The 72,089-nt window shown below is 45.7% G+C and overlaps 3 protein-coding genes and 2 pseudogenes across 3 annotated transcripts; 2 read left to right on the top strand and 3 right to left on the bottom strand.

The window, feature by feature from the left end:
• The first annotated feature begins 1,509 nt into the window (after positions 1-1,509).
• Positions 1,510-9,895, top strand: LOC119842309 (olfactory receptor 10A7-like). Its single transcript, XM_038370264.1, is given in 3 exon segments — positions 1,510-1,539; positions 9,006-9,624; positions 9,627-9,895. Coding segments are annotated over 2 exon segments (885 nt in total). The 5' UTR covers positions 1,510-1,539; positions 9,006-9,008.
• An 8,637-nt stretch (positions 9,896-18,532) lies between these two features.
• LOC119842188 lies at positions 18,533-19,438 on the top strand (annotated as a pseudogene).
• A 2,326-nt stretch (positions 19,439-21,764) lies between these two features.
• On the bottom strand, positions 21,765-22,718 carry LOC119841944 (olfactory receptor 6C74). The gene has a single exon (XM_038369777.2). The coding sequence runs from the start codon at positions 22,716-22,718 to the stop codon at positions 21,765-21,767; it is 954 nt and encodes a 317-aa protein (XP_038225705.1).
• Positions 22,719-31,429: 8,711 nt separating this feature from the next.
• LOC122456434 (olfactory receptor 1038-like) lies at positions 31,430-32,383 on the bottom strand. The gene is made up of 2 exons (XM_043495757.1): positions 32,089-32,383; positions 31,430-31,827 (listed from the first exon to the last, which is right to left on the bottom strand). Exons 1-2 carry the CDS (start codon positions 32,381-32,383, stop codon positions 31,430-31,432), a joined length of 693 nt encoding a protein of 230 aa, XP_043351692.1.
• Positions 32,384-42,279: 9,896 nt separating this feature from the next.
• On the bottom strand, positions 42,280-43,181 carry LOC119841884 (annotated as a pseudogene).
• Between the last annotated feature and the right edge of the window lie 28,908 nt (positions 43,182-72,089).

Here is a 72,089-nt window from a genome sequence, read left to right as displayed (position 1 = left end):
GGTCCCGACCCACCAGGGACTGCTGTCCTCCCTCTGCCGCCCCCTATCGCCCAAGAGTTCGAGGCGGGCCTAGTGGCACCAGCCCATCAGGCACCCTGTTGGGGGTCCGCACCCTGTCTGCCCGTCTCGATGGGCCACGGGGCTCTACCAAGGGCCCCGTCAGGGAATAACCAGGAGACCGCAACCCCACCCCTCCATGCGCTGCGAGAGGAGTTGCGGGAGTTTTTACAAGATGTCCGGGGCTCCTGCAACAAAGTACAGCTTGCTCTCCAGCGATGGGGGGACTTTCATCAAATCCTCTAGGCTGCAAGAGCCCTCATGGGGGAGGGTAAAAGGACCGGGAAGCAGGGCGCCCCGGCCTACCAGAGGATCCACCTCTTCCGTGACTCCTTACTCACCTACGGGGTAGGTCACAGACTGTTGTGCGGCCCGTTGGGAGCCACGAGGTCCCTGCCGGTGAGGATCCCCCCCCAGCCCTCCTCATGGCACCTCTTACCATCGCAACATTGAACACCCGTGGCTGTAGGATGGGTCTCTGCAGGTCCCAGGTGCTCTCCTTCCTTCGGGAGGGGGGGTACTCTGTGGTTTTACTGTAGGAGACCCATACGGATCCGACCGCTGAAGACAGCTGGCGGCTGGATTGGGGGGACAGGGTCTACTTTAGCCATCTCATAGTTTGTATGGCTGGAGTGGCAACCCTGTTCTCCCCCGACCTATGGCCCGAGGTGCTGGGGGTCGCCAAGGCAGTGCCAGGCCGCCTGCTGCACCTCCGGGTCCATATGGAGGTGCTCGTAGTCAACCTCGTCAACATCTATGCCCCGGCAGCGAGCCCGGAGTGGCTGCAATTCTATAAGCAGGCGTCCACCTTCCTCGGCACCTTGGATCCTCAGGAGTGCCTGGTCCTGGGAGGGGACTTTAACATCACCCTTGAGGAGCGGGACCACTTGGGGACCGAGCAGAGCCCGGCCGCCGCCGCCGTCCTCCGGAAGATAGTCGAACACCACTCCCTGGTGGACGTCTGGCGCGACCACCACCCGGATGACACTTCCACGTTCACCTTTGTCCAGGTGGAGGCCCTTCAGTCGAGCCACTCCCAGTTGGTCCGCATTTATTTATCACACTTCCATCTTTCACAAGCCCACTCTTCCAGCATCCGTCCGGCCCCATTTTCTGACCATCATTTAGCCACCGTGACGGTCTCCCTCTACATGGAGAGGCCGGGACCAGCCTATTGGCATTTCAACAACAGCTTGCTGGGGGATGCGGGCTTCGTGGCGTCCTTCAGGGAGTTCTGGGTGGCCTGGCAAGAGCAGCGGCGTGCATTTCCCTCAGCGCAGTGGTGGTGGGACCTAGGGAATGTGCGCACCCGGCTCTTCTGCTGTGACTACACCCGGGGCATCAGCCGACTGAGTGATGCGGCGATAGAGCAGGGAGGTCTTAGAGCTGGAGAGGCATCTGGCTGCCAGCATCAAGGATCCGCTCCTCTGCGGAGCGTGTCGGGAGAAGTGGGAGGAGCTCCGGGCCCTCGAGGACCATCGGGCCCGGGGTGCCTTTGTTCGATCCTGCATCCGTCTCCTTCGGGAGATGGATCGCAGCTTCCGCTTCTTCTATGCCCTGGAGAAAAGGAGGGGGGAAAGAAACATGTCACCTGCCTTCTGGCACAAGATGGCACCTCCCTCATGGATCCGGTGGAGATGTGCGGGAGGGCGAGAGCCTTCTACGCAAGTCTTTTCTCCCCAGATCCGACTGATCCTAACACTTGCAGAGTGCTCTGGGAGGAGACCCCTACAGTGAGCGCGGGCGACCGAGACTGGCTAGAACTGCCTCTCACTCTGGCCAAGTTCTCGGAAGCCCTCTGTCACGTGCCCACCAATAAATCTCCGGGCATGGACGGGCTGACCGTGAAGTTCTACCGCATGTTCTGGGACGTCCTCAGCCCAGACCTAGTCACCGTCTGGGCCGAGTCTTTGCGGAGCGGGGTCCTCTCTCTTTCAGGGTCCTCTCTCTTTCTTCCTATTGCCGAAGAAGGGGGACCTCTGCGATTTATGAAATTGGTGTCCCATCTCGCTCCTCAGCACAGACTACAAAGTCATGGCAAAAGCAATCTTGCTGTGGCTAGTGTCCGTGCTGGCGGACGTGGTCCACCCAGACCAGACCTACACTGTCCCGGGCTGCAGCCTCTTCAACAACCTATATCTGGTCCGGGACTTTTTGGAACTCGGGTGTAGGGATGGTCTGTCATTCGCCCTGTCCTTGGATCAGGAGAAGGCGTTCGACAGGTTGGATCACGGGTATGTCCTAAGCACTCTGCAAGCGTTTGGCTTCGGATCCCAGTCTGTGGGTTTTTGTCCGGGCGCTGTACGTCTCCGCAGAGTGTCTGGTCAGGCTCAACTAGAGCCTGACCGAACCGGTCAGCTTCTGGCGAAGACTACAGCAGCGGTGTACTCTCGGGCCAGCTGTACACTCTGGCGATTGAGCCCTTCCTCTGTCTCCTCTGAAGGAGGTTGACAGGGTTGGTGATGCAGGAGCCAGAGCTGCGGCTGATCCTGTCGGCATTCACAGATGACATGTTCCTCATGGTCCAGGGCCCGGGCGACTTGGTGCGGGTGAAGGCTTGCCAGGCCATCTATTCAGTAGTCTCCTCCACACGGATCAACTGGGTCAAGAGCTGTGGCTTGGTGGTAGGGGACTGGTGGCAGGAGAGCTCCCTCCCACCGGCGCTTCAGACCATCCGGTGGAGCACGGGTCCGCTGCTCTATCTCGGCGTTTACCTTTCTGCCACGCATCCCTCTCCGCCAGAGAACTGGCAGAATTTAGAAGGTGGGGTGATAGAGTGGCTCCGGAAATGGACAGGACTACTCTGGTGCCTCTCCCTTCAAGGGACAGTGCTGGTGCTTAATCAACTAGTCCTGTCCATGCTCTGGTACCGGCTCAACACCCTGGTCCTGGCCCCGGGTTTCCTGGCCAACCTCCGGACATCGATTCTGGAGTTCTTTTGGTCAGGACTGCACTGGGTCCCTGTAGGTGTTCTCTATCTACCCCTGGAGGAGGGAGGGCAGGGCCTGAAATGTCTGCTTACTCAGGTCCCTGTCTTCCGCCCCCAGGCCCTGCCGAGGCTCCTTTATGGTGCAGGTAGTCCGGCGTGGAGCATACTGGCGCACGCCTTCCTGCGCCACTTCCGAGGGCTCCGATACGACCGGCAGCTCCTTTATCTGCATCCGAGAGGTCTTCCGCGAGACTTCAGGCTGCCGGTCTTCTACCAGAACCTCCTCGAGACCTGGAAACTTTTTTCAACGACCAGGTCCGTGGCGGCCACCGAGGGGGCAGATCTTCTCGCGGAGCCCTGCTACACAACCCCCAGCTCCGTGTGCAGGTGGCGGAGTCCCGCTCGGTGCGTCAGAGATTGGTCCTGGCAGAAGTCACAAAATTCGGAGACCTCCTGGACTACGACTGGGGATACTGGCTAGATCCCCTGATGCTCGCTCAGCACATGGGGCTCTCCTGACCTCGTACTCCCCGGTGTGTACTTCAGGAGGTGAAGGCCGCTTTGGCTCCTGCTGCTCGGGTTTATCTCGACCAGGTCCTGCACGAGGGCATGCCCCGCCCACATTCTATCCCAGGCCCGCCGGACCTTTTAATTGGGCTCCTGCCCCATGGACCCAACCGACCCCCTCAGCCCTTCACCGTGAGCCGGCTGCATGAGATGCAGCCGGTCTGTTTCCAAACCGCGGCAAGGAAACATCTATACACGCTCGTGCTCCACGCCCTTCACGCCCTCACCCTTGTGTCCCACCCTGATACAAAAGGCGGGACCTCCTGCCACCTTTGGAGGGTGAGGAGCCCCGGTGGGCCAGCCTATATTCCACCTTAATCTCGAGGCCCGCCGGGGATATCAGTTGGCGGCTCCTTCATGGAGCCGTGAGCATGGGCGTGTACTTGGCGCGGTTCACTTCAATCCCAGACACCTGCCCCTTTTGCGGCGTGAGGGATACCCTGGAACATGTGTACTTGGAGTGTGCCAGGCTGCAGCCCCTATTCCGGCTCCTCACCAATATTTTATTACTTTCCTGGTTGTACTTTTCCCCTCACCTTCTTATTTATGCACTCCCTATCTGTGGTCCCACAAAGTCATGGGATCTCCTAGTCAATCTCCGCCTGGCCCTAGCTAAAATGGCCATCTATAAAACCAGAGTGAGGAGGTTGGCCGATGGAGTCTCCTGTGAGTGTGGGGCCTATTTCTGATCCTTGGTCCGTTTACGTATCCAGACAGAGTTCCTCTGGGCAGTCCTCTGACTCCCTTGATGCCTTTGAGGAGCAGTGGACGCTGACCGGGGTTCTCTGCTCAGTGTCCCCGTCCGGTTTCCTTCGTTTGACCCTTTGACCACACTCCTGTCCCTGTTATTTCATTAGTTGTCCCACAGATTTATTTGGTGTCCAGGTCCTGTGGATCCCCCTCTCAGGCTGGGGGGGGATCCTTTAGCAGTGGGATGGGCTTCACCCACCCACTTTCCGGATCCCAGTAGGATCACTTTCCTGCAGCCCTCTGGCCTGGAGGGAGAAGGAGGGAGAGGGCTGCTCCTGCTGCTAGGCCCTGGGCTCTTCCTCCTGCTCCAGATGCTCCCCTGGCTGGGCCAGACACCACTCCCCTTCTCTGCTACCTGGTTGCTGGCTGGCTGCTGGACCCCCCACTCTTGGGTGCTGCTACTGCTCAACTGCAGCTCCTTTGGGGGGGGGGGCTGCTGGCCCGCTCCCCAGAGGAGGGGAGTGAGGGACCCCATCCCCAGCCCTTGCTGTTATAGATACCACCACCTGAAAGGGGTCCTTTTCTGCCTGCCTGGACCACCCCATGGAGTTCCTGGAGCTGCTGCTGCAGAGTTTACTGCCTGGAGCTGCTGAAGCCCCGAGGAGGAGAAGAAGAGGACCGTCTACCAGTTGGGGAGCACCCAAAGACTTTGCAGACCACCGTGGAGGGGGCTTAAGACTGAGTAACTTTCAAACTGTGCTCTTGTGGTGGGGGTTTTCACTGTGTTTGCAGGGACACAGCGGGTGTGGTGTGGAGCTGCCCCCCCGCTTCATCTGTGTCTCCCCCAACCCGCACGAGTACCACCACCACCGCTGCCTCCTCGCCCACCCCCAGTGGCTATATACCATCTGCCTCAGCTCCTGCCTCTGGACTCAGCTGCTTGCGTGGCTTGCCACGCCCTGATTCCACCACTGGGGCCAGAAGCAGCAGCCAGGCTAAACAGACTGTGCAAGCTCAAGTGTCGGCGACTGACCCCTGCTTTGTCCCCTGGTCTAGCCCACCCCTTTTGATGCCCTCCTCCCCTGCCTGTAGCCTAGTGGGGAGGGGCGGTCGACCTGCTTCCCCTTTCTCCTCCTCCTTCTGGTGTCTCCCCTTCCCTCCCTGCTCATGATGGCGGGGGAAGAGAAGGGTGGGGCCCCTCCAGCAGCCCCTGCTGCCCCTTCGCTGCTGCCCCTCTTCCTCCCGCCAAGCCACTACTTCTGCTGCCACTGCCGAACCACCTGCCACTGCCCCCGTTGGGGCGGCGGGCATCAGGGTGACCTCCGCTGCTGCCACGTCCCTTGCCCCCTCAGATTCTGGTGGAGCCCCCCCAGCCGGCAGGAAGGGCCAGGGTAAGAAGAAGGGGAAGGGCCCTGCTAAAAAGACCAGGCCCTCCAGGGCAGGGGCTGCCCCCACTGCCACGGCCCTGCCACTAGCCATGGCGTCCCTCCCCGCTGTTCCCTCCACCAGCTCTGTGGGTGTCCCTCCCCGGTCCCCAGAGCATACGCCCAGGTGGTGGCAGCCCCCCCCACCTGCCACTACGTCATCCCTCCCACACACCGCCTCCTCTACCATCTATAGCGGCCGGAGCCCCTTTCCCACCATGACCAGGAAGCACGGCGCCCGTTGCCTCCTGGTGCCCGTCTCATCCCATGTGGAGACCTATCTGCGGGTGTTGGCGAGGGTGGTGGAGCCCACGGCCATTGTGGCGGCCTCCAAAATGTACGGAAAGGTCGTCTTCTTCTTAGCATCGGAGGCAGCCGCCCAGGAGGCAGTTGAGAAGGGCCTGGCGGTGGGGGGGGGTGTTCGTTCCCCTGGAGCCGCTAGAGGACCTGGGCATCCGCCTGGTCCTGACCTCTGACCCTCCCTTTCTTCCTAATGCTGCCTTGTTACCCGCCCTCTCTACCCTACGAAAACCCATCTCTGTCATCAGCCCTCTCCTGTTGGGCTGCAAAGACCCCGTCCTCCGTCATGTCCTCTCTTTCCGCCGGCAAGCTCAGCTTCAACTGCCGCCGGCGGCACCTGACGGAGAGGTGCTCAAGGGGTCCTTCCTGGTCCCCTACAAGGGGGCCCATTACCGGGTGCACTATTCCATGGGGGAGGCCTGGTGCTACCTCTGTCGGGCAATGGGGCACATCTAGAGGGACTGCCCCTTGGCCCGGAAATGGGGGGCACCCAGGACTCCTGAGCCCCGGCAGGGCGCCGGCCCCATCATCACCGGTGCCCCTGGCTGCCCGGCACCCAGAGCCTCCCCTCCTCCTCCTCAGTCCACCACTGCTCCCACTCGGGCCCAAGGGGTGCTTCCCCCAGTGCGCCCAGACGAGCAGGAGAGCCCCACCTCTGCTGCCTGCAATCCGGCGGGGCCCCTAGAGGCTGGTGTGGCAGAGATACCACCAAGCATGGGAGGGGCCCGCCCCAGGGAAATCTTCCCTCCCTCATGCCGCCCCACCACTGCCTCCTACAGTTCCTGAGCTATCGCCCCTGTCCCTGACCCGACCCGACCCCTGTTAGCCGGCCCCCAGATGATGCCATGGAGGGCTGGGGCATAGTCCAGGGGAAGCAGGGCAAGCAGAAGGCTCGAGCTCTGCTCCTTTCCACCGATGCAGAAGCCCCCTGGAAGACAAGAAGGGGGGACCGATGACTAGCCTTCTGCCTTGCCCACGGGTGCGTTCCATCTACCAGTACCGGCTGGGGAAGACGTGGCAGCACAGGAGGGCAGTACCGCTCCTCCATTGGAGTTCCTTCCCTCCAAGGCCCCCGATGGAGCTCCTCCTGCCCTGTTACCATCTGGAGCCCCTGGGAGCCCCAAGGCGAACGTCGCTTCGGGCACTAGAGGGGAGAACTCCAGGGTGGTGGAAGGAGAGCTCCCTTCCATCTACTAGGAAATCAAGGCCCTGGGTCTGACCCCGGTCACACGGGGGAGGACTTCCCTCTGCCAGCGGGCCTTGATCTGAACGATCTCACCCTGGACCTCCCTTCTCCATGCTCCCTCCCCCAACCGCTGTTTCCACTCCCGCCTCCGAGGGTTCCCTGAACTCCTCCATCTGCCCAGCCGTGGGTGGTACCCTGCTGATGGCCGCCGAGCCTACTGAGGCGACAGCCGGTGCCATGCGGCTGGGATCCGAGCCCCATGGGATGTCCCTCGTGGGCGTGGGGCAACCAAAATCCTTCCCGGGCTGGGACCCCACTGAAGGCTGTCCACCTTTCGATGCCATGGCTACTACGCCGGCCATGAAGCCAGAGCCCGGCATCACAGAGGGCCCCCTTCCCACCCCCCCAGATTCCTGAGCTTGACCAAGAGGGGCCATTTCCCAGTGGCCTAGCTACTGGGGCCCAGGATCCTGTCTTTGCCCCTCTCCCTGACTCTGCTCCCAGTCCCTGCTGTGCTCCTACTCTAGATCCCTGCCCTCCCCCTGATGCCAACCCCGTCCCTGTCCCCTCCACTTCCTGTGATAGCATTGCCCCCCCGGGGCCATCATCTCCTCACTCCCAGAGGATAGCCTCCAGGGAGCATCCTCCGTATTTCCCTGTCCTGACTCATCAGGGGCTGCTATCTTCCCTCTGCCACCCCCAATTGAGCCGGGGTTTGAGGGGGGGCCGCATGGCGCCAGCCCATCGGGTGCTACATTGGAGGTCCACCCCTTGCCTGCCTGTTTCCGTGGGCCATGGGGCTGTGTCAGTGGTCCCTCTGGAGGAAAGCCGGGGGCTAGTGACCCCAGCCCCCATACGCTGCAAGAGGAGCTGCAGGAGTTCCTTGAGGACGTCCGTGGCTCCTGTAACAAGGTGCAGCTCACTCTCCAGTGATGGAGAGATTTCCATCAAATCCTCCGGGCCGCAAGGGCCCTCATGGGGGAGGATAAAAGGACCAGGAAGCAGGGCGCCGTGGCCTACCAGCGGGTCCGCCTCTTCCATGACTCCTTACTCACCTATGGGCGAGGATCGCCCCCAGCCCTCCTCATGGCACCTCTCACCATCGCAACGTTGAACACCCGAGGCTGTAGGATGTGTCATAGGCTGTTTTCAATGACCAGGTCCATGGCGGACACCGAGGGGGCCACTCGAGGCTCTTAGGCTGGGGGGGATCCTTCAACAGTGGATGGGCTTTGCCCTCCCACTTCCCGGATCCCAGTAGGATCACTCTTCTGTAGCCCTCAGGCCTGGAGGGAGAAGGAGGGAGAGGGCTGCTGCTGGTACTGCTCCTAGGCCCTGGGCTCTCCCTGCTGCTACTGCTGCTCCAGTTGCTCCCCTGGCTGGGCCAGAAACCACCCCCACTTCTTTGCTACCTGCTTGCTGGCCGACTGCTGGACCCCCCCACCCTCGGGTGCTGCTACTGCTCCAACTGCAGCCCTTTGTGGGGAGGCCTGCTGGCCTGCTCCCCAGAAGGGAGGAGTGAGGGACACCAGCCCCAGCTATTGTGGAAACCACCACCACCACCTGAGAGGGGTCCTTTCTACCTACGCAGACCACCACCTGGAGTTCCTGGAGATGCTGCTGCAGAGTTTGCTGCCTGGAGCTGAGGAAACGAAGAGGACCATCTGCCATTGCGGGAGCACCTAGAGACTTTGCAGACCACCGTGGAGGGAGCCTTAAAACTGAGTAACTTTCAAATTGTCCTCTTGTGGTGGGGGTCTTGACTGTGTTTGTAGGGACACAGAGGGTGTGGCGTGGAGCTGCCTCCTGATCCATCTGTGTGTCCATCTGTGGAATGACCTGGGCCAATCAGACCATGGTCACTGAGTTCATTCTGCTAGGGTTCTCCAGTCTCCCCCAGCTGCAGCGCCTGCTCTTTGTGGTATTCCTGGCTGCTTACATGATAACTCTAATGGGTAACATTCTCATCATCCTCATCACAACAGCGGATCCTGCTCTTCATAGCCCAGTGTATTTCTTCCTCCGGAACTTGTCCTGCCTGGAAATCTGCTTCACCTCAGTCATCATCCCTAAGCTGCTGGTGAACCTCCTGTCTGCCAATCAAACCATCTCCTTTCATGGCTGCATCTTGCAGATGTATTTCGTCTTCTTCTTTGGCATCACAAAGTGCTTCCTCCTGGCCGCTATGGCCTATGACCGCTACGTGGCAATATGCAACCCACTGTGCTATACATTAGTCATGAACAGGAGCATTTACATCCATCTGGCAGTGACTTCATGGGTCTCAGGAATTCCTGTAGGGACAGTGCAGATGACTTGGCTGTTCAGTTTCCCCTTCTGTGGTCCCACTGAAATCAACCACTTCTTCTGTGACAGCCTCCCGGTGTTGAAGATAGTGACTGGCACTACCGTTATCATATTGTTCCCCTTCATCCTCATCCTAGTCTCCTACATCCACATCATCTCCACCATCCGAGGATACCATCGGCTGAAGGCAGACTCAGGACCTTCTTCACCTGCTCCTCTCACCTCGTGGTGGTGACTCTGTTCTACAGCACAGCTGGCTTCACCTATTTCCGACCTAAATCCAGCTGCTCCCCAGACACCAAGAAGCTGCTCTCTCTCTCCTACACGGTCTTCACACCCTTCCTAAACCCCATCATCTTCAGCATGAGAAACAAAGAGGTGAAGGGGGCCGTCAGGAGAATGCTGGGCTGGCAAATATATTCAAGGCAATTGTGATTTTTTTTTCTCCCCAGGCAATTGAATGTTTCTATTAACTCGAAGGCTGTTACCATGTGGCCTTTGGTATCGTACATGGAGAGAATATAAATCTCAAACTATATTGTTTTTGTTCGGACTTTCAAAAGGGCAAAGGGGGTCAACAGGAGAGAGGTCCCCAAATTCCTTACGTCCATTGCAAATCGTACACTTAGTTTTAATATAGACCCTGCATCATAGACCCAATTTGAATGGAAATTTGGCTTCCTGACTCTCATAGTCCCCTTTAAAAACCTCAGCTTGTATTTTAAACAAGGACCATGAATGGGAGTCTGACCTCAGATACACCTCTGAATATCTAGATTAACTCCAGATTTATACCACTAGAAATGAGATGAGAATGAAGCCTCTTCTTTCCTGGTGTACCTGTAAAGTGTCCATGCAATGTTTCTTTCCATGACCATATCTTGCTTCTCTCTTCTGCATGAGCTCTCTGTTGGCTTCCAGGTTGATTCTAAGATGACCATTTTGACATGTGGGCTGGAAGTTAGGCACCCAGCTCTGACTGAGTTCAAAGGGTGTTTAGGCACCTTACTCTTTTAACCAACTCAGATTCCCTGCCATAAAACTCTATCTAACTGATCCATAGGTCACCCCCTGCCACAGTTAAAGTCAGTGGAAGTAACAGAGCCTCATTGGTCTACGGGAGGAGGCTTTTTGTCAGGTTGTTATACATGAAGGTTCCACATCTTTGGAATTCATATCCCCTGTGCTCCAACTTGTCATGAGTTTGTCAACCTTCAGGGCACAGAGCAAATGTCATCTTCTTTCTCTGATGCACACAGGGAGATATGGGATGGGCTAGGGCTGGGTAGCCATATTGTGGGACACTGGAGAGAGATTCTGGGAGCTGGGTGTTGAGGGGTGATGGTTCAGTTTCTGTCAGATCTATGTTGCTGCTGGGTTTTTTAACCCTGTGGTATTTAATTATGGGTTTCATTGTTGAAAAGTACCTTTTGAAAAGATTTTCAAGGCCACCCAGAGATTTGATTGGGTTTTATTTTATTGTACAGTGGAAAGTATTTAAATGACTAAACAAATAAATAGGGTTTGGCTGGAATAAAATGAGAACCAGCAATAAATATAAATATTCATCTGTGTCTGATTAATTATTATTCTTACACAGAGATCCCAGTGAGCATGAAGAAATGTTTGTGGGAACAATAAATACTGAAGAACATGACACTGGATTATTCCTTTTCTGCAGTCAGGCAAAATAACACTATTTATTCACTCTTTTCTAACAAACTGCTTGCATGACTAGATTTTATTTAGGTTTCTCTCATGATCTAGGCAGTAAAATAACTGTACAACGTCAGTGGAGCAATGTTAGGCTACAGCAGCTGGGAATCTGGCCCAATGGCTATAGTTGTGCTATGATACTTTTCACCACATGTAAAAGTGGCCCATCACTGGTAGTTGACACAGGGCTGTATTTACATGGTTCGCTACAACATTTGAGGTGAAGGTAGGATAGCATAGTCCCATGAATGCATTAAAAATTGTGTCCTGTCAAGCACGGAAGCAGGCAGGTAAACACTTCTGACAACAACCATTGATTTAAAATCAATATTAGGGAGAGAAGGAAACCAGCGGAAATTATCAAAAGCACAAGGTGTGGTTTGGTGCTCCACTATCACTAAAACTTCCTCCCAGTTATATAGGCACAGGAATCATGAGAACATATCTGTGAATTTGAGTAAAGAAAGTCAAACAGCAGTTAAATGAGTCATTCCCTAAAAAATAATATAAGAGAACACAGATGCAGCTGTTCCAGCTGAGGTTTAAGGGGATTTATCAAAGGTAACTAAAGTGGCTCTGCTGTGGAGGAACCACCACTAATTCCAGACATGGGCTGGGCTAAAAGGAGTTCTTGTCTAGAGATATTTAAATCCTTCCAATGGACCAGGATTCATTTGTTATGGATCCTTCTGTGCTACTCAGATGAGAAATGGACACCCACCGCTGCCAGTGATTTACCTCATTAAAATCATCCAGCTTCCTCCAGGTTCGTACGGGCAAGGAGCTGAAACTGACCTTACCAGTCTCATTACTGTTTGTGAAATCGATACTCCCCAGCTGTTGCGCTCTATTGAAACAGGAACAACAGCTCTTTTATTCCCTTACCTTTAACTGACTTCCTCCAGTTTGGACCTGGTTCCTTTGCACTGAGGACTCTATTAACCTCTTTATAGCTAAATACAATTGATGCTGCCTTTACTCTCATCCTTCCTGTTGTGCCAGCTGCCCTGAGCAATATAGACACTTTGCTTGCTGCTCTATCTCTTCATTGGCTTCCCTGCCACTGCACCCATTAAGCCACTATCTTCTTCTTTACTTAAATTATTATTATTATTTATTAATCATAATAATTCATGTCTGGAATGATCATACATGTCTGGTCCTAATGCAAAGAGTAATTCTTGTTCAAATGAATAATTTTTCCCATCAAGGATTAATCCTTTTTTTTTTTTGAGTGCCATAAACTCCAAGTTTGAAAGATCAGGCTTGAGGCCTCTGACATCGAAGAACTATATCTGAGAGCAGCAATTCTTTAGGGACTGATCCTGCAAATTTTGCCACTCATTTCCTAGCATGAGTGGTCACATTTTATTCTATGGGGCTAGGCACTGTAGTAAAGTGGATTGCTGGAATTCTGAAAGGATCCTGATGGGTTTATGTGCCCAGATCACATGGATTAAGTTTAGAAGTGTGTGCAACAAGAGTGATGTCATGGTGGGAGTCTGCTATAGACCACCGGACCAGGGGGATGAGGTGGATGAGGCTTTCTTCCGGCAACTCACGGAAGTTACTAGATCGCATGCCCTGATTCTCATGGGTGACTTTAATTTTCCTGATATCTGCTGGGAGAGCAATACAGCGGTGCATAGACAATCCAGGAAGTTTTTGGAAAGCGTAGGGGACAATTTCCTGGTGCAAGTGCTAGGGGAGCCAACTAGGGGGAGCGCTTTTCTTGACCTGCTGCTCACAAACCGGGTAGAATTAGTGGGGGAAGCAAAAGTGGATGGGAATCTGGGAGGCAGTGACCATGAGTTGGTTGAGTTCAGGATCCTGACGCAGGGAAGAAAGGTAAGCAGCAGGATATGGACCCTGGACTTCAGGAAAGCAGACTTTGACTCCCTCAGGGAACAGATGGCCAGGATCCCCTGGGGGACTAACATGAAAGGGAAGGGAGTCCAGGAGAGCTGGCTGTATTTCAAGGAATCCCTGTTGAGGTTACAGGGACAAACCATCCCGATGAGTCGAAAGAATAGTAAATATGGCAGGCGACCAGCTTGGCTTAATGGTGAAATCCTAGCGGATCTTAAAGATAAAAAAGAAGCTTACAAGAAGTGGAAGGTTGGACATATGACCAGGGAAGAGTATAAAAATATTGCTCGGGCATGTAGGAAAGATATCAGGAGGGCCAAATCGCACCTGGAGCTGCAGCTAGCAAGAGATGTCAAGAGTAACAAGAAGGGTTTCTTCAGGTATGTTGGCAACAAGAAGAAAGCCAAGGAAAGTGTGGGCCCCTTACTGAATGAGGGAGGCAAGCTAGTGACAGAGGATGTGGAAAAAGCTAATGTACTCAATGCTTTTTTTGCCTCTGTTTTCACTAACAAGGTCAGCTCCCAGACTGCTGTGCTGGGCATCACAAAATGGGGAAGAGATGGCCAGCCCTCTGTAGAGATAGAGGTGGTTAGGGACTATTTAGAAAAGCTGGACGTGCACAAGTCCATGGGGCCGGACGAATTGCATCCGAGAGTGCTGAGGGAATTGGCGGCTGTGATTGCAGAGCCCTTGGCCATTATCTTTGAAAACTCGTGGCGAACGGGGGAAGTCCCGGATGACTGGAAAAAGGCTAATGTAGTGCCCATCTTTAAAAAGGGAAGAAGGAGGATCCTGGGAACTACAGGCCGGTCAGCCTCACCTCAGTCCCTGGAAAAATCATGGAGCAGGTCCTCAAAGAATCAATCCTGAAGCACTTAGAGGAGAGGAAAGTGATCAGGAACAGTCAGCATGGATTCACCAAGGGAAGGTCATGCCTGACTAATCTAATCGCCTTTTATGATGAGATTACTGGTTCTGTGGATGAAGGGAAAGCAGTGGATGTATTGTTTCTTGACTTTAGCAAAGCTTTTGACACGGTCTCCCACAGCATTCTTGTCAGCAAGTTAAGGAAGTATGGGCTGGATGAATGCACTATAAGGTGGGTAGAAAGCTGGCTAGATTGTCGGGCTCAACGGGTAGTGATCAATGGCTCCATGTCTAGTTGGCAGCCGGTGTCAAGTGGAGTGCCCCTGGGGTCGGTCCTGGGGCCCGTTTTGTTCAATATCTTCATAAATGATCTGGAGGATGGTGTGGATTGCACTCTCAGCAAATTTGCGGATGATACTAAACTGGGAGGAGTGGTAGATACGCTGGAGGGGAGGGATAGGATACAGAAGGACCTAGACAAATTGGAGGATTGGGCCAAAAGAAATCTAATGAGGTTCAATAAGGATAAGTGCAGGGTCCTGCACTTAGGATGGAAGAATCCAATGCACCGCTACAGACTAGGGACCGAATGGCTCGGCAGCAGTTCTGCGGAAAAGGACCTAGGGGTGACAGTGGACGAGAAGCTGGATATGAGTCAGCAGTGTGCCCTTGTTGCCAAGAAGGCCAATGGCATTTTGGGATGTATAAGTAGGGGCATAGCGAGCAGATCGAGGGACGTGATCGTTCCCCTCTATTCGACACTGGTGAGGCCTCATCTGGAGTACTGTGTCCAGTTTTGGGCCCCACACTACAAGAAGGATGTGGATAAATTGGAAAGAGTACAGCGAAGGGCAACAAAAATGATTAGGGGTCTAGAGCACATGACTTATGAGGAGAGGCTGAGGGAGCTGGGATTGTTTAGTCTGCAGAAGAGAAGAATGAGGGGGGATTTGATAGCTGCTTTCAACTACCTGAAAGGGGGTTTCAAAGAGGATGGCTCTAGACTGTTCTCAATGGTAGCAGATGACAGAACGAGGAGTAATGGTCTCAAGTTGCAATGGGGGAGGTTTAGATTGGATATTAGGAAAAACTTTTTCACTAAGAGGGTGGTGAAACACTGGAATGCGTTACCTAGGGAGGTGGTAGAATCTCCTTCCTTAGAGGTTTTTAAGGTCAGGCTTGACAAAGCCCTGGCTAAGATGATTTAACTGGGACTTGGTCCTGCTTTGAGCAGGGGGTTGGACTAGATGACCTTCTGGGGTCCCTTCCAACCCTGATATTCTATGATTCTATGATTCTATGATTGGTCAGTGCAGAACAATGTGTACAAAAATAGTGACTATAGACCTAATCTGTTGTGACACATGCCTAGATGAGAAAGAAAGTGAGAACTTTTAAACAAGTTTTTAAAAAAAGATGAAATAAATTTATTTTAACTCCAAATTGCTTTATCTGACTTTTCTACACCTGTTTCCCCAAACTGTCCTCCAGACAAAGATAAGAACATAAGAGCAGCAATGCTGAGTCAGACCAAAATCCATCTAGCCCAATATTCTGTCTTCCGACAGTAGTCAATGACAGGTGCCCCAGAGGGAATGAACAGAATAGATAATCATCAAGTAATCCATTCCCTGTTGCTCATTCCCAGCTTCTGGCAAACAGAGGCTAGGAACACCATCCCAGTCCATCCTGGCTAATAGCCATTGATGGACCTATCCTCCAGGAACTTATCTAGTTCTTTTTTGAACCCTGTTATAGTGTTGGCCTTCACAACATCCTATGGCAAGGAGTTCCACAGATTGACTGTGCATTGTGTAAAAAAATACTTCCCTTTGTTTGTTTTAAACCTATTGCCTAACAGTAAGCATGACAACGTTTAGGTGGACAGGAATGTTTATCCCCACCCCGCTCCAAAAATGGCAAGGTGTGATCTCAATCTCCGCCGGTGGGAACTAAAAATAAGTGGAGCTTCCCTGAGCTACACAGCTAAGAATTAAGCACCTTATATCAAAACTGGACATTTAGACAGGGATTTTCACAGGTACCAGATGGAGTCAGGCAACCAGATCTCACTGACTTTCAGTGGGAGTTGGGTGACAAACTCCCTTAGGTACCTTTGAAAACTGATTTGCTTTAGTGATGCTGTAACTGATGGTTTATCTGGACCAGCGGAGAGCATCCTGGAGTGGGAGCCAGGGGCCTTCCTCCTGTTTGAAATTAATTCTAGCTCTTTCCTGCCCTGAACCATTTTATATCAGGAAACGCTGATTTGACAGAATCAAATTGTTCTACAGGAATATACTGATTCTTTCTAAGGTTTCAATGGTAATAAGGCAGGCTTGCTCTGAATCTGCTTCTCTGGTTTCCCACCAGCCTGTCCATCTCCCAAGAATTTCCAAACAAAAATTTCAGGTCCTGCACAGCTCTTTGTGTAGTTGTTAAGTTAGGGTAGAAAATTTACCCTGAACTCGTCATTTCTTTCTCGTTAAGGGATTATGTTGGCTGAATGTCAAACCTATAACAACTCCCACATCTCACCCCACTTGTTGTTATTATTTCTTTGCATAGAGGCCCTAGCCCATGACCAGGACCCCATTGTGCTAGGGGGTGTTCTCAAACTGGGGGTCTGGAACCCTCAGGAGGTTGCGAGGTTATTACATGGGGGGTCGCTAGCTGTCAGCCTCTACCCCAAACCCCGCTTTGCCTCCAGCATTTATAATGGTGTTAAATATATTAAAAAGTGTTTTTAATTTATAAGGAGGGTCACACTCAGAGGCTTGCTGTGTGAAAGGGGTCACCAGTACAAAAGTCTGAAAACCCCTGTGCTAGGCATTGTACAAGCTCAGAACAAAAAAATCTTACAGTATAAGACAAGAGACAACAGATGGAGACAGAGAGACAAAATGGGGAGTACAAGGAAGCAATGAGACTTGTTCCATCAGCTGGGCTCTTTGAATTTCTTTTTTAATTATTCATTTGATGGGGAAAAATTGTCTATTTTGTGTTTTATTTCGTGTTTTCATTTTTACTGCTCTTCGTTATGATTAGTCCTTGGTCTTCATTGCCATTCTCTTTATTTTTGTGTGTTTCATCTTCTTCATAAGGCTCCTGTCTTCCTGATGAGTGGATGGGTGGGTGTGGGTGCACATGTTTCTGTGTGTGTTGTAACACTGAACCTCTTTCACCTTTTTTTTTGTTTTGTTTCACTGTTTTCTTTGTATTTTATGTTTTTTTCAGACTCCAGTCATTGTTGGGTTAAGTGGGCAAGTGATGGCTGAAGTTGCAGGCCTGTGATGGAGAGGAGTTTTCACTAGATGATCCGGTGGGCCCTTCAGGCCATGAACTCTATGGCTCTATGTTTGTATCATTCATTATTTTTTGTGTTTTTTCATTATCTTGGTTTTCTGGGGAGATATTGTTTGTTTCTCTTTTTTTCTTTCTGGGGCCTGACACCGGCAATCTTGACTTGTCAACTGAGTTGCATGTTGTAATTTTTGAAAACAAATAAAGAAGAATATTTAATTTCTACATGCGCCTCTGCCAGTCAGCAGTCGTAGACTCATTCTGATTTAAACAGAGCAAGTACAACAGGGGAATAAAAGTGTATGTTACACATCTAAACAACATCAACTGAGTTAAGTTTGCTGGTGGGAATCATATGAAAGCTACATCCCCCCCCCATTTCTTTGTTTGTCATGCAGAACATATACTTCTGGGTGGTATCTGCTCCTTTCCTCCATCCTTATGTTGCCGGCACAGAGTGCCCGAGGCAAGCAACAGCTGGATTCATTGCCCGGTGTGCGTTGTCCAATAACCACAACAGGGTGGAGAAGTAGAAAGGTTTATCTGAAGCTTCAAGCGGTACAGGAAGACAACAATCTCAAATCCTGCACACCAGTGCAAGCAGTTACACATATTTTTATACATTCTTTTTTTAGCATACTTATCCAATAGCAAGCTGCCCTGAATACCCATATAACCAATCCGGTATACCAGCCAGTTCTCCTTTTTCCTCTTATCATCTACAACTCCATATATGGAGTTGTTTTTTCAGCATTATCTAACATTTCTGTCCTGTTGGGCCTAATCTTGCTTCAGCCAGTTTGCGCCTGCAACAAACTCCTCAGCGTGACTGCTGTGAGTATCTCTGGGCAGAAAAGGGAAGGGGAGGCCACTTGGGCCTAGATTGAGGGGGCTTCATCGACACTCATGGTCTTCCATCCCCTTGAGTTACCTAGTGGCCATGCCCAGTGTCCCCAACACTTACCCTAACAAGGTGTAAAAGGGAACGAGCATCACATTGCATTTTGATGATGTGTTGGGACACTGTGAATCTTTGCCAAGTCTTAGCGATACTGACTGTTGTCTAATTTGAACTGGGAACTGGAGAAGAACATTTCTGAAGAGGAATTGAAAGAATCTATCCTTATACTAGAATCCTGGAGACAGCAAACCCCACCTCCCCAACAGAGTGAATTCAAGAAGATCTAGGCTATGCTCTCAATTATAGATATGCAGAAGCTCTGCTGTTGTTCAAGAAAAAAAAACAGGGCTGAATTTATTCCTAGATCTTTCTTTATGATGACTCCAGGTTATAAATACTTTTTTTAAAAAAATGGCATGAGCATCATTGAGTTCATTCTCCTGAGGTTTCCCAGATCCAACTTCTGTTTTTTTGTGGTATTTCTGGTTATTTATCTGCTAACACTGATAGGAAACATTCTCATCATCCTTATTACACTAGTGGACTCTGCCCTTCACTGCCCCATGTATTTCTTCCTCCAGAACTTGTCCTTCATGCACATCTTCTTCAATTTAGTCACTGTACCAAAGATGCTGATGAACCTCATCTCTAAGAATAAAGACATCTATTTCTCTGGTGACATGACACATACATATTTCTTCTTCTTTGGCATCACAGAGTCCTTTCTCCAGTCCACCATGGCGTACAACCGCTATGCAGCCAGGTGTGACCCACTGTGCTATACCACCATCATGAACAAGAAATTTTTTAAAAAGCAGGCAGTGATGTCTTGGATTTCAGGGATTGCCGTGGGAAGTCTGCAAACAACATGATTGTTTAGTTTTCCATTCTGCAGGTCCAATGAATTGAACCACTTCTTCTGTGATGCACCAACCATTCTAGAGTTCATCTATGTAGACTCCTACCTTTTTGAGATGTATGTATTAATTGCCTCCACTATACTCATTTTTCCACTCTTTCTGATTATTCTCTTTTCCTATGTCCATATCATCTCCACCATCCTAAAGATGCCAACAGCCATAGGCAGGCCCAAAATCTTTTCCACCTGCTCCTCTCACCTCATTGTGGTGACTCTATTCTATGGCACAGCCAGTTTCACCTACCTCCCACCCAAATCCATTTACTCCACAAACACCAAAAAGCTGCTCTCTCTTTCCTACACAGTCTTCACACCCATGTTAAATCCCATTATCTATAGCCTGAGGAACAATGAGGTGAAAGGGGTCCTCAAGAGAATTTTGAACAAAAGAAATGTGTTTTGATAGGGAGGTGAATATTTTATGTAGTGGAAACTCTGATATTATGACTCCTTGATTATCTGAAATCATCAAATGAACACAGTTCTGTTTGTTAAGAATGTCAGCCTTTAAAGAAGGGAGCCTGGATCAGATTCCAACCTCACTTATGGTGACTAACTCCTGATTTATACTGCTGTTACCAAGATCAGAATACAAGAGCTTGTCTAAATGAACAGTTAGTGCACAGCAGATAAGACAATGGACAGAGGCGGGGCTTGGTCTTCATTGTAGTGACTCTCTTCTACAGTAAGGACAGCTTGATCTACTTATGACCCAAGTCCAGCTATTCCCCAGATACCAAAAAGCTGCTGTCTTTCACCTACACCGTCCTCACTCCCATGTCAAGCCATCTGATCTACAGCCTGAAGAAGAACAACATGAAGGCCCCCTGAGGAAAACACTGGGCAAGAAAATGTGTTGACTGCAATGATGGTTGTTTTGATACAGAAGTGAGTATGTTTGACCAGAGTTCATCATCACTAGACCTGAGGTCAGAATTACAAAGGTGGGAGTTTTAAAAGTGCCTAATCTATGCAGCTATCTGCCATTGTAAACAATGAGGTGACTAAATCACTTTGGCAGTTTTGGAAATCTTCCTAAGTGCCTATCTCCCTATTTAGATCCTTTGAAAATCTTGCTGTGGATTGAAAACTTTCTGTTGAAATATTTCCTGGAAGGAAAGAAGTTTTAAAGAAAACAGAAATTTTCTTGGGGAAGAAAAACTGATGAAGTGAACTGTAGCTCATGAAAGCTTATGCTCAGATAAATTTGTTAGTCTCTAAGGTGCCACAAATACTCCTTTTCTTTTTGCAGATACAGACTAACACGGCTGCTACTCTGAAACCTATCATTTTCATCAAATTATTTGGAGATTTTATAGAAAAAATAAAACAAAACAAAAATGGAAACCAAAACCTGATTTTATTTTATCTTTGTGGGCTTTTGGTATTTCTATTTAAATCTGAATTATTTCAAAGAAAATATTTTTCCACACAGGATTTTTTTCCCCTGACCAGCTCTAATTATAACTGGCCTTGGAAGGATTAGATTTTTATTGGTAAATGTTAGCAAATATTGATTTCAATGTACACACACAAAAGCAACAAAAAATATTTCTATTAATAATAACCAAAATTTATAGCTAGGCAAAGTAAGAAAAATGCTGCTTGAGAACTTAATAGTGATCTATTTAAGGATACTTACTTTGTATATTTTGACATGTGATCTTGACAATTTGTTTTAATGATTATAAAACTTTAACTCTTTGAATCTCAATATTTACTGCCATTAAACAACTATTGTCTGACATCCCCCTGTTGTGTGAATGCCCCATGATTTCCCGCAAGCCTGAAAAGAGTTTGAACAACTCATTTTATTTTTCACATGCATTACTGATTATTATTTCACTTCTGTTTGAAATACCAGCAGCTCAGGCTGAGAGCTGATTGGACTGCTCTGGAACCACATCTCCATCCCCCTTCATGGAGAATTTTTAATTTTTTGGTTTTTGCTCTTAGTCGGAATTCAGCCCGATTTTGAAATATCAAACTCCTCCATGAAATAGAATACCTTTCTTTTTGCCTATCTCCATTGAGGCTGGTGTTTCTATGAGAATCTAAAATACACGGGCTTGATCATATTCCCATGATCCTTTAATGTATTAACAGCAGCAGGCATAAGACCTGTTATAAAAGTATGATTCTGATTCTTAGAAATGCACATTATCTCATCAGCACTTGATACCCAAGAGACCTAAGAGTAAAGAAATAAGTGTTCAAGGGAGATTACCCTGACCACATCTCAGTCTGGTGCACTACATCGAAAACTTGGCCTGGGATTTTCAAGGGAAGGTAAGAGGATTAAGTGCCAAATTCCTGTTGAATGTCAGAAGAATTTGAGTGACATCTAATTACTTGTGACATCTCGAAAGAATCCCAGCCACGATCACCATGGTATTGGTTCTTTCCTCTGAAGTAGCTGGTATTGTTGGAGACAGGACGATCGCGTGAACTTTCAACAAGAGTTGGGTGCCTATATCCACTAGGCCCCTTTTAAAATCACAGTTAAGAACAGTTACAAAACTATTTAGACCTTCTTTCTGCATCATTAATAAAACTCCCTTCTCTTGGCCATTTTCAAATCACATTTAAGGCAGCAACCTAAACCGTTGAAGAAGGAAAAAAAAGAATTTGAGGCAAAGAAAGACATTTTAGGACTGTTTGACATGTAAATTTCACTCCTAACTTTTCCTCCCTTATAAGTTCATTCAAAAAGAGGAACTTAGTGACAGCTACATTTTGGTGGAAGGCCACATTTTACCAATAGCTCTCCTCAAGGCATCTTTCACCTCCTGGTTCCTCAGGCTGTAGACAATGGGGTTGAACATGGGAGTCACCACCGTGTAAAGCAGGGAGAACACCTTATTGAAATCCAGAGATTGGTTTCCTGATGGTGCCACATACATGATGATCAGAGCCCCATAGAACACTGAAACCACAATGAGGTGAGAGGAACAGGTGGAAAAGGCCTTTTTCCTCCCAGTGGTCGATGGGATTCTCAGGATGGTCAGGATGACATAGACATAGGATGTGATGGTCAGGACAAATGGGAGCATTGTTATAGTAGAGGCAGAGATTAGAGCTGTTGTCTCTATCAGGCTGGTGTTGGTACATGGAAGCTTCAACACAGCTGTTAAATCACAGAAAAAGTGGTTGATCTCACTAGGACCACAGAAAGGCAACAAGGATGCCATAATTACTGTGAAGGAAGGAGCCACAAAGCCTAATGCCCAAGAAGCAAAGGCCAACAGAAAGGAAAACCTATGGCTCATATTGTTTGCATAATGCAGTGGATCACATATTGCCAAGTACCGGTCATAGGACATCCCAGTCAGGAGGAAACACTCAGTAGTACCCAGAAAGCTAAAAACAAACAACTGAAGGAAACAGCCCAGGAAAGAAATGGTCTTGTCACCTGTCGCAAGACTTGCCAGCAGCCTGGGGATGATAGTGGAAACATAGCCAGTTTCAAGGAAGGATAAATTGCTGAGGAAGAAATACATGGGGGTGTGTAGGTGGTGATCCATCCATACGGTCAAAATGAGGAGAAGGTTCCCAGCAACAGTTGCTAGGTAAATGATGAAGAACACCACAAAGAGGGTTATCTGCAGCTCAGGAAGAGTCTCAAATCCTACAAGCAGGAACTCTGTAATGAGTGTGTGGTTTCTCTTCTCTAGTCCAGCCATTGGTTATCTAAAGGGGAATAAAATAGGGTTGATAAAAATACATAGAATTTAAGGCAAGAAGAGACCAATGTGATCATCTAGTCTGACCCTCCTGCATAACACAGGTTAGAGAATTTCCCCAAGTGATTCTTGCATCACGCCCATATCTTATGGTTGAATGAGAGCACATCTCTTGGAGAGAGATTCAAATTTTGATTTGGAGACTTCAAACTTGATACTTTTTTTTGTTTTTTTGCTGAATTTACAAGCTCAGCTGATAAAAGTAACTGTGTTGACATCATAAAGTTCTGTATGGTATTTAACTTAGTACTGCATGACATTCTGATCAATTAATTAATTAATTAATTCAAATGAATGCACAATGTCATATATCTATAGGTTGCAAAGTAGGTTGCATATACAGGTTTGAGGACTGTGCCATCAAAAGCAGTCACTCTGAAAAGGGCTTGGGTGTTACAGTGGATAACCACCCGAATTTGAGATCCCAGTGTGACGATGTAGCTAAGAGAGTTAATCAATCTCTGGATTTATAAAAAGGGAATAGTGAGTAGGAATAGAGAGGTGGTATTACATACATATACATAATTAGTGTGACCATGACTGGAATACCGTTTCCACTTCTGGTGTCCACACTTTAAAAAGGATCTTGAAAAATTGGGAAGTGTTAAAAAAAGAGCAGTGAGAATGATCATAGATTTGAAAAATCTGCCTTACAGTGAGGGACTCAAGAAGCTCACTCTATTTAGCTTACACAAGAGAATGTTAACAAGCAACTTGATAACAGTCTGTATGTTCCGAAACAAGGAGAAGAGTTCTGACTGTAGAAATCTGTAGAAATCTGGCTGTTTGATCAAGCAGATAAAGGCATATCAGAATTCAGTCGTTAGAACCTGAAGCTAGACAAATTCAGATTTGAAATAAGGGCACACATTTTAAAAAAAAATGAGAGCAAATATCACTGGAACAGCTTACCCAGGGATGTGGTGGATTTTTGTCTTTAAAATGAGATTGGATGTGTCTTTCAAATGTTCAGATTCAACTAGAAGTTTTGTGCTGGATTCAGATCTGGTAAAGCTCTTCCAAGTGTCACAGCTAAATGCAAGGTGGAACAGATTGTCTAGCATAAGAAGTTAGCACATATCAAAAGGGACCATTCAAGATAAAGTAGCCCATTAACCCTTCTGTAGTCATATGGCAAAAACAGTGGGTTAGTGGGTTGCATATTGTTGTAAGTAGGCAAGCCATAAATCCAGTGATTCTGTTCAGTCCAGGATTTTTAGTGTCAAGCAGAGTTATGAATTTAAGCTTCCAGGCTCATCTTTTGAAAGTGTGGTGGGCAGATACTCCACCAGAGAAGTAGATCGCATCATGGAACGGGCCACCCACATACCCCAAGACATCCTGCTTCAAAACAGAAATAAACCCCACTCTGACCGCACATCCATAGTTGTCACCGACCCCTCCGTGCTGGAATCCATACAGGATATCATCAAACAACTACAACCTATACTCGATGGGGACCCGACCCGGAAATAAATCTTTCCTGAACTCCCACTTCTGGCCTTCATGCAACTCCCCCCAACCTCTCCAAGCTCATCATCAGAAGCAAGTTCCCCACAGACCAGGACACACCAACTCAAAGCAGCAACAGACCCTGCCATAACAGATGAAAAACCTACAGACATATCTCCACTGCTACAATTATCAACACTCCCCACAACACACCTTTCAAGATCCATGCATCCTACACATGCCTATCACAACATGTGGTGTACCGCATCCTGTGCACTAAGTACCCCAATAACAGCTATGTGGGTGAAATCAACAATCAGTACACACTCAAATAAACTCACACAGGAAAATGATAAAAAAGACAAAAACACCATGTCATATGTGGGTGAACACTTTTCACAAAGCCATCCCTCTATATCTGACCCATCATCCTATTCCTCCAAGGAAACCTGCACAACACTTTTGCTGGGGACACCGGCCATGGCCACTAGGTAACTCAAGGGGATGGAAGACCACGAGTGTCGATGAAGCCCCCTCGCTCTAGGCCCAGATGCCCCCCCCCTTCCCTTTTCTGCCTGGAGACACTCACAGCCTTCAGGCTGAGAAATTTGTAACAGTGTATTGCAGGCACAGACTAGCTGGAGCAAGATTAGGTCAAGCAGGACAGGAATGTTAGATAATGCTGAACAAACAATTCCATGTATGGGGGAATAGATGATAAGAGGAAAAAGGGGAACTGGCTAGTATACTGGATTGGCTATATGGATACTTAGGACAGCTTGCTATTGGATAAGCATGCTAAAGAATGAATGTATAAAATATGTGTAACTGCTTGCACTGGTGTGCAGGATTTGAGATTGTTGTCTCCCTGTACCGCTTGAAGCTTCAAATAAACTTTTCTACTTCTCCACCCCGTTGTGATTATTGGGCGATGCACACCGGGCAACGAATCCAGCTGTTGCCTGCCTCGGGCATTTTGTGCCAGCAACACTTTCAAAAGATAGGCCTGGTAGTTTAAATTCATAGCTTTGCTAAACCCTAAAAATCCTGGAATGAACAGAGACCATGGATTTATGGGAACTGAGACGTGAGTTGGGAAAGTTGTAGGGCCTGTGGAAATTTGGATAAGTTCTCTGGCCTGTGTTATACAGGAGGTCAGACTAGATTATCAGAATGGTCCCTTCTGGCCTTGGAGTCTATGAAGCTATGATTCTGTAAGATATTTTACCCAGGAATGAAAAGTTACTACTCAAGTGTCCTATTGGCCGTTATTTTCAAAGGGACACACTATAACTTTCAGTGGGAGCCAGAAACTTAAGCTCAGTTGAAAAAAAACTCAGCAATGATGAATAAGAATTGTGATGGAGAATAGCACTGAAAATAGCCCTATGGCATTCCATCAATTAATAAAATGTCTTCTTCTGAAATATTGTGTTCTGTTACTGATCAAAATGGGATACAGCAGAAATAGAGGGAGTTCCGATTTGGACAGAAAAAAAAAGGATTGAAAGAATGAAAAAAATATTTGTTGAGAAGATAGATGGAAACAAAAGGGACTGTTAAGTGGAGCTAGCTGAGAAGATATTTTCTACCCTATCTACAATTTTGATGAAAATGATGAAAAAACCCAATCCATAAAATATTATTGAAATGTTTGGAATTTTCATTACCCCCCCAATTTGGGGGGACAGGGAGGTTGGTCAAAAACAAACAAGTAAACAAACTTACTACGTTTTGGATTTTCTTTTTTTCAACAAAAACACTTTTTTTATTAAAGCAATTTATTTTGGTGAAATTTCTGTTTCCTCAAAAATCTATTTCCCATCAAAAGAAATTTTTGAAAGGAAAAAAAAGGAATATCAATTTGAACTAAACTAAAAAGAGAAAAAATTACCTGTTGTGAAAGCTGACACTTCATCCGTTCTGTCTTGAACAGTAATCAGACACATTCCACTGGCAACATCTCTCTCTCTCTCATATAAAACACATCCTCCATCCATCCAACATGTACCCAGCCATGTCTAAGACAAGCACCATTATATCAGACAGAACAAGGTAAATCCTCAGAATGGTCCACTGACAACATTCATTCTGGAAAGAATCTTTGGCTTTGAGGTCCCTTGGCTTTTTATTGTTTATTTCAGATCATGAAGACCCAGGGAACTCTTCCTCTCTCTTTCTGTCTCCTCCTACTTCCCACTCCATCCTGTTTCATGGATTTTACAAATATTTTGGCATGTGCTACCAAAGGGATCTATTAACATGTTTATGTAGCTGCAATCATAGGCAATTTTACTCATGTCACTGTGACCCCAGAGGAGATAATCTGTCTATTTAATCTCATGTGGTAAATGAGATCTCTTCTGACCAAGCCACTTTTATCTTTCTTTGAAACTTTGAAGCAGAGTCATCTAGAGATTGGGTTATTTTCAAAGTTTATGGCCAAATTCTCTAGCAGTATCTGAAGTCAGCCTTTAGTTGTGTGCAGTTAGTGACATGATCTCAAAAAAAAAAATCCCGTAATATATCAGCTTGGCTTTTGTATATTGTAGGCAGACAGGGTGGAATATTTAAGTTTGAGGAATAGACTCCAAGCTGTCCGATTCCTATCCCTTACCCTCTGCTTCCCCCAAGGGCATTTAGGGAAGTATCATCCACTTTCTCTTCCCCCCAACTCAAGAAGGAGCCAAGCCCTTGGAGCCTGACAGACCCAAACGGCAATCCAAACAAAGCAGCAGCCAAATTGCACCAAATTGACATTCTACCCGGTGACCACAATCAACTTGGTGACTCACATGTGCAGAGCTTATTTCATGGGTGGAGTTCAGAAGAGTATCACCACTACTTTTTTTCCAGGATCTACCTATGGCCTCACCCACCCACTGTTTTTTTTCTGCCAGATGGTGGCACTACAAAGGAACCTGAGGCATGTCAGCAGCAAGTGTCCCATGGACCACCAATGAATCACACTCCATAGTTTGGTTAACTGTTGTATCTACCTGGGTTTTGTTTGGTTGTCTGGTTGGTATTTGCAGTATTCAATCAGCTCCTGTCATGAGCACCAACCTAAGGAGCAATGAAACGGCCACCTTGATTACAAACATGTGGTCTTTCCTAGCAGGAAAACCAAGATGTGGGCAGCTCAAAAAGGCACAATTAAGAGGTGTCATGGTTATGGTGCTAATTGCACCTCCAACCACTGTGTGGTCTCTCCGAGTGCACTGGTTCACGTGTTTGGTCTCTTGCTCATGGAATCTTATGATTCTTCTACTCTTGGACCAGGACCTGGGTACAACCCCTCATCTAATGCCAACCTCTTATTACTGAATAGGTTCAACTAGACACTGATATGGTGATAAACAGCCTTCTGAAAACAAGTTCAGTTACTAGCAAACGGAACAAAGCTTTAGATGAAATCATTTCAAAATAACAACCAGTCCACATGCGTCCTCTAATCTTACATTTCACTAAAGCTAAGTCCAATGGTATTTCCACTTAAGTTACAGGAATAGAACAGAACCAACTTACCTTCTCTTAGGAAGCCAAGAAACTTCTGGTCCTAGTTTGTCTTCCAGAGAATGAATCCCCCTAGTCTGTCTTTCAGAAAAGCTAGGATTTTAAAAAAGAAAACACCCTCACTGTGTCTCTCTGGCCACCAATTACTGTACAATATTGATCAGTGATCTGTGTTACAGGCCTGAGCTGTGAAATCTTCTTTCTTCTGTCTCAGACTGGTTTCTCACAGCCAGCCAAGCAAACGTGCTAAGGTGCTGCTCCCAGATGGTTGCTCAGTTGTTTGGTAGTTAGACTCATTCAGTCTTAATGGCTTATAATCATTGCTCTAGCAACTGGTGGGGGGAGATGTGCTGTAACTGTGTCCTCCCCCTGGCATTTCAATATGACATGTGAAATCTAGTGCATAAACCATATTTTGGGGTAGAAATCAAGGTTCACCACTGAGTGCCCCCACTTTTGTCATAACAGGTTTTGCACATTTTGATTTATTTTCTATGTTTCACATTTGTCTGAAAGACCAGATCATAGAATCAGAGAAATGTTGGGCTGGAAGGTACCTCGAGAAGTCATCAAGTCTAGCCAATGTGTTGAGGCCGGACCGAGTAAACATACACCATTCCTTACAGGTGTTTGCCCAACCTGTTCTTAAAATCCTCCAATGAGGGGGATGCCACAACCTGCCTTGGGAGCCTTATCCAGAGCTCAGCTACCCTGAGAGTTAAAAAGGTTTTCCTAATAACTCCCTGGCTGCAGATTAAGCCATTCTTGTCCTCTCTTCAGTGGACATTGAGAACAATTGATCACCTTCTTCTTTATAACAACTTTTAACATATGTGTAAACTGTTATCAGGTCCCCCGTCAGTCTTCTTTTCTCAATACTAAACGTGCCCAGTTGTTTATCCTTTCCTAACAGGTTAGGTTTTCTAAACCTTTGATCACTTTTGTTGCTCTCCTCTAAACTTGCTCCAATGTATCCAATCTGGCGCATAGAATGGATACAGCACTCCAGCAATGTAGACATTGCTAATGCTGCTTCATTCAATGAAAACAAAAGGTGATTGTGCTCTAACAATGCAGTGAATACTTGGAGCTGGGGGAAATTTACCCTTGTAAAGACGACCAGAATCACACAAAGCTCATGTCTTAAGACTCTTAAGTCTTCAAAATATAATTCTGAAAATAGCACAATTTAGGGAATCTTTCTATGCACAGCTTATGAATTCTGGTGGATGTTATGAAATTGTTGAATCATGGAATATCTCAGTGGCTTTGGAGTCAACCATTTGCTCTCAGGATTGTAGCACATCCTTTCCGGACAGGGTACAAGGATGGGTCATTAGTCATAATGCTCACCTATTCAGATGGAACCACATTAGGACAATGGGATGGCTGAAGCCTAGGGAAACCAGTTCAGCCAAGGCTGTGTACACTACATCCTATGTTGGCAAAACTTATGTTGCTCAGGAGTGTGAATATTCCACCCATCCCCTGAGCGACATAATTTACACCAACGTCAGTGCTTGTATGCACAGCACTATGTCAGAGGGAGAGCTTCTCCTGCTGACACAGCTTATGCTGCTCACAGAGGTGGGGTTTTATGCTGACCAGAGAGCTCTCTCTGGTCAGCACAGAGCATCTTCACCACATGTGCCCTGCCGTGAGGCAGTTGTACTGGTGCAGTGCTGTACATATAGACATGGTCCAAGTTTCTCTGCAGGGCTCTGGAGAGTGGAAAATGCCCTGCAGCAGAACAAAGAAACCCAGGCAGTGGTGTTAGCCTTTAGAAACCACAGAGGCTCAGTGAGTCAGAAGGAGACACACAAAAAACATTGGGCAGGAGAGAGGATGAGACAGGCTTGCTTCCCTAGCAGGGGGTTCTTGTTTAACTGTGGGACCACTGAGGGAGGAGGAAGCTAGCTGACTTAGAAAGAGATTGAATGATAGAATGATTCAGAGACGAAGCCATGTGGACGTGGGGTGGATCCAGGACACCCTCAGATGACTCTGCCATAAGCCTAGAGAATGCTCCAGAATAATGAGGAAACTGAGACAAGGAAATGCATGTTGGTGTGTTTATTATTTCTGCCTAGATCTACATATTTTCTGTGATATGTAAAGAGTTCAAGAACCATATTCAGAGCCTGTCTGTATGTCTGTTTGTGTCACCTTCACATGCTTCATAAGAGCTGTTGTGTGAGAATGACCCACTCTTGGTCCGAGATGCTCAGGTTTCTTAATTCAGATCTTTATTTGAACCAAAAGCACACCTTGTGATGACAGTTCCGGTTAGAGTGAGAAACAACAGATGTACAGAAAAAGATGGGCCTCAGTCACCTTCTCCTGGGGTGTAGGTGGGTCGCAATGACATTCTCCTACCATACTCTCCCAACCCCCAAACATTCTAATACAGATATACCCATCCATGACATTCCGGGGAAACACACAGACCCATAAGAGGTTCTACCACCTCCTGCCTTGTAACTTTCCAGAAGTCACACCTTCCAATTTACATATTCATTAGCTCTTATCCAATCAACATGAAGTATTATGTGTCTTGTCCAACTCATACAATATGCATGTGTAAGCTTCAGGTTGCATAATGTTTGCTGTCCACACTATTTTCATGTTGTTATTTCTCTTTTCTAATTGGTCTATTACCCCTATTCGTGCACCAGTCAAGTATACTTTACAAGTATACAAGTATACTTTATATTTTACCCTTTACTCCATATAGGGATTTTCCTATTTTTCCTTAAGCAAGTTTTGGCAGTTTGTTCTGGCCTCTTCTCTATATTCTCTTCTCCATACATATCACCCTTGTCCTGCACAGTGGCCTAAAAATGTCATTTAAGCAAGTTTACATAAAAACAAGTCAGAAAAGCAACACCCATGCCAAACAAAGGCTAGGTCAAAAGGCAGCCAGGGCAGAATAAGCATCATCGTGGTCTGTCCAAATTTATATCATTAGATATGATCATCAAGACTCTTCCCAGAAGAGTTAAACCGTAAACCCAGGGTGCCTACACCATGGGGAGTTCTGGAAGATGATGTACTTAGGCTACTGGGGAGGCTGAAGGGGTTAATTTTGCTTGTGGTGGGGCTCTAGGACAGTTGGGATATGGAGTCCCATTTCTGTAAAGCGGTAACAGACAGACCGCCTGTGCCCAGGACACGGGCTCGAGGTGTCCTGGAAGAGACAATTCTGCAGCCTGCTCAGATTTCAGGAAATGTAAAGCATACAGGTCCAGTGCATTGGGACCCAACACAGCAGCCTGGAGAATTTCTCCTGGAGGGCATTTTACTGAGGTTGTGTGTGTGCCAGGCATTCTCAGTTAACTAGGTTGTAATTCCTTGGTGTCTCTGAAATCATAAACCTCCTGGTCTCTCTACATCCATAGAAACATCCAGGTTACTCTAGATGTGAATTTCGGATAGCTACATCATAGAAGAAGAAAAAATGAACAAAAACAATATCTCATCATCTCTCTTTTTTTTTTTCATACTCACCCACATCCACACACTTGCACACTTTTCAGGTAACCTTTGAGTTAGAAAACCATTGGTGAAGCAGAATCATTTGCATTCAGGAATCTAAGACACTGTTGGAGTGTTTAACATTAGAATTTCTCAGCTGAATTTTCTTCCCTTGTGATTTCACTTGAAAATGCGGGCACAGAACGTGGCTACATCTTGGGAGAAAGACACATTTTATGGATGACCCTGCCCAAGGCATCTTTCACCTCTTTGTTCCTCAGGCTGTAGACAATGAAGTTGAACATGGGAGTCACCACCATGTAGAGCAGGGAGAACATCTTGTTGAAATCCAGAGACTGGTTTCCTGACAGCAGCACATTCATGATGATCAGAGCCCCATAGAACGTTGAGACAACAATGAGGTGAGAGGAACAGGTGGAAAAGCCTTTTTTCCTCCCAGCAGTGGATGGGATTCTCAGGATGGTCAGGATGACATAGACATAGGATGCGATGGTCAGGACAAATGGGGCCAAGGTAATGATGGAAGCTAAGATCAGGGATGTTATCTTAATGATGCTGGTGTCTTCACAGGAAAGTCTCAATACTGCTGTTAAATCACAAAATAAATGGTTAATTTCACCCAGGCTGCAAAATGACAGCTTAGATGTCATAATTACTGTGAAGGAAGGAGCCACAAATCCGCATGTCCAAGAAGCAACTGCCAACAGAAGGCAAGTCCTGGAGCTCATCAGAGTTACATAATGTAATGGTCTGCATATTGCCAAGAACTGGTCATAGGACATCCCTGTCAGGAACAAACATTCAGTAGTCCCCAGGAAACTAAAAACATATAATTGGAGGCAACAACCTGGTAGAGAGATAGTTTTGTCCTGCGTCAAAAAACTCACCAGCAGCCTGGGGATGACATCGGACACATAGCCGGTTTCCAGGAAGGACAAGTTGCTGAGGACGAAGTACATGGGAGTGTGGAGATAATGGTCAGTCCAAACTATGAGAATGAGGAGGATGTTCCCAGCAACGGTTGCCAGGTAGATAATGAAGAACATCACAAAGAGTGTTATCTGCAGCTCGGGACGGATTTCAAATCCAACCAGCAGAAATTCTGTGACAGTGGTTTGGTTCACCTTCTCTAGCACGGCCATTAGTTGTCTAGAGAAAAACAATGTTGTGTTGTAAAAATTAATGTACTATGGAAAACAGACACAATCACATGCACACTGCAAAGAGTAGGATTAGAATCCTGGCCCTTTAGCTCCAAGATTACAGAATTCAACTGAACTAAAAGCAACCACCATGAGTCAGTAATCAGGTAATCCTTGACCTCCGCAATCTCAGTTCTCTTCCCAACATACTACCCCCAATCACCTGTGAAGTGTCTGTCCAACTGGACTTTTAATCTCCAGCCATAAAATCTGCCCCCACAATTTTTCTACTATCTCACCTGCTCTTAAGCCTTTTCATTCCAACATTTCCAAAATCTTATGAACACATTGCAAAGCTCAAAAGTACTTCACTGCTTGTGGCCAATATGATCTAGTGGTTCTGTCTACCTAGGTATTTACATGAAACAAACAGGGTAACGAGTGCTTCACAAATACTAATTCTTTTATCCTCACAACACCAACATGAAGTAAGGGAATATTGTCATCTTAAATTCATCTCTTAGGAACTGAGGCGCAGAGAGATCAGCAGTCTTACACCTTGTGTCATTGCTGACACCTTTGTAAAACACTATCAGATCAGAACAATCAGGCTAGCTTCTCAACTGGCATAACCAGGATATGTCACCTCCAGATAGGTGGCCTGGCCTGTAATGTTTTGTACAAATGTAAATGAGTTAGAGAAAGGTAGATGGAGAATTGCTGAGAATTATTTTGGATATTGGGAGAGCCAGGAATTGAACACCATATATCCAATGATTGAGTAGTGGGCTATCCTTTCTGAACAGTGAAAGGCATACATTTCTGTTGAGTTCCCGGCTGTGCTGCTGATTCCTTGGCTGAGAAGCTGGTGTACATCTGAGGAATGCCATACATGAAGCAGAATGGGCACACAAGACACAGAAATGCAACTTCCATGAGGCATCACGGTGGGACTTCCAAATGAGATTTCTTCAGTTTTGGACCACAAATGGCTGAAATATCCAAGCTTTTCCACTTTCACAGGTTTGTTTTTTGGACAAAGAAGTTGAAATCGGACTTTTTTTGTGGGAGAAAAAAAAGCTTAATTGAAAATTCAACTTTCCATCAAAAGCCAGTTTTGGTGGAAAATTTTCAACCTGCCCTCCTCTTAGCTTTGAAAATATTAGTGCCTGTTTTTTTTAATCTCACTTATATCAGTGTAAAGCATGACTAACTGTTAAATGCAATGGGCCTGATTATCAACTCACTCACCCAGGTGTACATTGAAGTCAATGGGGTTGATTATTGCACTGGTATAAATCAGAAGTCAACACTAACGAGAGTAGGATCTTTTAACTCAAGTCAAGTGATCACCAATCAGCCTAGCTACCACACAAATGTTTGTTCAAGGGCACAAATGGTGTCCTAGCCCAAAAGTTTGTGAGTGTTGTGGCAAGATGGCAGATTTTAGTCTGGTGGGTCCTGCATTTTTCTTGGCAGGAAGCTAAGATGCCACCCTTTGCCCCTGATCTTGGGTGCTGAGGGCCCCGCTACTAGCCCGGGAAGGTGGTAGAGGAGGGAAGCGGGGGAGGGGTCTGGGTTTGCTCCTCGCTCTGAGTCCCAGCCCCTCTCAACCCATGTGGGTTTCTTACCTTTGTCCCCCTGAGGTGGGGTTACCCTTGGTCCTTAGGTGCTGGGGGGGAAGGGAGTCTCCCTGTCCTGCTGGGCAGGGTCTCCCTTACTCCAGTTCTCTGGTCTTTCAAATCTCTCAACACACCTCCAAGCTCCAGTCCTTTCTCCTTCTCCCCTGTCTGCCTGACGCAGGGGGGTTTTATTAGGTTCCTAACAGGGCCTTAATTGACTGCAGGTGCTCCAATTAACCTGCAGCCACCTTCCCTAGTCTACAGGGAACCATGCCTTAATTAGCCTTGAGCTTATATATTTTTCCCCTAGCACTCTCCTGCTGCTCCCTGGCCCTCCTATATCACATATTCCCACCCCCTTCTCCCCGCTCTACACCATGGGGTTGGGCTACTTGGGACAAGAGACAGTGTTGTCGTGACAGGCTGTCCGCATTGCCGTGTTGGCTTCCAACTCTGTGCTGTATCCGGAAGTGGAAAGGTTGTAGGGATAGAAACCATCTAGTCATTCGTGCATTCCTCTCTTTGTTTGTGTGCATCCATGGGAGTGGGGCATGGTCTGTCACGAGTGGTGAACCGCCGCCCAAGCAGGTAGTATTGTAGAATCTCCATGGCCCATTTAACCGCTAAGCATTCTTTTTCTACTACGGCGTATCGTTGCTCCCTGGGCAGGAGCTTTCGGCTAAAGTAAAAGATTGGGAGCTCCTCATCCCCCACCATCTGTGAAAGGACGGCCCCAAGTCCTACTTCCGAGGCATCTGTTTGTAGGATGAATTCCTTTTTAAAATCTGGGGCTATGAGCACTGGATGACTGCAAAGGGCCATCCTTAGGTCTGTGAAAGCTTCTTCTGCCACTTTGGCCCACTAAACTATCTCCAGGCCCCGAGCTCTTATCAGGTCCATCAGAGGTGCTGCCCTTGTGGAGAAGTGAGGGATGAACCGGCGATAGTACCCCTATCCCTAAAAATGCTCTGACTTGCTTCTTGCAGAACAGGCGGGGCCATTCCTGTGTTGTCTTCCTTTGTTCCATTGGGGCTTCACCAGGCCCCTTCCGATTACATACCTGAGGTATCTGGCCTCGGCTAACCCTATTGCATTGGATATTGGATGGGTTAGCAGTGACGCCAGCCTAAGAGCATCTAGTACCACTTCCACTTTCCCCAGGTGCGTCTCCCAGTCAGGGCTATGGATCACCACATCATCTAAATAGGTGGCAGCATACTTGGCATGGGGTTGAAGTAATCTGTCCATCAATCGTTGGAAAGTCGCGGGGGCCCCATGGAACCCAAAAGGGAGGACGGTATATTGGAAAAGGCCATCGGGTAGAGAAAGCGTTTTTTCCTTGGCGTCCTCAGCCAGGGGGATCTGCCAGCAGCCTTTTGTCAAGTCCAAGATGGTTAAGTATCGAGTCTTACCTAACTGATCCAACAGCTCATCAATATGTGGTATTGGGTAGGCATCAAATTGGGATACCTCATTTAACTTCCAGAAGTCATTACAAAACCTCAGACTGCCATCAGGCTTGGGGACCAAGACAATAGGGCTGGACCACTGGCTGTGTGATTCCTCAATCACCCCAAGTTCCAGCATCTTCTTTACGTCTGCCCTAATTTCTTCTCTTTTTACCTCTGGTATGCGATAGGGTTTTATTGTCACCCTTGCTCCGGGACAGGTGACGATATGGTGCTGGATCAGTGTCGTATGGCCTGGTTGTGTGGAGAACACGTCTTGGTTCCTCTGGATCATTTTGACAACCTCTGTTCATTGCTCTGGGGCTAATTTGGGGGATATCCTTACCTGCCATTGTGGGCCATCTGCCTGGGATGGAACTGGCGGGACAGCCAGGCACGTCTCCCAATCATGCCAGGGTTTCAGTAAGTTGACGTGGTATATCTGCTCTGGGCTTTGGCAGTCTGGCTGCTTCACCTTATAATTCACCTCCCCAACAGCTTCCACAATCTCAAAGGGTCCATGCCAACTGGCCAGGAGCTTACTTTCTGTTGTTGGTACCAGCACCCGTTCTCCTGGTTGAAATTTCCATGTTTTTGCCCAACGATTGTAGTAGGTTCATTGGGACTCTTGTGTTTTTTCCAAATGCTCTCGTACTCTGGGGGTCTCTTGGGCTATTCGTTCTCTCATCTGGACTACATGTGTAATGACGTTCTTCCCCGGGTTGGGCTCTTCCTTCCATTCTTCCTTTGTGATGTCTAATATGCCACGTGGATAGCATCCATACAGTAACTTGAAGGGGGAGAATCCAATAGATGCTTGGGAAACTTCTCATATTGCAAACATCAGGTATGGGAGAAGGATATCCCAGTCTTTTCCATCTTGGGCCACCACCTTTCGGATCACGTTCTTGAGAGTTCAGTTAAATTGCTCAACCAGACCATCTGTTTGGGGATAGTAGACCAAGGTTCGCAAGGCTTGGATGTATAGCAGGTACATAAGTCTTTCATTACTCTCAACATGAAGGGAGTCCCTTGGTCTGTCAGGATCCCCTTAGGGATGCCTACCCTAGAAAAAACCTGCACCAGTTCTTTTGCAATTGCCTTGGACATGGGGTTTCTTAAAGGAATGTCTTTGAGGTACCGTGTAGCATAGTCCAGAATGACAAGTATGCTTCGGTGGCCCCGGGCTGTTCTTTCTAGTGGGCCCACTAGATCCATTACTATCCTTTCAAAAGGTACTTCAATTATAGGCAAGGGTACCAACGGGGCCCTTAACTGAGGTCGGGGGCTATGCAGCTGGCACTCTGGGCAGGAGGTGCAATAGCGCTGGACTTCTGCATGTACCCCAGGCCAGTAGAACCTCGTTAGGACTCTATCCAGGGTCTTGTCTACCCCTAAATGTCCCCCAAACAGATGACTGTGAGCTAACTCTAATACGGCCCTTGTGTGCTTCTGTGGCACCAAGAGCTGTTCTACTACTTTCCCCCATATTGGCATGACCCGGTACAATAGATCCTGCTTGATTATATAGTAGGGCCCTGGGCCTTTGGTTTTCCCTTCTACTTGCACGCCATTTATCTCAACTACCTCCTCCTTCACTTTCACATACAGTGGTCATCAGCTTGGTCCTGCCCAAAACAGTTGCGTGCGGGACCGATGTGGCCTGATTCTATTGGAATGGGCTCCTCTCCGTCTCTTGGGGTGCTTCTGCTCATTCTGGGGGCCATTTCTGGGTCTCTCTGGGATCTCCTCCCAACCAGGGAAGCTCTTTGGTTTGCTGCCAAAATCCTGGTTCCTAATCTTTTGTCTGCTCTCCTTTCCTGTGTGGATTTCCGAGACTTCCCAGGGGGTGAAAATAACTGGGGAAAATCCAGAAAAAACTGTGATAGGGTCATCCATGGGTGCCTCAGACTCTGCTCGGGGTTTATTTCCCTCCCCTAACTTGATGTGGGGGAGTAAGCTCTCAAACCCAGGAAAATCCCTGCCAATTAAGACCGGATGGGGAGCTTGGGGACCACCCCTGCAGTCATCTTGGTAGTGTTTTCCTGGATGTCAATTCATATCGGAGTTGTGGGGTAGAAATTTACTGTGCCATGGACATGTCACTCCAGTGCTCTTGGCCCGGTTCAGTTGGTCTTGCCCCACTAACTTCCCTGAGACCAATGTGACAGCACTCCCAGAGTCCACCAAAGCTATGGTCTGGATGCTATTCATTTTTATTGGCCTGGTGTACTCATGTAGGGCTGTTGCAACCCCTACCAGGCTGATTAGTCCACATTGGTTCCCGGGATCCCCCAGATTACATTGTATGGGTTCCTCCCTATTGGGGCACTGGGCTGCTATATGCCCCAACTCCCCACACTCATAACAGTGATATCTCATCCCAGAGGTTGCCCTCTGTCTTAGACCCTCTGACTCACTCCCCCAACTCTCTCCTCCTGGACCCCCAGGTCCTCTTGGGGCCTCAGGCCACTTCTTGGGGCCTGTTCTTCCAGCTATGGCTTTCCTGGTGTTCTCGATGAGCTGGGTCCTCGGGGTTGGGAATGGTTTACTGAAATGCTGTATTCCACCTCGTGGAGTTTTGAACAGTTCATAGGCCACCAGTTGTCTCTCGACGAGGGTGACCAGTTCATCATAGGTGGAGGGGTCATTCTAGCCTACCCAGGCTCGAAGGCCTGAGAGTAGTCCCCTCATATAGTGGTCCAGCACCAGGAGCTCCATCATTTTCTCTGAGCTGAGAGCCACTGGGTGTAACCACTTCTGGGCTAGGTGAATTAGATTAAATAATTGTGATCGTGGTGTCTTGTCTTCACAGTACTGCCATTTATGGACCCTCCGGGCTCGCAGGGCTGTCGTTACCCCTGCCCTGGCCAGGCTCTCCGCCTTCAGTTGGGCGTAATCTGCCGCCTCCTCTGCAGTCATATCATAATCGGCCTTCTGGGCCTCCCCACACAAAAATGGGGCGAGGATGCCTGACCACTGGTCTCGGGGCCAGGCCTCCTGCAGGGCTGTCCTCTCGAAGGCCAGGAGGTACGCCTCCACATCATCCTCCCGGTCATTTTCTGCTGACAGTAGCTGGCCCATATGGTCCATGTCCAGTCATACCCGCTGCTCAGCTCCGTAAGGGCCTTCACCTGGTTCGCAGCTTCCTGCAGCATGGCCCGATCTTGGGTGGCCGTCATCAGCAGGCAATTGGTCTCTTGCTGCAGCTGCATGGCCTCCTGCTGGGAAACTGCCTGGACCCGGGTAGCCTCCTGCTGTGCTCCAGTGGCTTGCACCAGTGCTTTGACCACATCCTCCATTTTGAGGCAGGGTGGTTGTGACTCCCCTGGACTGTGTTTCACGGCGCAGAAATCCCACTAACACCATGTGTGGCAAGATGGCCAATTTGAGTCTGGTGGGTCCTGCATTTTTCTTGGCGGGAAGATAAGATGCCACCCTTTGCCCCTGCTCTTGGGCGCTGAGGGCCCTGCTACTAGCCCGGGAAGGTGGTAAAGGAGGGAAGCGGGGGAGGATTCTGGGTTTGCTCCTCGATCTGAGTCCCAGCCCCTCTCAACCCCTGTGGGTTTCTTACCTTCGTCCCCCTGAGGTGGGGTTACCCTTGGTCCTTAGGTGCTGAGGGGAGGGAGTCTCCCTGTCCTGCTGGGCAGGGTCTCCCTTACTCCAGTTCTCATGTCTTCCAAATCTCTCAACACACCTCCAAGCTCCAGTCCTTCCTCCTTCCTCCTTCTCCCCTGTCTGCTTGATGCAGGGGGTTTTATTAGGTTCCTAACAGGACCTTAATTGACTGCAAGTGCTCCAATTAACCTGCAGCCACTTTCCCCAGTCTACAGGGAACCACACCTTAATTAGCCTTGAGCTTATATATTTCCCCTTTAGCACTCTCCCACTGCTCCCTGGCCCTCCTGTATCACAGTGTCTAGGCATTTACAACCCTGCATGTTGATCCAGGTTAATTGTTGTTAAAAGGAACACAAACTCTTATCTTGACAAATCACCTTTTTGTGACTGTGTACCACGTGTCATTAAATCATTGTCATTGGATATACAATAAATCCATTCCTAATTTTCTCTTGCTTGTCTTTTTGAGTGCAGATTGGAAACAGGTGAAACACAATCAATTTACACTAACAAAAAGAATTAAAATATTATCTTTGAAGTAGAAGTTTGCATGATATTCCTTCTGACTTGAAACCTTCTGTTAGCATCATCTATCTATCATGTCTAAGATACATATCTTTTGAATGGCTGTGCACTCTGATATCTGTTGGGTCTTTTAGGATATTGTCCCGTCAGTAACGAGAGAAGCTCATTAATACCATTCATTCTTTTTTGGTTTGAGACCAGAAAGGCACAAGCTATTTCTCAGTGTTTCCCAAACTCCTCTCACTTCCCACTCACCCACTGTATAATGCCTTTTTATAGTTTTGTGGATTATAATTTCAGAGGGATCTATTAATGTGTTTGCCCTGTTGAGATCAGAGTCAATTGGACTATTTTAATTTTGCTCCCTGATGGGATTTTTACTAACTTCCTACCCTGACAAATGAAATAGAATTAATAGGAAATCGACCTCCAACTGTCCTAAATAGCTTTGAAAATCCCACACTCTATCTTTCCACATAGTTGAACAGATAGGCAGTCAGGGACAGATTGTTAAAGGGTTTTAAGCGCCTGTTTTGATTTCCAAAAGCACCCAGGAGCCAATGCCAATTGAAATAATGGGAGTTAGGTGCCTAGATACTTTTGAAAGTTCCATAAGGTGCCTAAGTACCTTTAAAATCTGTCCCCAGGTGACAAACTCCTATTGATTTCAAAATCTGTCCCTCAGTCATTACGCAATATAGCTGCCCCTTCTCCATACCACATCATCTTCTTCCCCTAGTGCCCTTTAGCTGATCCTTTCCTATCCTTTTTTTTTCCTGGGAGGCTATCTTATCTCATTATAGTGTATCACCACACCTTTCACATGAGTTATAGTACTTTTTTCATAGGACTCATCCACTGCTGTCATTTAAACAAACCGCTCTTTTAAGACTATTTCCCCATAGTTCCCAGTTCTCTTTTCTTTCCTGTTTTATTAGTCTACACCCATGTACAACAGAATTACTAACCCAGGAACCTATCCTTGCAACAAAGCCCATTGCCAACTGTGTCCACATATCTATTCAGGGGATACCATCATAGGACCTAATCACATCAGCCACAGTATCAGAGGCTCGTTCACCTGCACATCTACCAATGTGATATATGCCATCATGTTCCAGCAATGCCCCTCTGCCATGTACATTGGCCAAACTGGACAGTCTCTACGTAAAAGAATAAATGGACACAAATCAGACGTCAAGAATTATAACATTCAAAAACCATTTGGTGAACACTTCAATCTCTCTGGTCACTCGATTACAGACCTAAAAGTCGCAATATTACAACAAAAAAACTTCAAAAACAGACTTCAGTGAGAGACTGCTGAATTGGAATTAATTTGCAAACTGGACACCATTAACTTAGGCTTAAATAAAGACTGGGAGTGGATGTGTCATTACACAAGGTAAAACTGTTTCCCCATGCTTATTTCCCCCCCACACACACACTGTTCCTCACACATTCTTGTCAAGTGCTGGAAATGGTCCATCTTGATTATCGCTACAAAAGGGTTTTTTTTCTCTCCTGCTGGTAATAGCTCACCTTAACTGATCATTCTTGTTATAGTGTGCATGGTAACACCCATTGTTTCTTGTTCTCTGTGTATATAAAATTTTACTACTGTATTTTCCACTGCATGCATCCGATGAAGTGGGCTGTAGCCCATGAAAGCTTATGCTCAAATATATTTGTTAGTCTCTAAGGTGCCACAAGTATTCCTGTTCTTTTTGCTGATGTTCGTATGTCAGACTTCCCAGCTGATCCTGAGAATCCTCCTGAGACATCGCTACTACAAGTGATAATTAGTATAAAATTTGACAAAAAGAATTGCAATGATAATATTGAAATGAAATATTTTAATCTTATTGAAGTGAAAAGTTTCAACATTAGGTAAATGTTTTTTCAGGTAATCAAAATGAAATGACAAACCCTAAAAAAGCTGTTTTGTTTTTTTTCCATTTAAAACTTTGTGTCCAAATAGACGTGCCCATGCAAAATGTTGCAAGTTTGATCAAACTCAATTTTCAGATGGAAAATGACTCAATGGAAAAGAGCTTCAACAAGCTCTGCTGATATGGCCATTGGACAATGTTACAATAAGAAATATTTCTCTCTAGAACTGAGATGTTCCTTAATTAGAGCCAGTCAAACAACAGGGGAATAGAGGTGGGGAGTTGGAAATCTTTGGCATTTCATTGAGAAGTTTGAAATTCCAAAATTCTGATATCTTTCATGAGCTCTGTAGATTTGTAACAAATAAGAAAAATATTTTGCAAAAAATATTGTCACTTTTCATACTTTATCATAATTCAAAAAAATTCAAGGGAAAATCAAAATTTTGAAAATTACAACAAACTCCATTTTAATAGGGATTATATAGATGCAAACAAAAAATGGGGGGTAAATAATTGCAGATGGTTTTGTATAGAAATTCAAAATCTGCATAAAATATCATAGAAATATAAAATTCAAAATATTTTAACTAGTTCAATATGAAGGATTTATCCTTAGAGCTTCCATTAGGGGACACTTCCCTCAGTACTCAAGATATCTCTCCGGGTATATTCTAATAAGAGAGATTTCTTTTTAGAGCAGAGCTGTTCCTTGGTGGATTCTCCAACTGAAAGAAAATTGCCTATATTTTTGGAGGAAAGATCTTGATTCCTATTCTCTGAATTGCTCATTTAACATCCTTGTTCCTGAGGCTGTAGATAATGGGGTTCAGTATTGGAGTCATCACCGAATAGAACAGAGAGAGCAACTTGTCCACATCCAGGGAATAGCTGGAATTGGGGCATATGTAGATGAAAATGGCTGTCCCGTAGAACAGTATCATCACAGTGAGGTGCAAGGAGCAGGTGGAGAAAGCTCTGTGTCTGCCTTTGGCAGAGCTCATTTTAAGGATCGTGGAGATTATGTGGATGTAGGACACCAGGATCAGCAGGAAGGGCATCATGATGACGAAGGCAGCTGCCACAATGATTTGGAACTCGTTCCAGTAGGTGTCCCCACATACCAGCGTCAACACAGGCTGGATCTCACAGAAGTGGTTGATCACGTTGGACAGAAAGGCGGCGTGAAGATAAATGTGGTGTGGCCCAGGGCCACGAGGCTGCCACAGATCTACGAGCTGGCAGCCAGATGGATGCTCACAGTCTTGTTCATGATGTCTGCACAGCGCAGTGGGTTACATATGGCACTGTAACAGTCATAAGCCATAACAGCTAGCAGGCAGCACGCTGTCACTCCAAATAACAGAAAGAAATACATCTCTGCAGCGCAACCGGCAAAGGAGATAGTTTTATCCTCTGAGAGGAGGTTGGCCATCAGCTTGGGCAGGATGACGGAGGTGTAGCAGATCTCCAGGAAGGACAAGTTCCTGAGGAAGAAGTACATGGGGGTGTGAAGGGCTGGGTCCACATTTATAAAGATGAGGATGAGGATGTTGCCCAGCATTGTGATGAAATAAGTATATATGAACAACAGAAAGAGAAGGCGCATATGCGGGAGGTTAGAAAAGCCCAGTATAATGAACTCAGTCACTGAGGTGTCATTTTCTGTGGTCCCTTCAGGATATTTCATCTTGAGAAATACAAACAAAATGTATTCATTATTTTGATACAGCATTTAAGTCAAGCAAAACTATCTATCTTCATACATATCCATCTCTATCTCCCTGGACATCTAGTTAGTTAGCTAGCTAGCTAGTTATCTATCTCTCTATCCATCTACCTTCATACATATCCATCTATCTATCTATCAGGGCTGACATCATATTGGCAAGATTCTGTCCTCACAACAAGTGTAAATCCACGGCAACTTCACTTAAGTCAATGGTTCTCAGTTGTCTCAGTTACATCAAACTTAGACTTGTGTAGCTCCAAGACCGCATTGGAAATGCATCTGCTTTATAGCAGTCTCAGTCAATAGAGAATTTGCACCAGTTAAGTTGTAACTGTGGAAGGCTGAATCCAGCACAGAGAATTTACACTGATGTCACTAAGATCAAAATCCGTCTCTCAAAGCCTGAATGTTGCAATGTAGATACAACAGAAATATACCCAACTCTCAGCTCCCATGTGATATAGGCAGTGGAACTATGTAGATTTGTCAGCAAAGAGTATAGCTGGTTCACTGTGCTTCCTGCTACATAACAGTTTGAAGAACAAACTCTGGACACACATGGGTATAGCATTTTTAATCAGTATGCTACAGAAATGGCCTGATTCTCTTTAAACTCACTCCGGATTTATAGCAGAAGTGCTCCACTGACTGCAGTTCCCTCAATCGTGATTTCTTTTTCTTCCCTCCCTCTGCTTTTATGCATTTAATTCTGTTTCTGCCCCTCTTAATTTATTCTTTAACCTCTCTCTTACTAACCTTTTTAACCTCTCCCTTTCCCTCACCCCTCCAGTTCTAACCTCCTCCCAATCCATCTTTTTTCCCTTTCCCTCTCACTGATTGCACCAGTGTAAAACTATAATACAGGAGATGAGAGCCAAAGCATTTTTCACTCTATAACCTCAAGATCATACACATGAAAGATGATTGGCCCTCTTGGATGTACACTTTTTAAAGGAATCTGTATAATTTAGTTCAGTTTTGTTTGTTTGTTTGTTTGTTTTTAGTGTACTCGGAGCTGGATCCACACTGAATTCAAGTTGGGTGCTTAACTGCTTTAGGCTCTGCTAAAAATCCAGGCATGGCTTAATATAGAAATGCCCTGAAATTTTCTTAATGCAGAGTTAAAGTTGCCCAATGGCTCCATTTTACCTTTCCAGAATGTGGAGAATGGTTAAATTTAAGCCTCTGAGATCCAGGAAATGACAAATTTACCCTGTGACTTAGTTTCCTTTCTTCACACTCAGATCCATTGTTCAGGACCCAGATTACACTACCCTGTCTCATGTTCCCTCTATTTACTCAGCTTGACAATGTTGCAGAAGTAAAATGAAGCATAAGGATTTTAGCACTTTAAAATATTGTTCTTAGACTAAAAATCTTGAAACCAGGCAAAAACTTCTAAAAGCAGCTCCTGCAAAATGCAAGCAGCATGCACATGATAGGTCCTCTTGAAACTACCAAGCATGGGGCTGTAACCCCCAACCCAGGGGCTGAACCTCAGCTTCAATGATCACCATGTATCACCATGTATCACATTAAATCATCCAAACACTGAGACAGCCTGCTGATCGGAACCCTATGTAGATAGACACAGATGTAGATAGACACAGATGCATACAGGCATACAACAAAGCCAAGGGAATTCAACCCAAAGCATTAAACATGCCCTTCTTCCTACTGTTTTCACATAGGAACAGTTTGTTTTCCTGCCCTCAGCATCGAGGGCAACTCTGAGTTCTGTTTAACGATCCAGGAACTGGGCAGAAAATTGAGTTCTATTCCTGACTGCCACTGACTCTTTGGGGGACCTACACCAAATCACTTCCCCATCTATAAAATGGAGATGTTGACATGGGGTAAGGGTCAGATTTTTTAACATATTTAGGTGCTGAAGGAAGCAGACAGGATCTCAGTGGGATTTTCAACAGCACATCAAGAAAGTTAGGTGCCTAAATACCTTTAAAATCTGACCCTTCATGATACAACTCACAATTACCCTGTGGAACTTGGTGTTGTGGCATATTGTGATGGCCAAAAGTATAACTGGGTTCAAAAAACAACTAGATATGTTCGTGTAGGATAGGTCCATCAATGGCTATCAGCCAAGGTGGTCAGGGACACAACCCCATGCTGAGGGCGACCCTAAACCTCTGACAGCCAGAAGCCAGGAGGGGAATACTGGGGACACAGGGCATGGCCACTAGGTAACTCAAGGGGATGGAAGACCACGAGTGTCGATGAAGCCCCCTCACTCTAGGCCCAGATGGCCCCCCCTTCCCTTTTCTGCCCGGAGATACCTACAGCAGTCACACTGAGGAGTTTGCAACAGTGTATTGCAGGCGCAGACTGGCTGAAGCAAGATTAGATCAAGCAGGACAGGAATGTTAGATAATGCTGAACAAACAACTGCATATATGGGGGAATAGATGATAAGAGGAAAAAGGGGAACTGGCCAGTATACCGGATTGGCTATATGGATACTCAGGGCAGCTTGCTATTGGATAAGTATGCTAAAGAATGAATGTATAAAAATATGTGTAACTGCTTGCACTGGTGTGCAGGATTTGAGATTGTTGTCTCCCTGTACTGCGTGAAGCTTCAAATAAACTTTTCTACTTCTCCACCCCGTTGTGATTATTGGGCGATGCACACCGGGTAACGAATCCAGCTGTTGCCTGCCTCAGGCATTTGGTGCCAGCAACAGTTTTTGGCGTCCCTGGGTGGGCGAGAAGCTACAACACAAGCCTTGCCCGGATCCCTTGCGGGGACCAGCGGGTGAGGACTCCGACCGACGCCCAGTGCACATCGGTGTGATTCCCGGGGGCCTCGGAGGGGCATAGCACAACGCTGCACAACGGTGCAACGCGCCTGATAAGTAGAGAAGCGTCGCAGGCGATGGTGGGGAACCGGTCCTTCGGATAAGGTAGGAACCTTTTGAAATCCGGATTGTCTGCTCTGTTTTGAACCTGGGGACGCCCAGAGTTACCCTGTAGGCATGGGACAGGGACAGAGCTCGGGAGGGAGGGCACAGTGTACGCCCCTAGAGTGTATCCTAGCAAATTGGAAGGTATTTGGATCGGATCCGATGACTAAGAATAAATTAAAAAGATACTGTACAGTTGACTGGCCTCAATATCAACTAGAAGACCAGGAGCGGTGGCCACCAGGAGGGTCAATTAATTACAACACGATCCTCCAGTTACTTTTGTTCTGTCAGAAACTGGGAAATGGAATGAACATCTCTATGCGCACTTGTTTTTGGCTTTGTGTAATCGAACAGATGTCTTACAGCTATGTAATTTGACTCTGACTGATTCAGTAGTGAATAATGTTAGTCCCCAGACCCCCACCCAAACTGTGATGGCAGGTCCGGTGTCCCCTTCAGCCCCCATGCCCCCGCCTGATAGGGCCCCTACAGTGGGCTTATATCCTTTACTTACCAAAACTAAAATCTCCCGTACTGGTGCGGAAGGGCGTCCGGCCACGACTATGCAGGTCTATACTCATGTGCCCTTTAACCCTATGGAGTTGGCTGCTTTCAAAGTACAGGCAGGGGAGTTTTCCACCAACCTGAGTAGGTTTATTTCAGTTTTTGAGGGCTGCCTTAACAGCTATAAGTCGGATTGGCACGATTGCAACGTCCTCCTGTCTGAGGTAGAACGACAACAGGTTGTGTCCAAGGCAAGGGAGGAGGCACAGAGATGGTACGACCAGGATCATAATAATGTCCCTGACCTGGATGAGCAGGTCCCCCGAGTAGACCCCAGATGGAACCCAAATGATCCTGCGGGTATGGCCCGGCTTACCACCTATAAGCAGTTGCCTTTGCATGGACTCTGTCACTCGGCTGCCCGACATAATAATTGGGCAAAACCATATGAGGTAATGCAGGATCTAAAGAAATGCCCAGGGGCCTTCCTACAGTGTATTCGGGACGCTATTGGACAGAACACCAATGCAGACCCCGATGATCAGGAAACTGAGGCAATCATTAAGGGAATTTTCACGAGCAGAGCAGCCCCTGATATTAAGAGAAAGTTACAGAAAAAAGAGGATCTAATGGGCATGACCATGGCACAAATCTTAGAGACTGAGCTTATAGTCTAAGGGAGGCAGAAAAGGAGAAAAAGCAAGTTAGAATGATGGTAGCTGCGGTACAGGCCAGCACTACGGGAAGTGGCCGGGGAGAAAGGGGCCATGGACACGGACGTCTGGGCCCGCAGGAGAGACGACTGGGTCGCAACCAGTGTGCCTTGTGTAGACAAGAGAGACACTGGAAGAATGAGTGCCCAGAGAGGAATGGAAAGAGGGGCGCCCCATGATGGCAATGGAGGAACAGGAATAGGGGTGTCAGGGGGGACGGACCGCCCTGTCCCCGGAACCCCGAGTAAAGATGCGGGTGGCAAGTTCAGAAATAGACTTTTTAGTGGACTCTGGAGCGGCACGAACTGCCGTGAATCGACCCCTTCAGTTGCCAGTAGCAGACTCCCTTACCGTGGTGGGTGCCACAGGCAGAGGCACCAAGTGCCCAGTGTATGCCCCAGTGGATGCGCTTTGGGAAATAGGACTATATCTCACAAGCTGGTCTATCTCCCCGAGTGCCCGATGCCTCTGCTGGGACGGGATCTGCTTTGTCGCCTAGGCGCCACCTTGCAGTTTACTCAAGACGAAATAACCCTTACCCTACCCCCTGAGAATGCAGGGATCATGACCTTTACAGTTGAGCCCTCAGTTATGCAAGCCCCAGAATGGAGCCTGTGGGAAGACCGGGTGTACCCTCTAGTGTGGGCAGCGGGGGTCCCAGGAAAAGCTACCCATCAAGTCCCTGTTAAGGTTCAGCTCCTGCCAGGAAAAGGCCCGGTGCGAGTTAAACAGTATCCAATTGCGAGGGAAGCCAGAGACGGTTTACAGGACACTATAGATCGGTTCCTAACATATGGAATCCTCCGGGAATGCCAGTCAGCCTGGAACACTCCCATCCTGCCCGTATGAAAACCTGATGGCACGTATCGCTTGGTACAGGATCTGAGGGCAGTTAATGAACAGGTTAAAACTCTGCACCCCCTGGTTCCGAATCCGTATACCTTGCTGGCTTCTGTAGGAGGCCAGTATACCCATTTTTCGGTCCTCGATTTGAAAGATGCATTCTTCGCTATTCCCGTAGATACCTCATCCCAAGAAATCTTTTCTTTCGAGTGAGAGGACATAAAAAGGGTTAAAAAGCAACTATGCTGGACAGTATTGGCCCAGGGATTTAAAAATTCCCCCACCCTTTTTGGCCAGGCTTTGGCCAGGGATCTGGAAGAGTGGAACAACAAGGAGGGGACTCTTCTTCTTCAATATGTAGATGATTTGTTAATTGCTACAGTGGGCCTAACCCCATGCCTCAAAGCCAGTGTGGGTCTCCTGAATTTTATTGGCCTCCGAGGATATCGGATATCGAGAAGCAAGGCTCAAATTGCCCTGCCGATGGTACAATTCCTGGGGTTCCACATAAGGCAGGGGGAGCATCAGCTTTCCAATGGCAGGAAGGAGGCTGTCTGCCAGGTTCCCGTTCCCATTAATCGTAAACACCTCAGAGCCTTCCTGGGCATGGCGGGGTTCTGTCGGATATGGATCCCGGAATTTGGACTGTGGGCTAGACCCCTGTATGATTGTGTAAAAGGAGCAGATCATGACCCCTTCTATTGGACCCCAGAGACCGACAGGGCATTTCAAATCTTGAAAAGGAAGTTGATGGAAGCTCCGGCTCTGGGCTTCCCAGATCTAACTAAGCCATTTCAGCTGTATGTACATGAACAAAAGGAGCCCTAGGAGTGCTCACACAGTTGTTGGGAGCCTGGACACGTCCCGTGGCCTATTTCTCTAAGCAGCTGGACCAAGTGGCAAAGGGATGGCCAGCGTGCCTGCAGGCAGTTGCAGCCACAGCCCTGACGCTTGCTGAAGCTGAGAAACTAACTTTGGGAGGGACAATACAGATATATACCCCTCATATGGTCCGAGCCTTATGGGATGCAAAGGGAGGCCTTTGGCTCACCCAGGCTCAGATGGCTAAGTACCAGGCTAAACTTCTGGAGAACTCTGAAGTCACCTTACAGGTGTTTACTGTGATGTCACTTTAGAGTGGGATTTTCCAAGTGGCCTAAGGTAGTTATGCACCTAATGTCATTAAAAAACAATGGGGGTCAGACACCAAACTCCCTCAAGCTCCTTGAACAAGCCTGTACATTTTCTTTCCATTATGAACTAGTCTGAGACCCGACAATTCATCTCACGTCAGAGATGGTACAAACGTCACTCTGCATCGCTGCTGCCCTGCTCTGTTCAAACAACAAATTAGCTTTCTCCAGAGCCAGGCAGCCTCAGAGACTATAACTTTAGCTTTGCAGTCAGCTTGTAACTGGGATCATCTCATTTGAAAAGTGATCCAGAGCTGTTCACCTTAGGCATAGCTGAGGTGCCCATCACCTTGGTATCGAAGCTCCTTGAAAGCTATCTGATCTAGTGCCCATATGGACTTTTACTGTCATAATATTATTGATCTGTAATTTGTATTGATTTATTCCTTCACAATTAAACTCTGCTGATCAGCTAACAATGAAAGGACTAATGGGTCCCACTGGGCATTACTAAAAAGTCTTTGCAATGATCATGAAAAAGAGTTTCAATTCCACATGTTGCAGAGCAGATCATTAAAAGTCAGTGAGATCCACTGGTGTAGCAACACTGAAGTCAACAATGTTATATTCAGGATAAATTTGGCCTATTGCACTAACTGCCTAGAGACAGGAGTTGCATACAGAGTTCTCAGTAGTGGTTAAGGCTAAAACAAACTTAATGTTAAATTATAGCAACTAAATGAGACCTTGTGGGGTTCAGCCAATGTGAGGAACAAAACTTTCTGGGCTAGAGTCTCAGTGGGATTAAATTGGCATCGCCTCATGCAAGTCAGTGGAGCTATGTTGTTTTTCACCAGTTGGGGATCCGGGCCCATGACGTGTGGCAGAAGAGATGCTTGACTTAATTCTCACAAGAGGAATATCCCAACACACATCCCCATGGGGTCCCAGAGTAACAAGCGGTGGAAATGTCTTTGAGGCCAAGGCTATGCTTCCTCAGGAAAGACAAAACACCTATTACTCCAAAGGGCATCAAGGGGAATATAGCTAGTTCTGTGTAAATATCATGGGGACAGATTTGATCCTGGAGTAGGCAGTGGGATTACACCATGGGTAGGCTTGGCCCATGTGCTCTTAGCAAAACCATCAGAACAGTTCAGGGCTGAACAGCTCAGGTAATGGGATGCAGATTGTGTTTTAAGTCCATGTAAAATCTTCCACTAGGATGCAAGTGACCAGTTCTGGGTGCTAACTGAGGGCCAGTTTACAACCCCCTTGGTCACATTAGTGAATAGTTACACAGACGAATAGACCCTCTGAAGACAATGGAGCTATTTGTGACAATAACCATTTACCAGTGTGAATGAAGGAGTCACAGTCTGGCCTTTACGAAGCATTCCAACCACTGGGAATTTAAAGGCCCAATTCTTCCTTCCTTACTCACCTTACTCTATGACTAGTCCCATGGATTTCAATAGGTCTACTCATGGTGTAAAATATTGCTCCCTGTGAGTAAAAGAGGCAACATCTGGCTTGTTAATTTAGATGGACATATGGGGCAAAGGCGTTAACATAACCTGCTCGCTGTCTGTCATAAATATAAAGGGAAGGGTAACCACCTTTCTGTATACAGTGCTATAAAATCCCTCCTGGCCAGAGGCAAAATCCTTTCACCTGTGAAGGGTTAAGAAGCTAAGGTAACCCCGCTGGCACCTGACCCAAAATGGCCAATGAGGGGACAAGATTCTTTCAAATCTGAAGGCGGGGGTGGGAACAAAAGGTTTGGTCTGCCTGTGTGATGCTTTTGCCGGAAAGAGATCAGGAATGCAGTCTCACAACTCCTGTTAAGTTAGTAAGTAATCTACCTAGAAATGCATTAGATTTCTTTTGTTTAATGGCTGGTCAAATAAGCTGTGCTGGAGGGAATGTATAGTACTGTTTTTGTGTCTTTTTGTAACTTAAGGTTTTGCCTAGAGGGATTCTGTATGTTCTGAATCTGATTACCCTGTAAGGTATTTACCATCCTGATTTTACACAGGTGATTCTTTTACCTTTTCTTTAATTAAAATTCTTCTTTTAAGAACCTGATTGATTTTTCATTGTTCTTAAGATCCAAGGGTTTGGGTCTGTGTTCACCTGTACCAGTGGGTGAGGATTCTTATCAAGCCTTCCCCAAGAAAGGGGGTGTAGAGCTTGGGGGGATATTTGGGGGGATAACAGTATTTGTTATCTTGGGGAAGTTTTTAACCTAAACTGGTAAGAATAAGTTTAGGGGGTCTTTCATGCAGGTCCCCACATCTGTACCCTAGAGTTCAGAGCGGGGAAGGAACCTTGACAGTAGGTTAGACAAACACCTATCAGGGATGGTCTAGATAATATTTAGTCCTGCCATGAGTGCAGGGGACGGGACTAGATGACCTCTCAAGATCCCTTCCTGTCCTGCGATTCTACAATTCTATATACACTGGTGTAACTCAGAGCAGAATTTAGTCCCTTCTAGTGTAGCCGATGTTCAAGCCCATGGAGAATGAAAATGTGTCAGAGGCTTACACTTACAGTCCTGCATGTGTATTTACCAGAAGACATTTTCACTGCATGGGATTCAACCTGCAGGGCAGGACAGATGCAGTTTTAGCATGCCTGGGGCCAGATCCTCAGCTGGCGTAAAATGATATAGCTCTATAGTGAGGGTCCAGCCCAGTGATTTCCATTTACATCAGATGAGGATCTCACCCTATGGCCTCCAATGGAGCTATGCTGATTTACACCAGCTGGGGATCTGCTCTTTTGGCTTCCATGGAGATGCAGCAATTTACACCCACTGGGGAGTCATGCCTACTGAATTCAATGCAGCCATGTCGATTTAAAGAAGCTGGACGCCCGTTCCAATATGTGATTCTAGACACTGAAACATGTCTTCATTGTTCCAATTCATTCTCCTAAAGAGTCAGGGAGGAAGATCAGAAACCTCCTGCCTTTCATTAGACACAATGACAATTATCTCTCTATTTATAAGAGCTCTTTAGACTGCTGCATGGCTACACCAATTTACAAATCTTTAAAAGGCTGGCATGAAATTACTTGTTTTCCAAAGGTAAGTGGAATTATATTGGAGGCAGGAGCAGATTACCTAGAACCGCAGAGAAAGAAAGCATATTGCAAGATATCTATGACTATTTTCAAAGAGGAATAAATAGGAAAATATGATCTGTCTATCAGATACCATACATATCTCTCACCTTAGAGAGAGAGAAGGATGAGAGAGAGAGAGAGAATTCATGCTGGATGATAATAATGATATGATTTAAATAATATATTATTTATTTCCCCCTAATTTTAAATTATTTTGTTTTTGTAAAATTCATCCCCATAGTATGATAGTTGGACAGTTATTCTGGGAACAAATATTACTTCATATATCTCTGGATAACTTTTCAATAACCATTCAGGGATTATAATGGTCCCCTCTAGCTTTCATAACTATCTATCTATTGGGAGACTTTCAAAAGTGCAGATAGAATTCTTGATGAGAGTCCAGCACCCACCTACCATTTGTGCCTTTGAAAATCTCCCTGTAAACAATCGATCTAATGCCCCTTTCTGAATTCAACCAGTTGCCTTCTCTGTTTTTCTATCTAGGCCCATTTTAAAGCAAAGTAGCACAATTCTGCAGAGTATCAACATCAGTGTGTTCAGCACAGGTGAATGGTTCTGGAGTGATACACCTGGAGACAGAATTTCTTATTTAACCAATAATTACAGTCATAAGATATGAGATGCCAGTGCTTGATTCCTCTATTTTATACACACATCAACTCCAAACAACTTATCTTCTGGTTGTCGCAGCAAATGCATTGTTGAAAGAAGTTCTCAATCACACACATGATATCTCACAACATGCAATACAAATACACACAACAACATACTCAAACACCCTCATAACAAGTTGTTTTCTACTTTCTGCCACAAGCAAGTTCTTCTTGTATGCACACACACACACAGAGCCACACAACATAAGCACATACACAGCTTTCAAACACTTCTCCTGCTTGTAGTTATCATAAGGAAATCATAGAGTCATAGAAGTATAGGACTGGAAGGCACCTCAATAGGTCATCTAGTCATCAAATCCTTCTTCTCTTCTCCTCCCACCTGCCTACACACAACAAACCAGAAAACACGTATGCATATGACTGACCTTAAGCACATAAATGTTCCCATTTAAGTCAATGTAACTATCCTTGTCCTTAAAGGTAAGAGTATGCTTCAATGTTTTGCTGGATCATGACCAAAGGGGGGGGGGAGTGGTTTGCTTCAACCCTGACCCACAGATCCCATATGCTACCCTAATAAGGACCATGTACGACAATAAAATTAGATAGACAGACAAAACAACATCTTTTATTGGACCAACTTCAGGTCTGGGAAAGATTGATAGATACTCATTCTCCAAGCTTGTTTACTCAACAACCTTCCTGCACAGGTCTCCATCTGTGGTCAGTTTTGGTGGTGTTTATTCTTTCTGTATATGGACACAAGTCCAATAGCTGATGGGCTGTAATGACTTAGTAGAGAAGTAACGATGCAGGCTCAATAAAAGGTGAAATGCTCTAGCCTGTGTTATGCAGGAAGTCAGATTAGATGACATATTGAGCTCTTTTGTCCTGAACATCTTTCAATATATGACCAAGTTATTTAATTTGGTAACTATGCAGCAGTCCCATGCTTCCAGCTGGCTGATGATCACTGACCTAGGTCTATTTGATGCTGGTTGCCAATGAGTGGTATACCTCTATTCTTTGAACCACTGAGGCACTGAATATAGGTGTTATCTTTATGGAATTTGGTATTTCTGCTTGATGTCATTGGGAAGTGCAGTAAAATGATGAGGGTAAGAGCCTGGGATTTAGGAGATTTAGGCCCAGATTTTACCCATGAACAAAAATCCACAAAACCTCCATTGACTTTGCTCGAGTGGCTCCTGATTTACACAGTATAACTGACAGTAATTATCTCATTCCACACACTGTATGACCTCTGGCAATCTCTGTTTTATTTTTGCAGTTGGAAGAATGAGGCTCACAATCTGTCCCCATATTTCAATACCTATCACCCCAGTAAAGAACCCACCTTGCAAAGTATTTTTGAAATGTATGGATTAACAATACTTATTTAATTATTAAGTTTGAAATTTTCAAAGCCATTTTCAGACATTCATTGTATGCAAAAGAAAAATACTCTTGTTATAGCAGGGGACTTGATGTCAGGAGATGTGAGATTTTCAAAGGAGGCACAGCTGACTAGGTGCCTAATTAATTTATGGACAGATTTGTAAAGGTATTTAGGGAAATTCAAGAATTTTTAAAGCAACTACTCATATTATTAGGTGCATAGGTGTTTTTAAAAATCCCACTAGGTGCCTAAATACCTTTAGTCTTTTTTGATAACTCCAGCCATAATCTCTCTGTCTCAGTTTCTCATTTGTAAAATAGGTATATAAATATCATCTTCTTTCTCCCAACCTTTGCCTGTCTTGTCTACTTAGATTGTAAGATCTTTTGGGCTGGGACTGCCTCTTTCTATGTATCTGCATAGCACCTGACACATTATTAATAATAACAACCATATCTAGCTCTTACAGAATATTTTTCACTAGTCAATCTCAATATGCTTTACAGAGGAGGTCTGTACTATCCTCATTTTACAGATGAATGAGACACAGAGAAGTGAAAGGACTTGCCGAAGCCACCAGCAGAGACAGGACTAGAAGCCATGTCTCCTGACTCCCAAATGTGAGTTCTGGCCACTGCCCACAGTGTCTAGGCACTGCTATTAAACACATAATAATAATAATTAATTAATAATTAATATTTATTATTAATAACTGTCACAACATCTCCAGGAGAAATTACAGAGAACACTGAATCTGGTTTCCATTTGCTCTGTGCTGCCCATCCACCAATGAACTCCAGACATCCCTGGTGAGGTGACTGGTATTTCATCCCTGTGCAGATGGAGGGTCCGGAAGAAATGACAGGGCGGAATGAGACGGTTATAATGGAATTCATATTCCTTGGGCTCTTTCACTAGCCTGAGATTCAGCCCTACTCTTCCTCGCCTTCCTCATCATCTACATCCTCATCCTGATGGGGAATGCTCTGGTTATCCTTGCCATGGTGTCTGACCCTGTCCTCTGCACCCCCATGTAATTCTTCCTCCAGAACTTGGCTTTTCTGAAGATCTGCTACGCCTCAGTCACCATCCCCAAGATGCTGGTCAACCTTCTCTTGGAGACAAAGACCTGGCTATGCCGTCCAGATGTACTTCTTCCTCTTCTTCTGCACTGTGGTGTGTCACTTCCTAGCCATCATATCTTACAATCACTACAAAGTTATCTGCTACCCTTTGCACTACCCGACCATCATGAGCAGGAGGCTCTGCCTCCTGCTGGTCTTGGCATGCTGGGTCACAGGCATGTCTATGTCCCTTGAGCAAACATCTCTAATATTCAGCATGCCCTTCTGTGGCTCCAACGTCATCAACCACTTCTTTTGCGATGTGCCGCCACTGGTGAAGCTTCTCTGCCCGGACTGCCGTGTGAATGAGGTGGAGAAAGTTCTAATGAACAGCCCGGTCATCGTCATCCCCTTCACACTTATCCTGGCCTCCTATGTTCGCATCGCCACTGCCATCCTCAGGATCTTTTGCTGCACAGGAAGCAGAAGGCCATCCACATGTGTTCTTCCCACCTCATCTCCATTTGCCTGTTTTATGGCAGTGCTATGTTTGGGTATTTGAGACTCAACTCCAGGTACATGTCAGGCATGGATAAATTGCTCTTTCTGCTCTACACCATGGCGCCCACCCTGCTGAATCCTGTCATCCACAGCCTGAGGAACTAGCAGGTGAAAGCAGAGCTGAGAAAAGTGATGAACCGACACACAGCTTCTCAAAACATGTGAGTGTGTTTTATTGTGAGCCACTGGGGATTGCAGGCCTTACTCAGCTCTTGATTATGCTGGTATAAATCAGGGGTAACATCTATGGTCCTGATTCTCCTCTCCCTCTAGTGTAAATCAGGAGTAACTTCATTGGCATCAATGTGTCCGATTCTCTTCTCACTCAACCCAGTGTAAATCAAGAGTAACTTCGTTAAATTCAATTGACGTACAGACCAGTGCAAATCAAGAGAGACTTCTTTTAAAGGCAATGGAGTTATGCCAGTGTAAACCCAGATCAACTCCATTAAATTCAAGTTACTTTATTTTAAATCAGAAGGGTTTTTTTCCCCAAGCCAGTGTAGTGTAAATGAGAAGTAACTGAACATAAATGAAGTCACTGAACATTAGTGTAAATATGATGTAATAGAAATGGGTCCTATATTTATTCTCAGAGTGAATAGGCTTTATATTTATTTATCACTGGAATAAATTCTATTCTTAGTTACACTCGTGTGAAACCAAAGTATTTCCATTATCATCCATGGCTTACTCTGGATCTACTCCAGTGTCAGTGAGAACAGAATCTGGCCCATTATAATTATTTCTTACTTCTCAGGTGCCAGGAACAACAATTAAGGGTCTGAAGCCCTCCCACTTACATTGTATACCATTGCAAACTTCATCAACATCAGTTGACTTACTCTTGGTTCACAATTAATGAAATCAAAATGAGGTCCAAAGTTATGGAGCCTGATTATGGCCTCAAAAATGCTAAAATATAGAGATTTACACTGTTGCTGCAGCCATGTCAGTCCCAGGCTATTAGAGCGACATAATGGCAGAGGTGATATCTTTTATTGGACCAGCTTCTGTTGGTGAGAGAGACAAGCTATTGAGCTGACACAGAGCTTTCCTTCAGGTCTGCGTGCTGTTAAGTTTGACTGCCTTTTTCTTCATGTTATGGAGTTTCCATTTCAGATGACAAAATCTGATATCTTCCATTGTTGTGTGCAGTATTGTTGTAGTCATGTTGGTCCCATGATATCAGAGAGACAAGGTGGGTGAGGTAATAGCTTCATTCTCATCTTCAGGTCTCTGTAAGCTTGAAAGACTCTCTTTCACCAACAGAAGTTGGTTCAATAATAAATATAGAAGGTCTTATTCTTATTTATGATAAACTGACCATTAAACTGGCAATTTAAATGGATTGCAAATTACAGGTACTTCTATTTTAAGACCCCTTTCTACTGCTATGCAGGTGTAAAGGAGATTTATTGTGTAAATAATAACTAGGCCCAGAGTAAACTCAAAAGGTGAAATTCTGCTTCCTCTTAGACCAGTGGTCACCAACCAGTTGATCGTGATTGACTGGTTGATCATAGAGGATCTCCCAGTTGATCGCGATCTCTGGTGTCACAGCGGGACTGCTGCTAAGACAGGGTCCCTGCCTGCTCCGGCCCCACGCCACTCCTGGAAGTGGCCAGTGAGGCCCCACAGCCCTGGGGTGAGGGGTGCAGGGATCTCCTTCCACGTGCTGTTCCTGCCTGCAAGTACTGCCCCCACAGCTCCAATTGGCCGGGAATGGGGAGCTGTGGCCAATGGAAGCTGTGGGGCTGGTCCTTGAAGAGAGGGGAAGTGCACAAAGCCATGTGCCCCCTGCGCACAGGCATGTTGGCCCCTTCCAGGAGCAGTGTGGGTCCAGGGTAGGCAGGGAGCCTGCTTTAGCAGCAGCCATGCTGCACTGCTGTCCAGGAGCCGCCGGAGGTAAATGATGTCCAATGGGAGGCTGCACCACAACCCTCAGCCCTGAGCCCCCTCCCGGAGCCAGCACTCCATGCCCCCTCCTGCACCCCAACACTCTGCTCCAGCCCAAAGCCCCCTCCTGCACCCAAACTCCCTCCCAGAGCTTGCACTCTTCATCCCCTCCTGCACCCCAGCCATCTTCCCCAGGCTCAGCCCCTCCCACACTGCAAACCCCTCGGCCCCAGCACAGAGCCACACCCCCTCCCGAACCCCAACCCCCTATCCAAGCCCAGTGAAAGTGACAGAGTGGGGGAGAGCAAGCAATGGAGACAGTGGAGGATAGAGTAAGCGGGGCTTTGGGAAAGGGGTGGTGCCTTGGGGAAGAGGTGAGGTAGATCCTGGGTTGCCCTTAAATTCAAAAAGTGATCTTGGTGTAAAAAGTTTGGAGACCACTGTCTTAGGCCAATGTAAGCCAGCAGTAACTCCACTGATGTAGTGCAAAACCAATGTAAGTTTGGGGGGGGGGGGGGGGGGGGGAGAATTGGAAAACAAATCCAAGTATGAACAGAACCTGACCTCGTCCAATATTCTGAAGAGCTAATAGTCTAAAAACTTGTAACCCATGAAAAATATTGGATAAAAACAATAAGATGTATTTTAACCCCTGTTGCCTCTTTCTAAAATTAATTTAAATAGCCAAATATTTCCTCAATATATTCTTGACGTGAAGAGCTATACATGTGGGATTGTCAGAACAGCCTAAGGGAGTTGGGAGCCAAATCCACACTGAAATTTGGAAGTCCCAGCCTAAGCACCAGCTAACGTGAACAGTTACTCTTGTGTCTCGAGTGGTACAGAGCTCAGTTTTTGAATGTCCCAGCTGGTGGCCCATAGTAATGATAACTCACCACATTTAATAAGCATGATATTGTGTGATATGGGTTGAATTCACAGAGAACTCAGATATTTAAATCTGACTGATGATGGGATTTTCAAAAGCATCCAAAAGACTTTAGGAGCACACGTCTCATTGAAAGTCAACGGGATTTGTGCACCTAAATTGCTTAGGTCTAGATTTACTCTGGTCTACACTACGAGTTTAGGTCGAATTTAGCAGCATTACTTTGATTTAACCCTGCACCCATACACATGACCAAGCCTGTTTTGTCGACTTAAAGGGCTCTTAAAATTGATTTCTGTACTCCTCCCCGGCTAAGGGAGTAGCACTAAAATTGACCTTGCTGGGTCGAATTTGGGGTAGTGTGGATGCAATTCAACGTTATTGGCCTCCGGGAGCTATCCTAGAATGCTCCATTGTGACAGCACTTTGAACTCTGATGCACTAGCCAGGTACACAGAAAAGCCCTGGGAACTTTTGAATTTCATTTCCTGTTTGGTCAGCATGGTGAACTCAGGAGCACAAGTGACCATGCAGTTCCCCCATAATCGTAGAGTGTAGAATGTTTCTACACTCCCCCATCATCTCCGTCCCTGAGGTTCTCGCAGATTAGAAGGTGAAAAAAAAAAACGCACTCACCATGACACATTTTCCGAGCTCATGCAGTCCTCCCACACTGATAGGGCACAGCTTAATGCAGGGATCAGCAACCTTTGGCACACGACCCACCAGGGAAAGCCCCCTGGCAGGCCGGACTGGTTAGTTTACCTGCTGTGTCCGCAGCTTCAGCCGATCATGGCTCCCACAGGCCACGGTTTGCCGCTACAGGCCAATGGGGGCTGCGGGAAGTGGCAGCCAGCACATTCCTCGGCCCACGCTGCTTCCCGCAGCCCCCATTGGCCTGGAACGGCAAACTGCAGCCTGTGGGAGCTGTGATTGGCCGAAACTGAGATGCGGCAGGTAAACAAACCAGCCCGGCCCACCAGGAAGTTTACCCTGGCATGCTGCGTGCCAAAGATTGCCGATCTCTGGTAATGCATGGAGGCATTCAGTGGCAGAGGCCAGGAAAGAATTAAGTGAGTGCGAAGAGCGGAGGCAGGACGCGATGCTGAGGCTAATGGGGGAGCAAACAGACATGATGAAATGTCTGTTGGAGCTGCAGGAAAGCCAACAGGAGCACAGACCCCCGCTGCATCCACTCTATAACCGCCTACCCTCCTTCTCATGTTCCGTAGCCTCCACACCTAGACGCCCCAAAACGCATGGGGATGAGGCTCCAGGCACCCAGCCGCTCCACTCCGGAGGATGGCCCAAGCAACAGAAGGCTGTCATTCAAACAGTTTGATTTTTAGTGTGGCTACAATAAATAATGTGGCCTTGTCTTTCCCTCCTCTCCTACCCCACCCGGGCTACCTTGTCCATTATCTCATTTTTTTTTAATTAATAAAAAAAGAATGCATGGTTTCAAAACAATAGTTATTTTATTTCAAAGGAGGGAGAGTGGTTGGCTTACAGGGAATTAAAATCAACAAAGGGGGTGGGTTTGCATCAAGGAGAAAAACAACTGTCACACCATAGCCTGGCCAGTCATTAATCTGGTTTTCAAAGCCTCTCTGATGCTCAGCATGCCTTGCTTGCTCTTCTAATCACCCTGATGTCTGGCTGCTCAAAATTGGATGCCAGGTGATTTGCCTCAACCTCCCACCCCACCATAAACGTCTTCCCCTACTCTCACAGATATTATGGAGCACACAGCAAGCAGCAATAACAATGGGAATGTTGGTTGTGCTGAGGTCTGACCAACAGCGCCAGTGAGCTTTTAAACATCCAAAGGCACATTCTACCACCATTCTGCACTTGCTCAGCCTATAGTTGAACTGCTCCTTACTACTGTCCAAGCTTCATGAGCCATAGAAGCAAGGGGTAGGATTGGGTAGGTGTGACCACATGGTGCTGCCAGCTGGGAGAGCAGCCTGAGGCAGAAGCCTCCAGCTTGCAGGAAAGCAGAGTTGCAGCGGAAGCAGTGGAGCCATACACCATGCCCTGGAGTTTGCTAGTAACCAGGCAGGGAAGACGTTCCCAGAACTCCCGGCCAAGCTACATGTCCAACAAGGATAGCTACCAGTCCTACTGCACCGTCTGTTGCAGAGTAGAAGGAGAGCAGAGTTGCAGTGGAAACTATCCAGGATATGGCGTCTGCATGGGTAACCCAGGAAAAAAGGCATGAAATGATTGTCTGCTGTTGCTTTCACAGAGAGAGGGGCGACTGACTACATGTACCCAAAACCACCTGCGACAATGTTTTGTTTTATCAGGCATTGGGAGCTTAACCAAGAATTCCAATGGGAGGCGGAGACAGCGGGAACTATGGGACAGGTTTTTAAAGGGGTTTAGGTGCCTGAAGATCCAAATAGGGGCCCATTTTGGATTTTTAACAGCTCCTGAGCAGATTAGACACCCACCTCCCAGTGCAACCAATGGGGAGTTTGGTACCTACTCTTTTTAGGCATATTTGAAAATCCAACTAGCTACCTAACAGCATCATTAGGAGCCTAAGTACCTTAGAAAATCAGGCTCTAATGCACCAGGCCAAGGTCACACAGGGAATCTGTGGCAGAAGAGGGAACTGAATTGTCCCCTGAGTGTCAAGCCAGAATTTGAATCACTGGATCATCCTCCCCCTCTTTTAAGCAAAAGTGACCAAGCTTCTATTTTCATTTGAGCCATGAGGTATCAGCTGAAATTAGTGGAGTGACTCATTCACTCCAGTTGATGATTTGGACCAATGATTCCACAGTCCTCAGTTACAGCCTCACTAACACCGAGTAGCATCTGCTCATGAGTAGAGATGGACAAAAAATTTCAGATGAATCGTTTATTCACTGAAAAATGCAGTTTTGGGGCAACTGAACTATTTGCAAATTCAAATAGAACTTGGCAAATAGTTTCAGCCAAATATATATGTTTGAGAGACAGAGAGAGAGAGAAAGGTTGAAACATTTCATTCTGACATTTTTGAAACAAAATGTTTTGATTTTTCATTTTGAAATGTTTAGTTTTTTAAGTTGCCTACATGTAATAATAATAATAATAAAGGGGGTTGAAAAAAATTAGAAAGCAAAATGATTTTTTTTTCAGGTTAAACAAAACGGTTCTACTAACAGGAAACATTTTTTGGGACAGTTTTTAATTACAGTGACCCAAACTGATTTTTTTTTTTGGTTCAACCAACAAACCCAGGAGAACTGCCTTATTAAATCAGTAGGATTTGAAGCTTAACTACAACTCCACATCAGTAAGGACTGTAGAATAAATCCTAAAATTAGACCTTGTCAATTTTTTTTTAAACTCATGGAAAGATTATCTTAAAAGAACATTTTCAGTTCTCATCTAAATTTTCAGCAAAACTGTTTTTACTTTTAATCAAAAACCTGGAAAAAAATTTCCATTTTCTGTCCAAAAAAAAATCAATTTGTTTTTGTGGAAAGCAAACACATTCTGTGGAAAATGGTTGGTGGTGGGGTTTTTGCTTGTTTGTTTATTTGAAACCGCAATTTTCCATTGAAAAAAGTTTTAATGGAAATTTTTTTGTTCTCCCCTACCCAACATATCTAACAAATAGGAAGTAAAATCAGAGGAACAATCAAAGTGATAATTTAGATTCTGAACCCATTAACACTTATTTGTAAGTCAAGAGTAGTTGTAAATCAGTCCACTGAAGAGAAAAGAGTTGCAGTGGTGTAAATCAGAAGTATTCAAGGTAGCAAAATAAAAGTGGTGCCCAACTGGAGTAACTGTACTAGTGTCAATGAAGATAGCAAAGATTAACACTTCTGTAACTCAGAACAGAATTTGGCATGCCCAGAATATTCCTTTTCACCTCCACAGGAGAGGAACCTGGCGCTGGAATTGTAAATATGCCTCACCTTCTTCTGGAGCATGTAACCTGGCCTCTTTGCAGCTTCAAAATGTCTGTGAGTAGTATGAGCAGATGTGCAGACTGAGCAGATGTTTTTAAATTCTCTTCAGTGCCCCACCAGGACCTCATCAGCATGTCAAATTTCAAATCTAGAACAGAACACACAGTAACATGAATGTTCTTCTTGTTACGTTATACAGATGGTCAATCTATCTGTCTCTCCCCATATCTATCCACCTAGACGTGAATTAGAGCTCTGTGTGGCTCAAAAGCTTGTCTCTTTCACCAACAGAAGCTGGTCCAATAAGACAATAAGAGGGTGGGTTATCACACACCTTCTGTCTCTAACATACTGAGACCAGCACCACTTCACCACCACCTACCTATATATTACCTTCATACACCATCTCTTTATCTCTTTTTCTCCTTCTCATTTATCAATATGGTATCTTGGCACCCACAAGTCAGGCACCAAAACTATATGAGATTGGCCTATAGAATTTCTAGTCAAGTATTCTTTGTGCCTTGAGGGGTTATAGGGAAAGAGACAACCCAGGTGTCTACTTGACCTCTGAAAACAGGAGCCATGGTGATCTCCACCTCCACTATCCACATAGGCAAGGTGGGGCATGCAGAACTACTTACTCCAACCCCAGCTCATACAATATGTTCCTGTGGTGGAACCTGGCTGTTTCCTCCACTTTACCTAGTACAGACATTCACACCTATCTAAGAGAGGACACATTATGCACCTACTTTGTACCAGGCAGATTCTGTCCACACTTCATTGCTGAAGGGAATGGAGTTTATTCTGTTTTGCACAGCTGTATTGGAAAGCTGAGTTTGGTTTGCTGTGGTAATGTCATTTTGACAAGCAGAGTTATGGCTGAAAAAAGTCTTCTCTCTCACCCTCTCTTTCTCTATATATTCTTTTTTTTTTTTGATCGTCAACGACAAAGACGGGGCTGGAGGTCATACGTGTGGTATGTTTGAATATTCTGTGCTAAATCTTCAATTGGTTCACATTGGTGTAACTTAATTCACTGTAATGAAGAACCATCTGGTTCATTGACTCCAGAGGAGCTCCGGCTGATATATATCAGCTGCGGGGCTGGCCCATTGATTCCAGTGAAGCTACACTGGTTTCTACCAGTCCAGGTTCTGGCCTCAAAACAATTATATGGCTTGCATCACCTCATTTACAATGATGTAAATCATTAGGAACTTCAGAGAAATTATTGGAGTTACACTGGTCAAAAAACAGTGGAAGCAGGTTGATCATTTCAGGCTGTCATGATTATGATAATAAAGATGAGAGAAAGTGCAGATTTTCTCACTATTTCAAAAAATAAATATTTTAAATAATAACTTAATATAGAATTATGATTCAGTAATTTCAGGGCAGAAAAATAACAGGTACGTTATAATGATCTCCTCAAAAAAGCATTGCAAACTAAGTAAATTACACTAGGAAATTAAGATTATACTTAAAAGGAATCTAAATATGTTAAGCCATGGAAATTCATAGTTATAACACCCAAACAACTTTAACTCTGATGTGTAGATGTCCTGCATGAATCAGATTCTTATTCTTAGCCCTTGATTTTATTTACATGTGTTATCTGAGTTATCTGGTTGCCTATATGCAACTTTGGGTGCTAAATACCTTTTAAATTCTGTTCCTGGAGTTTCCAAAGACTGCTGATATGAATTAGCTACCTGGGTGAATATTTTCAGGATGGATGCTGTAAATTGTTTTAGACAGAGAATCAGTTTTTATCAGAGCCCCACCAATGATTTCAATGAGAAAATGTCTGCTTCTCTCATACCGGGTAAATAAAACAATAATAATAACAACAATATGCTCTGGCCCAATCATGACACCATTGATGCTTATGAATAATTTTACACGTATGGGGCATAATCCAACAAACTATAGATAATTGGGACATTTTTTACTGAATGAAATGTCATCAAAATACAGTGCTTTGTCAAAGCCAGTTTGCAGAGGTGCATCAGCTCTGCCAAAGATTTCACCAGGAAGGGTTTTGAGGAACAGGGCCTTCCAGTCACTCCTGTTACAAGAGGGAAAGACCAGAATCCAAAATCTGATCTTTCTAATCCCAGACCAGCCATTCCAACACAATTCATTTTGTGAAAACACTGGAAAGGTTTTGCTATTGCTGAACACTAACAAACTTAGATACCTTGAAAGGTGTCACAAAACGGAATTGTTGCAAACACAAACACGCTCATGAGTAACTTTGTGTTTTAGAGACTGCTCTCAGAAATAATCTAACAGGTATAATGGTACTGCTACACTGCAAAAAAAGTGTGTTCTTTATTCAAGTTAGCTAACCTTTGTTAGCTAACTTGGTTTAACATAGTAGTCAAAATATGGCAACTCGGCTTTTAACTTGGGTTAAGGGTTTGAGTGCAACCTGAGGGTCCCCTATAAGCTTTAACATGGGCACCTAACCTGAGTTAAGAGTCAAGTTGATGGGTCTTCACTGCTGTTTTAATCCAAGTTAGCTAACATGGTGTAGCTAACCTGAATTGAGAACACCCCTAATTTTTGCTGTGTAAAGACATACACTAAAGGTATGTTTACACCGGAGATGGAGGAGTAATTTCCAGCTTTGAAAAAGCTAGTGAGCTGTAAATAGCTACCCACCCCTGAGGACTATCCTGATAGCTGATAGCCAAGTTAGGTGCTCAGGGCCACCCATGTAGCTGCCACTACATTGCTATTTTTATTTTTGGGCTTGATCAAAGCTAGCATGGGCCCCGTCTGCCCAAATTGGAAATTTCACCTGCTGCTCCAGTGTAGACACATCCAAAGTGTTGCAGGATTGAACCTTTCATGTGTTCCTAGAAATACGGTCATGATATTAACAAATGTGAAGAAAGCAATTAACTACAGAGTGGTACTTACTGAAATATCAGGTTATTGACACATAGCTATTGAATGCTTTTGAAATTCACTGTAGACCAGAGTTTCCATGCCTATATCTGGAACATCTTCATTGACTCCAAAGTGTGCCTGTGTTAATCTGGCAGGACAACAGTGTTTTATTCATCTGCATTGTTTCCCTTTGGGAGATGATTTCCCAAGCACTTCATTCTAGGACTAGTAAATAACAGAATAGGCAATTCCATGATTATTTTGCTTTGCTGCAGTATGCTGGTGCCATCTGGCAGCAGAGCGTGCCTTTTTATTTGATTACTAATGATTACTTTTCAGAGTAGCAGCCGTGTTAGACTATATTCGCAAAAAGAACAGGAGTACTTGTGGTACCTTAGAGACTAACAAATTTATTTGAGCATAAGCTTTTGTGGGCTACAGCCCACTTCATCGGATGCATAGAATGGAACATATAGTAAGAAGATACATATATATACACACGCATACAGAGAAGGTGGAAATTGCCATACAAAGTGTTAGAGGCTAATTAATTAAGATGAGCTATTGTCAGCAGGAGAAAAAAACTTTTGTAGTGATAATCAAGATGGCCCATTTAGACAGTTGACAAGAAGGTGTGAGGATTCTTAACATGGGGAAATAGATTCAATATGTGTAATGACCCAGCCACTCCCAGTCTCTATTCAAATTAATGGCATCTAGTTTGCATATTAATTCAAGCTCAGCAGTTTCTTGTTGGAGTCTGTTTTTTAAGCTTTTCTGTTGCAAAATTGCCACCCTTAAATCTTTTACTGAGTGGCCAGAGAGGTTGAAGTGTTCTCCTACAGGTTTTTGAATGATATGATTCCTGATGTCAGATTTGTGTCCATTTATTCTTTTGCGTAGAGACTGTCCAGTTTGGCCAATGTACATGGCAGAGGGGCATTGCTGGCACATGATGGCATATATCACATTGGTAAATGTGCAGGTGAATGAGCCCCTGATGGCATGGCTAATGTGATTAATTCCTATGATGGTGTCACTTGAATAAATATATGGACGGAGTTGGCATCAGGCTTTGCTACAAGGATAGGTTCCTGGGTTATTGTTTTTGTTTTGTCGTGTGTGGTTGCTGGAGAGTATTTGCTTCAGGTTGGGGGGCTGTCTGTAAGTGAGGACTGGTCTGTCTCCCAAGATCTCAGAGTGAGGGATCATTTTACTGATTGTCACAAAGCGAATGAGAGCTAAAATTAATGAGTCTTTTCTTGTTGTGTATGAATTGGGTAGGGATGAAATAAGGACAGCCTTCAAACCACTATTATTGATTGCCACAAAATGAATGAGATCAGAATTCAGCTCATTTTCTCTGAGCTGCTAGGGATTAGACAAGAACAGACCCCAAACTCCACTTCTGTTCAGTTTGGAAACCTGAAAAATAAACTTATTGTTTGACTTGTCCGTGGCCTTATTCTCCTCTCATTTAACACACTTTAGGACAATCAAATTACTCCTTTGCTCCTGATTTACATCAGTATGAAGGAGAAGGGCCCCAAGATTATGGTCTCATTGTGCTAGCCTTGACATGCAGGAAGAGACATTCACAGCCCTCCAGATCTAAAAAATCTAAAGATGCAAAATTGACAAAGGTCATGTGTTGGGGAAACAGAGGCCCAGACAGGGAGAAAGAGTTACCCAAAGTTTCCCAGATGGTGAGTAATAGAGCCAAAAATGTAACATGTCTTACCCACTAGACACACGGCATCATCCATCTATCTGTCCATCGAAAATGAAGACACTGATAGGCAGCATGGACCAGTAGATAGAATACTAGAGTCAAGAAGTCTGGGGCCTTGGTTCTACTCCAAGCTCTGCCACTGTATCCTTGCTATGTAATTACACAAGATGGTTTACCACTTATATACCTATCGCCAGATCTGCCTGAGAGAGGTATGTAACGTTGGCAGCAACACAGATAGACTCCTTTTACTTGCATTTGGAGTTTAAATGCAGCTGCATTTTGGTCACAGGTGCACTGAGGTCAGGGGAAGGCTATCACTCTTTGTAACTTTTTTTTTTTTAATGTCAGTCCTTAATGGAAGGTGATTTCATCTGATGATGTAACTGTAAATCTCACAACAAAAGAAACTATCTGAGAGCAGGAAATTGCAAGGTTAGGTCCTTAAAATTCAAGAAATGACCAAGCTACGCACTACACCACTCTCCTGTCCAAGGTAGCATAAGCAGCCTGTTGGTAATAACCTATTAAGGTTTGCCGTGACTCAGTTTCCACACAGCTATTTCTTTATTGGTCCAAAGGCCATTCGGTGTGGATTACATCCAAACTACAAATACAAGAATAGGTGCACTTATAATAATTATAAGTAGCAGTAATAGTTATAAGCATTGGCCAAAGGCTCATAAACGGATCAGACAATACCTTCATAGTGTGATGCGACTCCAGAGGGATAAGAAAAAACTCTGACAAAGAAACCTCCAATAAACCTTGTCTTTTACACACTGTAACAGTGGTACTAGTGTTACAGTGGTGTTAAACTCGGGTATGCAAGCTTTCATCGGAGGTACAGGAGAAAAATCCTGAAATGGTGGACAATTATCCCTTATGGACCTTTTCCCCTGTTTTCATAGGTATATTATGACCCTATCTCAGATGGTGGTACGCAGTAGATGACATTATTTGGAAAGGGGTACGCAGCCTGAAAAGTTTGAAAACCATTGTGCTATAATAAACAAGCAATGTGGTTGTTGGTTCTTGGAATTTAGCTAATGCCAGGGGAGGCAATTAGGGCTGAACTCTGTCCTCTGCCTGGGTCAATACAAGATTAATGACCGGCCTCTCTCTTCAAGGTTTTCTTCTTATCTTATTTTGCCATATTTCTTCCCAACCACTGGACTAAGCATTTCTTTTTAATTAAACCAAATAGAATTAACCATTGACTGCATCAGGTACCCAGTCAACCATATTTTCTTAATTTTGATTCCCTCAAACCAAACCTTAAATAAGATAATGTCATCCCTCTCTCAGAAGTGTCACACGCTTCCCTGCAGATTTCCTGGGCAAAGCCTCCATCCAGAACAAAACAGCATGCAGGCAGCTCCTCTTTGCTCAGATCCAAATCAGGAATGTTAGCACCTTCCCAAGACCGGCTGCCTGCGTCTGTTCCTCTACAAGTTCCACTGACTCACTCCCGTTACTTATGCACAGTGCACAGCTGCTGTGTTTGAAGACTCAGAAACCCCATTAGCGCCTCACCCCTCCAGTGGCCATGAGATTAGAGCTCTCATTAATCTCTCAATTAGGGCTAGTCTATGCTTGTGCCCCATTTTGTAGTTGTGTGTTTGATTTTTCCTTCCTAAGTGTAGTACACGGCCGTTGTCTTTTCCGAATTTCATCTTGTGGATTTCAGACCAGTTCTCCCATTTGCCAAAGTCCATTTGAATTCTAATCCTGTCCACCAAAGTGCTTGGAACCTCTCCCAGTTTGGTGTCATCCGCAAATTGAATAAGTATACTCTCCACTCCATTATCTAAGTTATTAATTAAAATATTAACCAGTATCAGACCCAGGACAGGCCCCTGCATGCATATATATGTTTTAAAATGTTATAGTTTGGTTCCTCAAACCAGAAGCATTTTTATATTTTAGGCTTTTCAACAAAAACCTAAATATTTTCTTCTTTTGCTTGTGAAAATTTCTCTCTCAAAAAAAAACAGTGTTTTTCTTAAAAAAAAAATTAACCAAAATATTTCTACACACTCTGCTGATTTCACCATAGGTGATCTCTCTCTTAATCCTTTCCTGGACTAAGCAGACATATAAGAGACAGATACCTACATTATAGGCTTCATTTCTGAATCTCCCTCATTGCCCCTGCAGGCTTCATGCACACATATTCCAGATTCCCCTTCATCCCAACACTTGTGTCTCATTGCCAACTTTTCTGAATTACAGGCCACACCCCCTGCTGTTATAAACTCAAACCTAGTTGCACTTCTACAGATCCCGGTCAATTCTAATCCCTCCTGGCTCCAGCATAGAGCCAGTTCAGAAGTTCCATTTCCCAGCCAGCTTGCTATAATTTTTAAGTTAGATCAAAGACGCCAGGAGCATGTGCATGGATGCCCTTTATATCACTTCTACAAATCAAAAGATGAGAAAGAAAGATTAGGGGATGCTCCATCCCCATCCTCTAATTCCCAAGAAACTACTCAGACCCACTTTCTTTTAGTGTTCAGCTTATATTTTATTCCAAACCCTTCCACCAACTTAAGTACAGTGCAACACTACAGTTGTTAACTCTCTACATCTGTCAGTCCCTCTTTACCAGAGCTCCAGGAGGAAAAGAAATCTCACCATCTTACCCACTCTTTCAGTCTAGCTTCAGCTAGCCTTATTCTTATTCCTCTTCCTCAGTGCACTGCCTTCCTGGCTTTTATCATTTTAGCCATCTGAGGGCTAATTAATTCCTTACTTCCCCCAATCTCTCTTTCTGATTAGCTAATTGCTCAACCAGCCATCACTGGAGGAACTAATTGAGGCTACAGTGATTAGAGTGCTGACCCACCTAGCAGGCCTCAGCCCTAAGAAAGAAAGAAAGAAAGAAAGAAAGAAAGAAAGAAGCTGCCTTTACTATAAGATTTGGATCCCTGTGGAATCCTTTCCTTATCCTGAATCAGAGATCCTGTAACAATGTGTGAAATTCAAATGAAGACAATACAACAGCAGCTCCATAGCCACTAGAATGGAGTTCCCAGAAATTGACAGTGGTTTTCAAATCACTGAAATCCGTTGAACCATTGGGGTGCTTTGAAAATTGGGAGATGGGTGCCTAATAATATGAGGCATGCCTAGCAGCCTGTGATAATGCCACACATAACTAGCCTTGCTCTGGCTCCCTCAAAACGCAAAAAACTCTTTACCTGCCTGTGAAACACAGAATGATCTCTTCACTGACTTCACACAGCCCCAGTCTGTAGGAGCACAGGTGGTTTAATCATGTTAGACCCACCCTTGGGAAATAATACCACTACTATTAATACTACCAAACGAACAAAAACCTGGCATACCGCTAAAGGATCTGATTCTCATGATCATCATCTTAATAGGAGTTTAACACCATGCAGTTTATGGGGTTAGAGTTTCCCATTGTGGTTTTAACTTTCAATATTCAAATCTGTCAGTGTGTGTGACAAAAGCAATCAGAATCTCAGATGAATGAAAAGTGAAACACCTGGGTTTGGTTGCCCATCCTTCCATAAACTATAATTTTTTAAACTATAAAACTCCTTTGCAGCTGTCTGTGATGGGTTGGACCTCTCTTCTGGGATGCCACCTGATGTACTGGGTTTTCACTGAGCCCCTTCTGCTCCACCAGCCTGGATTCTCCCTTCCCAGGGGTAAAGTGGTGACCTTGCTTCCCACTAAACTTAAACCCCTCTGCCTGTGACTTATTCCTAATAGGTTCTTGGGATTGTTCAAAATTATCTGCAAAAGCTGCATGTTATTCGACAGCTTCTACCTTTTTAACCCATAAACACTGTTTTACATCATCAGCAGCATATTCAGGGACTGTTCCTGAGCAACCAAATCACACATTCCTTCAAAGCTTGAAATACCTTTCCCCCTCACCCACTTATCCAGTAAATCTCTCATTTTGGTTCACATAAGACACATTACACAATCCAGCCCCCCTCTTAATGCTTCTAAATTTTATTCTATAAATTTCAGATGTAATCTGAAACTGTTTTCAAACCAATTCCTTAAATTTAACATAGCTTGAAGCATCACTAATTGGGCATCCTATTGAATATATCCAGAGCTCTCCCAGACAACTTTGTAAAAAGAGTGGTTATCTGTTGATCCTCAGGAATCGCATGGAGCATACACTGTCTCTCAAAGGTGATGAAATATTCAGCAATGTCACCAGGCTTGTTGTATGGAGAACACAACTGCTCCCACTTGCAGATTTTCGGAGAGGTGGGATCCTTGGTGTGCGGTTCTGTCTCTTCCACTTCATTACAGCCAGGTTGTATTTTCTCTCTTTTTCCTTCTCCTCAAAGGCTAGCCTCTGGATCTCCTTGGACCTCTCATGGTCTGCTTTTTGTCTGTCTGTTTGTGCCTCTATTCTTAATCAGCCTCTAGCTATCTCAGTTCCAGGGCAGCTTTTTTCTTGGCTGCTTCTTCTTGGGCTTGTAGCTCCATGGCTTGTTTCTGGGCTTCCATTTATTTGTCTTTCAGTTCCAGGGCCCTCTGATGTGCAGCCTTTTTCTCATCAATTTCCATCTGTTTCAATTCCATCTGTCTCTTATGCATCTTTTCATTTTCT

Source organism: Dermochelys coriacea, chromosome 13, assembly GCF_009764565.3.
Source record: "Dermochelys coriacea isolate rDerCor1 chromosome 13, rDerCor1.pri.v4, whole genome shotgun sequence".
Classification (NCBI taxonomy): Eukaryota; Metazoa; Chordata; order Testudines; family Dermochelyidae; genus Dermochelys; species Dermochelys coriacea.
The sequence above is the reverse complement of the archived record's forward strand: the minus strand, read 5'-3'. Positions and strand labels throughout refer to the sequence as shown.

Coding starts and splice junctions, on each gene's coding strand:
- LOC119841944 (XM_038369777.2), bottom strand. CDS start 22,718: ATGGCTGGACTAGAGAAGAGAAACCACACACTCATTACAGAGTTCCTG.
- LOC122456434 (XM_043495757.1), bottom strand. CDS start 32,383: ATGGCCGTGCTAGAGAAGGTGAACCAAACCACTGTCACAGAATTTCTG. Junction 31,828..32,088: donor CAAAACTATCTCTCTACCAG/GTTGTTGCCTCC, acceptor GTGATTTAACAG/CAGTATTGAGACTTTCCTGT.